The following is a 50893-nucleotide window of genomic DNA, read 5'->3' on the forward strand; positions in this document are numbered from 1 at the left end:
CCCCCCCCTAAACCCTAAACCCCTAAACCACCTATAACCCTAAACCCTAAACCCTAAACCCTAAACCCTAAACCCTAAACCCTAAACCCTAACCCTAAACCCTAAACCCTAAACCCTAAACCCTAAACCCTAAACCCTAAACCCTAACCCTAAACCCTAAACCCTAAACCCTAAACCCTAAACCCTAAACCCTAAACCCTAAACCCTAAACCCTAAACCCTAAACCCTAAACCCTAAACCCTAAACCCTAAACCCTAAACCCTAAACCCTAAACCCTAAACCCTAAACCCTAAACCCTAAACCCTAAACCCTAAACCCTAAACCCTAAACCCTAAACCCTAAACCCTAAACCCTAAACCCTAAACCCTAAACCCTAAACCCTAAACCCTAAACCCTAAACCCTAAACCCTAAACCCTAAACCCTAAACCCTAAACCCTAAACCCTAAACCCTAAACCCTAAACCCTAAACCCTAAACCCTAAACCCTAAACCCTAAACCCTAAACCCTAAACCCTAAACCCTAAACCCTAAACCCTAAACCCTAAACCCTAAACCCTAAACCCTAAACCCTAAACCCTAAACCCTAAACCCTAAACCCTAAACCCTAAACCCTAAACCCTAAACCCTAAACCCTAAACCCTAAACCCTAAACCCTAAACCCTAAACCCTAAACCCTAAACCCTAAACCCTAAACCCTAAACCCTAAACCCTAAACCCTAAACCCTAAACCCTAAACCCTAAACCCTAAACCCTAAACCCTAAACCCTAAACCCTAAACCCTAAACCCTAAACCCTAAACCCTAAACCCTAAACCCTAAACCCTAAACCCTAAACCCTAAACCCTAAACCCTAAACCCTAAACCCTAAACCCTAAACCCTAAACCCTAAACCCTAAACCCTAAACCCTAAACCCTAAACCCTAAACCCTAAACCCTAAACCCTAAACCCTAAACCCTAAACCCTAAACCCTAAACCCTAAACCCTAAACCCTAAACCCTAAACCCTAAACCCTAAACCCTAAACCCTAAACCCTAAACCCTAAACCCTAAACCCTAAACCCTAAACCCTAAACCCTAAACCCTAAACCCTAAACCCTAAACCCTAAACCCTAAACCCTAAACCCTAAACCCTAAACCCTAAACCCTAAACCCTAAACCCTAAACCCTAAACCCTAAACCCTAAACCCTAAACCCTAAACCCTAAACCCTAAACCCTAAACCCTAAACCCTAAACCCTAAACCCTAAACCCTAAACCCTAAACCCTAAACCCTAAACCCTAAACCCTAAACCCTAAACCCTAAACCCTAAACCCTAAACCCTAAACCCTAAACCCTAAACCCTAAACCCTAAACCCTAAACCCTAAACCCTAAACCCTAAACCCTAAACCCTAAACCCTAAACCCTAAACCCTAAACCCTAAACCCTAAACCCTAAACCCTAAACCCTAAACCCTAAACCCTAAACCCTAAACCCTAAACCCTAAACCCTAAACCCTAAACCCTAAACCCTAAACCCTAAACCCTAAACCCTAAACCCTAAACCCTAAACCCTAAACCCTAAACCCTAAACCCTAAACCCTAAACCCTAAACCCTAAACCCTAAACCCTAAACCCTAAACCCTAAACCCTAAACCCTAAACCCTAAACCCTAAACCCTAAACCCTAAACCCTAAACCCTAAACCCTAAACCCTAAACCCTAAACCCTAAACCCTAAACCCTAAACCCTAAACCCTAAACCCCTAAACCCTAAACCCTCAACCCTAAACCCTAAACCCTCAACCCTAAACCCTAAACCCTAAACCCTCAACCCTAAACCCTAAACCCTCAACCCTAAACCCTAAACCCTAAACCCTCAACCCTAAACCCTCAACCCTAAACCCTAAACCCTCAACCCTAAACCCTAAACCCTAAACCCTCAACCCTAAACCCTAAACCCTCAACCCTCAACCCTAAACCCTCAACCCTAAACCCTAAACCCTAAACCCTAAACCCTCAACCCTAAACCCTCAACCCTAAACCCTAAACCCTAAACCCTAAACCCTAAACCCTAAACCCTAAACCCTAAACCCTCAACCCTAAACCCTCAACCCTCAACCCTAAACCCTCAACCCTAAACCCTCAACCCTAAACCCTAAACCCTAATCCCTAAACCCTAAACCCTAATCCCTAATCCCTCAACCCTCAACCCTAAACCCTCAACCCTAATCCCTCAACCCTCAACCCTCAACCCTCAACCCTCAACCCTCAACCCTCAACCCTCAACCCTAAACCCTAAACCCTAAACCCTAAACCCTAAACCCTAAACCCTAAACCCTAAAACCCTAAACCCTAAACCCTAAACCCCAAACCCTAAACCCTAGTCATCCAAAAGGGAAGAGCTCCGATAACTTGTTTGACATCTCATTCAAGAGAGAGTGAGTCATCGATCCAATTCCTATGTTCACATTAGGGCCCAAAAAACAGAGTGAATGAAAATGATGCACTACACGGACACCATTTGGACCCTATGAAAGCAAACCACGAGCTGGACCGTACCAACCAAGAAGATTGGCTTCATTTGCCATGTTGAAGACTCAGAAAATGCTCATGTTGGAAAGCAAACATGTGCAAGAACCAATCAGGATACAAATCTTGGGTCTTCCTGGATGGATTGACCTACGACTGATTTACTCAGGCCATTTCCCATTGACTTCTTCCTTCATTCGGAGAAGTCATCAAAAATGGAACCAGTGGAAAGTTGTATGCAGAAGAGAAGTGCAAAATGGGCAAAAACAAAGACTTTGGAAGCGAAAGACACACCAATTGAAGCTCTAGCCCAACTGTTGTTTATTGAGCTCAAAGTGGATGAGAGAGAGTCTTTTCTATGCTATGGTCTCCTCAATTGCCTAGTCTCGGTTTAAAGACAGTGGAATGTCCATCCATCAGCCTTTCTATCTCCACAGCACTGACCTGCACTTTCCTACCTAGTTCACCGACCTCACAAATCTGATTTGGTTCTCTATTATCCACCAAGGAAACTCCAAACAATTCTACTGCAACTGAGCGATCTCATCGATCTGACCTTCCTACTTGGTATGGAAAGGACTCTTGACTGACTCTGAGACTAAGTCTTCTGACTTGGATTGGCATACTGGGATCAATTCCATCATATCCTCTTGGAGCACCTTGCTTCCTTACTCTTTAAAGTAAGCAACTAAACTACCCTTACGTATAGCTAAGGTTTTTATTCCTAACTCATCAAATCAAGTAGACAGACTTCTAGGTGACGTGGCTCTTTCCTAACATCATCACACCCCGAATCCACTTAAAAAACAAAAAGAAAATAGAAGCTGCCTTACTCTCATCTTTTTGTCGAAATCTTTATGAGCTGAATGATGTCACAACACTCTCAAAGGCTTTTTCAAGACCATCCAAGGCTTTCCATTTTGCAAGGTAGTTTACTTGCTCGACCATAGGGAGAGGTAGTTTGCTTACTTAGTGTGAAACGGTAGGGAATAATTAGCGCTTCAAAGAGGTAGGACTCTCCTTCCTCAATGGGGTGGTGAACTAGGGGGAAGGAACATTCCATGCATGGATTGATAGAACAGAACGGCTGACAGCTACTTGGGTTAGGCTGCTCCATGAGATAGGGAAGGGCAAACGAAGTGGTAGTTAACTTCTATATGCTTAGAGAGGGCATGGAACATAGGATTGGCCACCGAGTGTGTAACGCTAACTTTATCACAGTGCAGGAGAAATTTATAGCGAAATGGCACCGCTAGATCGCGTAGCAAGTAAAAAAGCCACAACAGTTTAGAGGTAGTAAGGGCAAGTGCCTTGTACTCTGCTTCAGCACTGGACCTGGAAAGAGTCGATTGCTTTTTGGAAACCCAAGTTAGTAGGTTTTTTCGAGGCAGCCAGCCCAGTCGACATCGGAGAATGTAAATAAGGTGGTTAACGGTCCCGGAGTGATGGCTACACCAAGGCCAAAAGAACCCTTCTGATACCGTAAGATGCGTTTTACAGCCTAAGGATGAACAGTGGTGAAAACGTGCATAAACTAACAAACTTGATTGACGGCATAGCAAATGTTAGGTATGGTGAGAGTGAGGTACTGAAGGGCAAAAATATACAATATTTTGTTGTATCATAAAGAGGAGCACCGTCGTATGTAGAGAGCTTTGAGCTAAACGTAAGGGGTGTGGGACACAGCTTAGAGTCTTGTAGTGCAAGTAAGCGGATACAAGGTGTATTTAGTCTGAGTCAAGACTAGAACAGTCGATGTACATTTGGCTTCAATTCCCAAGAAGAAATGAAGATCACCAAAATCTTTCATGGCGAAGCGCGCACCCAGTCGCTGAATGAAAGAAAGGAGACAAAATGAGACTGAGGCAGGACAGTAGTCCTGAGAAAGATCCTTCTGTGAACTGCTCTATGGCTGGACAGGAGAGAGGTCAACATCGACAAGGATAGGAGACTGGCCCATATACGTGCGAGGTTTGGAACCTAACAAGCGAGAAACTTGACTTAGTTTAAGAACTCGTCCATCCACAGGGCACCTTTCATAGTGAGGGAACTCCTCTATTTTTAGCTTGATGAGTGACTTACTTTAGTTTTCGAAAAACGTATAAACCCCGGGATTTTCGTAAAAAAAAGAACGTGAGTGACTCGCCCTAATCAAAAAGCAGGAGAGGGGCAAAGAAATCGATTGGCTACAAGAGACAAGCAAAGGCCAAGGACGCACTCAACGAGCAGACGAGGGACGAGTGGTAAGAGACGACAAATAGTAGTGTCGATTCAGTCAAGTCAAGTCTTTACATCTATAGAGGCCCCCCAACGATCCCGAACCTTCAAAAAGTGAGGGGTATGTGTTGTTTCTTGGCACTCTCTTTCTTTGTTATGCCAACCTAAAAAGAGATAGAGATACGGGGCTTGACTTGAAAACAAACAACCGGCGCTGTCCCTCGCGGATAAAGCACTTTTTGCCCTTAAGTCCAGTATGCAAAAAATTCCGCCAGAACGATTAAGAGTGGATTTCTGGTTCGATAGTGTCAAGAAGGTGGAGGGCCACCAATGACCGTGCTTTTGTAAAAGCACCATTGGGTGGTGGTTCCTCTGTTTTCTCTTAAACCCTAAACAAAAAAAAGATCTCGCCATCAGCTCGACTAAGAGTTCTGAATCTGAAAGGCTTAAGACGAAGGAACTGAGCGCCAAAAAAAAAAAAAAAACCAATTTCTTAAGGCTTCAAACTACTAGTCATTAAGACTACTATGAAAGAAAAGCAAGGAAGTCCCTTTCTTGACTTGGCATGCGTGCATTATACCTACACCATTTTAAAAGAACTTTATTTCAATTTCAACAAAGCAAAGAACCGAAAGCATAACTCTTTGCTTGTTGTCCTCTTACTCTTTTAACCTGCCTTGTGAGGGTCCCCCGGGTGTCTACTGCATATCTGATCGGTTTCGTGATGAAGAGAAATCTTTTCCGATCTTCCACTAAGAAATAAGAAAGGTATCGTCACGACAACTAAATTTGCTCGGTAAACTACTCCGAGGCTCCTTGTGGTTTAGTAAAAAGGAGGGGAGATTTTATTTAAGTCATTTCATTCATTATGAACTTAAAAGTGTAAGGCCGATTAGTGAGGTCTTAAAAACTTCATACAATGAATTATCGGCAATTCTATTTGTGCTTTCAGCAAGTAGGCGATGCGAATCTATGGTTTTTATCAATCGGATACCATACCAATTGTTTGGATGCGTTTGAAAGCCTCGAGGTTCGAAGACCAATCCCTATGAATGTCAGGAATGACAATGAAGACGCGATCGGTCAAATGCGCTCTCACAACTCTGACGAAGCTAGTAGGATTAAAGATGGCAGATGAGGTAGCAAGTATCATGAGAATGTGAGGGCCATTTATGTCACCCTCACAATTCCCTACAGCTGGAGTCTGTAACGGTCGTAGTCCTTGTCTTTGTTAGGCAGATTATTAATCCAGGTCTGATTCCAACGTCTGGCATGACAACTCTAATAAAAGTATCTCAGACTTGCATAAATACTTTTTAAAAGATACAAAGCCCTGAACTCAGGAAAACCCAACCCGGCTTCATAAATCCTATTCAAACGCTCGAAAGCATACATGACCCTATAGTCGATAGGGGTAAGATTGATTGGGACAAGGTGATAATGGGCCAATACCTCTTTGATGAAGCCAGACTTGGGGAATTGAAGACCCAGACTTAAATACCACGAGCCGGGTCACCTTCTTGCCTTCGGGCGCGTCAGTGAACACGTTCACCCTATGGGCCTCCAATCTTAGACGACAACCCCCCAACACATCACGGTGCAACTCTACAAACACCTCAAGATCACCCTCGTTTTTATGGACGAGGGCATACGACAGTTGCACAATGACTTGTTGGAGATAGGTTCATCAGATCTGAGACCTCCCTTGATAAGCATCAAGGACCTAAAGTCTACAGTGTCCATGGCATAATGAATAAATGATAAATAACAAGGGAAGAGATTTGAGAGGAATAAAAGAAAAAGGAAAGGATGCAAGGAAAATAAGGATAATGAAATAAGGGTTTTCATCTCTTAAAAGTAAAGTCTTAAATCTATAAGGAGATGGAAAGAAAAAGAAAACGGATGAATCAAGGGGTATAAATACCCCGAGACGTAGGCTATTCAAAAAGACATGCAGCCTCAGGCGAAAAGTCGTTTCTCGATACGTGGCAGTTCGAAAAGGCGACGGACAATTGTTGAGAACCCATGTGATCTTCACATCTCGCCATCCACATGCGACGACATATCAATGATGGCCATCAGGCAATGAGGTGTCGCTCGACATCTCTCACACGCCAAAACTGTCAAAAAGAAAACCTTGAGCGTCGTGCACAGAAAGGCATGACCCTTTGCATTAATTGTTAAGATCACGCATTTTCCTCTCTCTTCAACTATCACTTCGCCAGTTACTCGTGGAGAAAGGCAACATGAACAACAAAAGGCCAGGGGTAACGCGAAGAACTTACTCCAAGAAAACATCCAAACGTCGTTCGCACCGCTCCAAAGATGAACAAGCACACACCCTTAGCTCGAGGCAACGCCTTGGCGGAGAGCTTCACAAGAAGGTTTGAATATCAAATATTACTCCAGAAACAAGTACCTCGAATGGATGTAACTATACCTCCAATAGACTTGGGAAATATAGTTAAGGGCAATTGTAAGACCCCAAATTATCACCTTTCCAGAGTGGACATAACATAAGCTCTCACCGTCGGGTGCGACCTAAACCCTAAACCCTAAACCCTAAACCCTAAAACCCTAAAACCCTAAAACCCTAAACCCTAACCCCTAACCCCTAAACCCTAAACCCATAATAATTAATAAACTAACTAGCAAGGGACGACTCATCCCTAGAGTGCGCATAGCTACACGTAAGAAATTGAATGGGGGATGGGCTACCATGGTAGGACCAACTTCTGCAGATTTTGTAGATGAGACTCTGTTTTGCAATTTGAACAGCTAAAATTCCATTTTAATTGTAGAATTTCTACCAAAAGATAAATAAAAATGAGATGATCAAGAAAGACAAAGCATTTGGGTAAGGAAGTGAGGTTGTGAATGGTAATTTAAAGGCTCTTTCTCTGACTTTTGAGTTCTTCCTAATTCGGGTAGTGGAGAGGGTGGGGGAAGGAAAGGCATACAAATAATTAATATATTTTTAAAGTTCTTGTGTGCCCAAAACTACAATGTTAATGTTAAGAAGCAAGGACTACAAGTGTCAAGTGAGTCGTTAGGACTCACTTTTGAGCGAGTCGATCTCCTTAACATTCTTTTTCAGAAGTTTTTTTGTTTTAACTCTAAATTCTATTATGCTTGAACTCACACATTTGTGGTGATGAATACCATAAGATTATGGCAAGAAATGAGACCAAATACGAAATAAGTTCAAATGTCCATGTAGGATTACACTTAATCCAACAAGGGTACTTCACACTTGAAAAAATCAAAGCGCAAAGCTCCAAGACTCACAAACTTCCGCCCTTTCACCCAACAATTCCTGGCTTCGCCACTGGTGCCAGGGTAGGGGATTATAGGGTATAGTTTTAACCCCACAAGTCAACCATGGTTTGCCGTACGAACCATAGGTGATGTTGGTGGGGCATTTATCGGGGGTAGGGTTTAGTTTTAATCTCATAGGTCGGCCATTATTACCCGCACGAAGCATTGGTGCCTTGGGTAGGCATATATAGGCTGCTGTCAATAAGGGGTAAGGTTTAATTTTAATCTCAATGGTCAACCTTGGTTGGCCGGACGAAGCTTTGTTGCAAGAGGTGGACATTTACAAGCCGCTATCAACCATGATAAAATTCACACTAAAGTCGTTATTTTTAACATAGTAACTCATTCTTAGAAACAATTTTCTCTACCGCGCCTTTCCTTGGCATGATGTGCCTTTGACTTATGTTACCTCAATCACTTCGTGGAAAACAACACTTTCAACAATCATTAATTATGTCACTTAGCACTACAGTGTACTGGTATTTCCCTTCACTCGTAAGTGAGAAATTTTAGAATCAATTCTTGCCAAAGACGCCACATTATTGCTAGCCCATTATGAGACTAAAAAAAAAACCATTAATTATCAGAAATTGTTTTGAACTTTTAAGAAAATGTATCAGGAAAGAAAATGAAGACTTGTCTTAGTTTCTCCATATGACTGAGTAAACATCTACAAGCTTTCCAAGTTCCACATCATCAAGGGCCATCCTTAAGAGTGAATTACATTTGTAAAAGTTGGGACATGACCATCATTAAAATGGTAATATTCATTAGCGGGCACAATAGAATACAGTTAGTTGAGACGAGCCTCAATGTCTATGTAATGTAACTCTCAGAGAGACCTAAACGGCATGCAAGTCTTCCCTTCGAAACTGAAAATTAAAAAAGAACAATGAGAAAAAGGCAAAGTAATAGCACCTTCAGGAATCACCCATAGAATGACTCTTAAAACCATGTTGCATATAAAGGTATTTAGAAATTTATCATAGAATGACTCTCTTAAAACCATGTTGCATATAAAGGTATTTAGAAATTTATAAAGGATAAACTTTTACACATGAACAAGAAATTGCGGAAATATTGTACCAGCATATTGCATACAAAAGTCTAAGATCATCACAGCAGCAATTCACGAATGCGAACTGGCCTTTTAACTGCGTTTGTAAAGCCCTGCATACAGGAAAGGAAAAATTGCATTGTCAATATGTTCTATATTTCTCACACAAATTTAAAGTCACTGGTAGAGTAAATGGGGTTGTGAATTCCCCCTGCGTATACATTTTCTACGCTGTGGCAAATAATATTCGACTACTTTAGCACCCAGCGAATTAAGGATGATACCGTCGTGTAGAAAAAATGGTAAACCAGTTATATATCTTTTATTAAATCTGGGAAATAAGACTGGAAGTACATTCAGACTTAGTTTAATGATTGATTAGGTGGGGTAGGACATGCATATATAACTGTGCCAATACTGCAGGTAATAAGGGTATAAATGAAGGTATCAGCTAGATCAGTTGGTAAACTCCATTCATATCGTACAAAAGACTGGAGACAGGAGGGATGACCATAACATACATGCGATTGCATGTGGTACCTACACCCCCAGTTGGGATTTTCAGAGTCAGTTTAATGCATCACACATGTGAAAGACATCAACCACTCAATATGTAGATGTAAGAACTAAGAACTGAATAACATGTAATTTTTGCATCCAAAAAATGAAGAAAAAGAAACGACGGATGATTTCGCACCTCGTTATATTTAAAAACTAGTGGCCGTGAATCTCTCTCTGCCGTTGCTTCCTTCTGAACAGCATCATCAGTCTTCTGAGTACCCTTGTTCAGCTTTCTAAATCTGATTTTTAATTGTAAAAGAGAGATCAGAACAAAAAAGGGTCACTGACAGCATACATGACAACCATGCATTATAGCATTCTTAGAGACCATGATCCCTTTTCACCACTGAAGACCAAAATAAAATTTGTTCCATAAACAAGCCCTTGGTTCTGAATCTGTGTTGTGACATTTATCACGCAATTTATCACAACTGTGATAGGTAGTCGATTTGTGGAGAGCAAATTTGGGGACTCGATTTGGGGGCATAAAACCACCGTATCAATCAGATCTCACTCAATACCTAACTTTAGTGATTACTAAAGATAAGTGAGAGACAAAGTCAAGTGCAGAATGAAAAAATAGTTATTACCTGTCAAAAAAACCAGAGGAACCATTAGAAGACCTCATACTTCCAGGAGAATTTAATTTTTCCCTGGCTGTGGTAATTTTAGAGCTCAAGTTCAATGAAACACTTGAAGTACAGGGATTTGGCTGCCTTCCATTTGATATGTTTTCTGAGTTTCCAGCATTTACAGCACATTCACCTTCACAATAAGCTCTAGCAAATTGTAATCTACTAGTTTCTGCAACGAAAAGACCACAGTTTTCCTTGTTGCATCCAACTGTTGAATGCACAGATCTTCCAGCGCTTGCTTGCAAGATCCTTTGCTTTTCAACCTGACACAAATTGATTATATGTTAAAAGAAGGGGTTGGCCCAGGGGGTTGATTGTCTGCAATGAGTGTAGTAACTTTCAAGAAAAAAAATTTGCACACAAAAGTACTTTTCTTTTAGACTTAACAATGCATTTTATGACGACAGATTCCCTTAAATTGTCTGCTTAGGTAATAGGAAAATATGAGATGCATAATCATAAACCTTAGAAGTGTTTATCTAGTACAAGAATCCTAATAACAAAAGGAAACTAATAAAACAAATAACTTAATATAGGAAACTAGATCACGCCCCTATAATACTTAAGACCAATATTCTAAATGTTCTAGAATCTCAATACCATACATTTTTGTCCTTCAACATATAAATACGAGTAGTTTGTGAAAAAAGGAAGTGCATATTTTCTTCAGTGGCTTACTGGTTTGGAATATAAAGATTCTAAACTACGTCATGCACTGAAGGCACACCTTTAGATGACACTCACTATACTTAGGCATGGTTTGGTACTGAGGTGATTCTGAAAAAAGCTGGTATCAAAAAAAGCTGGGAGCTATTTTTGTGTTTGGTAAACATTCAGCTTCAGCTTTTTTTCACAGTTTTGGGTGAAAAAAAGCCAAAAACAAGAAGCTGCAAAACCCAGCTTTTTTTCACATCTGTTTTACATAAAAGTTAACCAAACACTATAATACTGCTTTTTTTTTTTTTTCAAAAGCACTTTTACAAAAAAGTTTACCAAACACTCTGCTGCTTTATTTCACAGCTGCTTATTCTCACAGCACAGTAGAAACAGTTTTTTTTTCAAAGCACATCAATACCAAACTAGCCCTTGCATCCTTAAAAGATGAATTCCATTTAGATTCAATAATCCATTAGCTCTAGTTGAACAGAGTTTCTAAGAGAAGTCTGAGAGAGAGAGAGAGAGAGAGAGAGAGAGAGAGAGAGAGAGGTTTTGGAAAAATATGCTAAGGTTTTATAGAACACCCCCTTCACCTAAACAATGAATTCACATGATAAGAGACACTAGTTGACTTAGTTCACCCTTTTCTGGCGATTAAGGATTTATAGTTTTACATATAGTCTAATGAGCAGGAAAAACTAATACAAATTGCATCACTCACCTCGTGCGTCAACACCTGCTTCATGGTTGAGGCGAGTAGATAATGACCAGATCTATAGCCCTGCTTGATCACAAGAAACAGAAATACAAGAAGAATCATAATATGAAGCAAACTGCATAAAACAACCAAAACCAACAACTCAAACCTTGAAGTTAATGAAGTCGTTAATGGGGGGATCGAAAGAGAGTGATGAGGCATCAGCTGCTTCAAGTCTGGGATTGCTAGGCAGAAGATCGGCCTTCATGCTTCTATGTGCTATAGAATAGGAGACCATCGTGCTAACTAACTGAGCCAAATCATACTTCTCATTTTCTGATAGCAAGTGCAATGCCACCTGAGGAACATATCATACTATTTCATAAACAATCAAATGACTATAGCCACAGCTTGGTAAGCGCATGCAAAGAGAGAGCAAAAGATAGCAACAAATAGATCTATGACAAAAGAATAATGGGTAGCCTTCTCGTAAGAGATATGTGTGTTGTTTCTCACAGCTGTGATTTTCGAGAAGGAACAATTACACTTTAAGACAAATACAACTAAATTAGCATTTCATAGAGAGAGAGAGAGAGAGAGAGAGAGAGAGAGAGAGAGAGATTAAAAAAACGTAGTCTATGTGAGTTCACATAAATTTCCTTTCACAGTTCTTTTGCAGCGCAGATTAGCTTAACCCATAAAGGATGTATTCAATGTAGTCTGTGAGTTCATATAAATTTCCTTTCACAGATCTTTTGGAGCGCAGATTAATTTAACCCATAAAGGATGTAGACAGAATATCTGTCTGAAAGTAAGCAAAAATATACAAGAAACAAAACGAAATGGACCAAGTTGAGAAAAATGTAAACAGCAGTGTTTTATCAGCTCCAGAAACAATCCCTTAAGAGCTAGAAAGGTTATCCAGAGGATTACACGTTATTGGTTAAAAATTCAGGAGAGGATATGACTAATAGATCAGGACAAAAACTGTGTAATTTTATAGTGCCAAGTTCACCAAACTAAGTAAAGCCTTTTTTTAGTCCGGTAAACTATTTTATTTAGGTTCAAAAATCAAACTATTACCTGTAGCTTTATTTTTCCATTACAAGGACTAAGAGTCTATGATATGTGATCGACATTTGCATTGAAATCTTGTAAAGACATGGTATTGGACCCATGCACATTAAATTTGATCGCATATCTTAATCATAAATTTAACATAAGAAAACAAATCAAAAACTTAAGTACATTCTATTGGAATAAAATGATATCACACATTCTTTTCTTATAAAATAAATGACTAACACAACCAAAATATCTCAAAAGCATTGGCTGTCTGATAATCACTTGAACTAGTAGCATATGTAACGTCTCTCACATATGAAACTGAAAATAAAGATCAACACACAAACACAACAAATGGAATATGGAACTGCCACCAATAACCTCAAAGAAACAAGATAAGACGTGGCTAAGATGAACATTATTACCGGCCGTAGAGTTGGGGGTGACAGGATGTGTAACAGTAATGAAATTGAGTCTTCTACTAAGGACTTAATTGACAAATGTCTTGAAATAGATGGTGGAATTGTGTTGTACCAAGACCTCAAAGTTTCCACCTTTTCCATCAACACTGTGCGGTATCTGAATATGTATGGGATTCAAATCAGTAAAAAAAATTGAAAAATAACTTTCACGACTTACTTCAAGATCTAACAGGTTTGCAGGATACCTATGATATGATTTTGGCCACTCAATGTTTGGTCTCTGCACTTGGGCTACCAAACGATGTATAGTGATTGCAATAGCAGGCAGATAAACTCCATAATAGAAAAAAGAGGAAAGAGTCAAAGAAGAATGTAATTGAAACAAGTCGCAGCAAGTAGATATTCAAATATCCTTACCGTAAAGAGGCATGTGTTGTGTACGCATAATATATTTATGCATAAGGTCGGAGGCACCAAGACTGTTTAAGCATTTGACCTTCAGATAAGAGAAAATTGTACAACATCAACTGTCTTGTTTTAGCACATCACAGGTAATCAATATAGTCAAACCAGGCGGCTTACAGTCTTTTGTATCACTGGATCATGATAAGGAAGATGCAAAAAGTTTTCATGAAGACCATCCGCAATCAAATCATAGTCACCGCTGCAAATTTATTGAGTAGGTGAGGTAGACATTAGATATTTTAAACACTTGAACATATAATGTTTGCTGGAATTTACTACCTACCAGTTAGAAACGAGAGAATGCAAAAAGTCAAAATCATTTGACATAACTCCACAGCTACCATTGGTTGTTCTTTCCCTCTTCTTTCTTTTCTTTTGGAAGATCTAAAGAGAGTCGCATCTTCAAATATAAGGTTGTGAAAACTATGGATAAAGAATAAGACACACATCATCTAACTTACTGTTACACCTTACCTCTTTCCAGACATCAATCACACTTCTTGACATATCCTTTTGACCAACCACTTGAGAACCAATCTCCCACTGGAAAAGTATGCGTACAACGTAATATTAACCACTCGCTTTTAAAGAAAATAATGCTCAGTTCTTCAAACAGAAACCAAACTGAGAACTCCACCATAAATAACTATCACCATTCACCAGAACATAGGTAGTGGGAGGATGAGAAGAACCCCTAAAATATGGTGAGATGGTAGTTGGAAGCTCAAAGTAATCATAGGAGACATCCATGATTATTACAAACTTGTTTCATGAAGAGATCCATGTTTTTTACTCCATTTCTCCGAAAAGTTGTTAATGTGCTCAAACCTTAATAAATATTTTTAACTGGTCAATATCGGAAACTTCAAACGGAACTGTTTTACTTGTCTAAACAAAACCATCCCAGACAAAGCTAATCTGATATTGTGAAGGCTTTCTTAATTAAGGAATAGTCTGCAAAAGAGAGATAATTAGCCTTGCAGATTTCAGAGGAGCCTCCTGGATGTTCGCATTCAATTATTATGATGACTGAATGGGTCACTCACGGTACTATCTGATTGTCGTGTAGTTCCTCTGGGTTTTTGCTTCTTATATAACAAGAAAAAAAGGGGGAAAACTCTGCAAAAGAAGGATCATATCAAACTCTTACCGCATTGAGTGTTTCCTTCTTCTTGTTCAGAAACTGAAGAGTGTTCAAGCATGAACGTATATCACATTCTGTAACATAAAGGTTGAAGTGAATGGAAAAGATCAAAGATTGAATAAATGAAGGGAAGTTTGAAATTAGTACGAACTGGTATAAACCAAATTTCAGTCATAACATTAAGGAATGACAAAATTCCATTTTAAACTTAAAAACACAATCGAACTTGTACACAACACATCTAGACTTTCTGTTAAAGAATGGTTTGTACATTATGAATAACCAGATGAATTCAAATAAGGTAATTCTCAATAAAAGGGATGTATGACTCACCTGTATGCTCTGCAAGTGCAGTAAGTGCAATGGAACTTGTTTTCATTCCCTCCTTATTACATATATATTTAAGCCTGTAATGCAACAACAAAATTTGAGGACCGATCTAACATAGGAAAGTAGCCACATATAAAAGGCATTTATTTTGAATGAGACAATGTACTGCAAGTAACAAATAATTTACCAATCCCAAATATGGGTATGAACATATGTGATGTGATATCTATGTATAGTATGTTAAATTGCTAATAAGTAATTTCTAATTTCTATTTAGGTTGCACAGTTCCAACAATTAGATCCCCTAGTTATTTCATTTAAAGAACTTAATTTTCCCTGAACAAATAAAGAATACCGAGAAGTGAGAACAAGATTCATTTCCACATAAAGTGATATGTCCCAAAGTAACAAAATATACCAGTATTGGAATTAACTCAAGCAGCACAAGTTACTCATTAATTCAGTGGGCTTATAAATCGCAATTTGCACGAAGTCGTTCACGCACCATGTTCACATTCTGACTTTTGATAGTTTACTATGCTGTCATTACATAAATGCATATGCTTCCCACATGATCCGTACATATAGATGTTCAAAAAGTGATTTATTCACATTCTACGGATTTGAAGAACTTCCCCTTTCCAACAAATTTGATTGGCAGTTAAAATTTCGGTTGTTATAAATTTGGTACCCCGCTAAAGGATAAACTCTATCCTCAATATACACAACTTTGGTTGGCTGGGGGATTCAAACAAACATTGGCATTTGCGTGATATGGCAATAGTGGTTCTTCTCCCTGAACTATTATCGTAGAAGTTTCAACTATAAAAGAAATGATGTATAACCTTATGCAAAAAACATGAGCATATTCAGATTCCAAAACACATCAAATTATGTTAAACCTTATAGAACAATTGATCCAGCAAACAATCTTTCAACAATTGATCCAGCAAACAATCTTTAGACATCAATTTATATTTTTTAAATGTTACCTGCTCACCACTCGACTCACTGTTGGTTGTACAAAAACATGAACCCTGTAAAAGAATAAGTAGTGTTATCAAGCAAATAGTTCTCCAACAACTCCACATAAATGTTTTCTTTTTATAAAATGTTATGGTATGAACTTATGGGGCATTATTTAAAACTCTATTTGTTACAATTATCAATTTCTGATAAGCAACAAACTTTCATTGAAGAAAAGAAAAAGAAAATTTGTTCACATTATCATTGAAATGGATAGAAATAAAATGATATAAATTGATAAGAGACACGCTGCTTCATTTTGTGTACTAACCAATGCAAAACTAGGTTTAAAAGAATTCCCAAGATTACTACATTTGCAACTATCAGCTATGTACACTGCGCTCTTTAGGTCCAGTTAACTTTTTAAAAATTTATATATAGAACCTTTTTTAGGTCCTATTACTTGATTAGGACTATATATTCTTCCTTATTCTAGGTGTAATCCCTTGGGGAGAAAATATCTGACTTCCAGATCTGAGAGAATGATGGAAAATGATACACCCGTTTAGCTTCCACCTTCAATTATTCGTTCTTGATTGAACCACGCGAACCCTTCCAGTTTCTTGCAACCCAACTACCTCTACTATCTATATAACCTTGGAAAAGCATTTGCCAACTTCTCAAAGGATGTCACCCCACTCCCAACTACAAACTTCAAGCAGTTCTGAAAAGCTTCATATACTTGAGCCCTTCCAAGGGTTGACAGCTCCCCTTAGTAACTATATTAGCATCCCAACCGTTTTATGCTAGCCCATCGGCTCTTAGCAGTTGCCAGCAGAAGTTTGCATAAAGCAACATGCAGGATAGCTGACATGCACATGAACCTAAGCACGTCTTATGAAAGGAACCATATTTATGGTTAAGGTGTATATATGGTAGAGGTGGCTGGTTTGATAGTGAAGGTTTAGAGTTTAGGGTTTAGGGCTCCGTCATTTGCCAAAGAATGAAAGGAACCACATTTAGGGTTAAGGTGTATAGAAGCTAGAGGTGGCTGGTTTGATAGTGAAGGTTTAGAGTTTAGGGTTTAAGGCCACGTCATTTGCCAAAGCATGCATCACAGGCATGCTTGAGAAACCTCCGGACATGCCATCTCATGTAGAGTTCGCTTGGAATTTCTTAACACTAGAATGGCTCATCGAGCATAGGTGATATTTCCTCCATCGAAAGCCAAAAGACTCATAATGCTCACTAGGGAATGGGCATATGGAACATTGAGTGAGTTTCATGTGGCTAACCTTGGAGCCTAGACGACGAGCATAGATTACAAGACGGTAGTCAAATGTCTCTACAAGACAACTCGTGGACTAGCAGGCAAAATTAGTGTTGCACACTGTTAACTGCGGACATGTTTAACCGCTACGCAACGTTTGAATACTCAATATGAGGAACATACCTAGACCTCCATGGCTTTGTGACGCACGTAACACCAAAAGGTTCACAACACGAGCATTGGCTTGGTTTCGGCCATGACATAAGGGTGCCTAAATAAAAGGCATGCTTGCTTAAGCATAGAGGTGTACATATATTTTATCTCATCGAGGGCTCTGCACTCTACCCTATCATGTGTTCTGACTCGGTTGTCGAATGCATTTGATTCTTCCCATGATCTTAACATTTTATTTCAAGTCACAAGATAATTGATCTAAGTCACAAATATCAACAAAAATCAAATCTTAGAGGACTCAAATGACATCAGTATGCTCATAGATATTGTTAGCTTCATCAAAGTTGGAAGGAAAAGAATTATGCTTTAATTATAGATGTATAGACAAATGTTGAATTGGGTTTATATGATTTGTAACCAATATTAAGAAAGACTTACTTTGCAACTTGACGCAATGGTCTCAAGGCAGGTGCATATAGGTCATTACATATGCAAATAACCTACAGAAGAAGAATCAATTAATTATAATATCCACGAGGCAAAAAACCAAAAATTCTTAGTTCATTAAATATCAGTAAAACTCACAGGCCTCGACAACGATGCAGTTTTTCTCCCTCCTTTTGAAGAAACCCTTCCTGATTTTTGTTCATTGTTGATATTCTCCTTCTCCATATAAGATTTCCTATCAGCACATACCTGCATGAACATATAAAAATAAATAAAAATTCAGCTATACAAAACAAACTAGTGAGCTGAAATTGGCTCTTTACATAACAGTTTTAGTTCAACTAGTTCTTTATTATTTGAACCCCTTTATTTACTTAAGCTAACCACATAACTTTTTCTAGTTAAGAAAAATACGTTTTTATATAAAATACAAAACAAAACAGCCCTTATGGTTAAAAAATTTCAAATCCCCCCCCCCCCCCCCCGAGGTTTGGTCTCACTACAAGACCCCACAAAAATCATTAGTTGACTGTTTATTGGCGAAATGTCAATTTACCCCCTCCTTTCCTTAAAAATGTTAGACCCTATATCGAAATAATATATTAAATCCTAAATCATGTTACAGTTAATAAGAAACACTAAAACTTTTTGTAGACAAACATTTGAAAATCAAAATTGATAAAAAAAATGAGTAATAAAGAAAAGTGAAAATCAAAAGCAAAATACAACCTAAAAATGGACAACTCAAACCATCCCCTCCCTTAGCTGCCACAAACAACCACCGGACCAGCAACACAACTACTGCATCACCCCAAACGACAAAGTCTCCACCAACTGTTTAGTTCTCTCTCCCCTCCCTGACCCTAAACCCAACCCCATCTCCCCTTCAGCACCCACACCCAACTTCGTCCATCCCAAACCCAATCACACCCACCCACAAAGATACTCAATTCCGATCCCATCCATCTCTAACCAATGTCGAACAACACCCACCATCGCCCCTTAGATCTCATCCCTCCCACCAACTTGACGATCTACTCTCACCACCCACCGACCCTAGCCACAACCAGCCCAACCAACCAACCCCATACAACACCTACCATCCCTAAGGCGGCAAATTCATAATGCATAAAACTAAAAGGATTTCACTTTTTTATTTTCAGATGTGAAGGTTCCATAACATGTTCTTTTCATGTTTTTATTTCGTAATGATCAATAAGTCATTGATATTTACTTCTTTAATTTCGCAGCTGTCAAGATGATAAAAATAGAAGCAGCATTCAATAAAGGTGCCCATTAAGCCACCAAAACAGGTCAATGAAATCCACATGTATATCTCATATAACACAGAATTTAAAAATTCAAAACCTTATCATTTACCATTTTTAGAATAACTTCCACGACACCTTTCCCATCTCCAAGAGCCCCATCTATTTCGTCAATCACCTAGAGGAAATGCAATTGGATTTTGTCATGAGCACACACAATAAAAAGATTAAGCTTGAAAATTAGAACCAACCAAACACTTTGGCGTCGAGTCCATTCTGAGGAACTTCTTCTCAATAACTTCGACGGACTCCGTCTGAACAACATCAAGAATTTTAGCTGCAACAGTTGACGATGATCGGTCATCACTAGCATTAACCTACAAAACATGTAATAAATCCACCATTCCATTATACACAAACCTAAAATTATTTTTCTTTCTAAACAAGTGACAGATGACAAATTAAACCGGGAAGAGCTCCCATAAAAAGTGAAAAGCAATGTTCCTCTATACATTTTTGGTGCTCAAATATAAAGCTCTAATATGCTTAGTGATGTAATATCCAAAATATAGATCAACTTATGAAATTTGTAAAATGCTAAACATGGTCCCTGAAATTCAACCCAAAATTAACTGTACTTTAATTGTTCCCCGTTTGTCATAATCAGGGCTGTCAGATAAGCTGCTAATTTGACAGTAATGTTATAAGTCACCAAACGTAATCTTGCATCCAAATTCCAAAGAATCCAATTAGGTTATTTAGCTCAGAGATGCAACTGATTTTGAAGGTCTATTATCTTAAGTTAGAATAAATTAACTGAACAAGTGTCAGTTAAATTAAATATACATGTAGACTGTAGGTAACACGAACGTCATACTACATCTGCTATGAAACCGATTTCAACATCCCTGTAAATAGAAAATAACAAATTGTAAAATCAACTTGTGATACCCAAAATTGTGAATATGGCAGATTGAAGTACTGCAGTGGTCTTATTGAGAAAATAAAGGGACTTATTCGAACATTTGATATGGAAGCTAGGGTTCTCCTCATGCAAGTGATTCAAGTACATCAGATGACTGCTATTTCTAATCCATGATTGATTGATATTGGGGTATTAGAGGATCTACATAATGATAGAACAGCCTGTGAAAGATTGTTCCATAATGCTCAAACAACATTAGTGAGAAGGAAAAAGTGGGAGGTGCTCCTCTCTTGACATGTGGGACGATCAAGCAACCTCACTAATCAAGGCCTAAATCCTACGTATCTTCCGCAGCCACCATTAGTTATAATTACTTTGCCATTGGGGACTGGTCAACTGCCTGACCACCTCCTTAGCTCATCTCTTCCCCAAATCACATTGTGCAAGTTAATTTGGAAATTCCAATCCAAACTGAAATTTCTGATTCCGAAAATTTTTGACAGACTTGGATGGCAACTGGAATATATCTAAGGAAAACTAATGAAAAGGGCTTGAAAACTTTGAGTTTTAACGAAAAGGACAAAATAAAGGGTAAAGTGAATAGTGCCAGGATTGACTTTTTAGTGTAAAAAATGTGGTTTTTCGTTAAAATGAACAGTACCGGGAGCTTTTCGTTAAAGTTCCCATATATCTATCTGATCCGAAATTTCTCAAATTTAGTACTATGAAAAAAGGGTAGTGCTATCTATGAGAATGTGAAGGTAAAAGAGTCCCACATTGGTACTTCTCACACACCCTCTTACTTTTCGGTTGTTGGAATCGAATGAATTGAAGAAGATCAATGGCCAAACAGTAATATGGGTGTGTGGGAAATAAAAATGAGTGTGAATAGCACTATCCTAAAAAAAACCATGCATATGCTTATTTTATCACGTTCATTGTTATATCTAAATATGCTTTATTTCATATTTGTATATTTAATCATACTATTATATATCAAAAATAAAGAGTATAATCATACTTACTATTTTATCTTGCCTAATATGATTTTATGTCATACATACCAAAACGGCTACAAATATCGCAAAATTTCACAATAAATATTGAATGGTGGATACACAAAAGTTTGAAAACTTTCATTTCAGTCTTGCAAAATGTAGGAGATCCGAAATATGTTCCAAAAATTCCGAGATAAAACCAATTCTGAAAATTTCAATAATCCAAAAATCCAAAATTGGAGCTAATATTTGATTCCGAAATTTTTTTGGATTGGGAATGGAATTCTTCTTTCCGATCCAGCTGACCGAAAAATGGGGAAAACTTTAAGGACCAAAATGATATCCTGACAAGTAACTCCAGCTAACACAGCAAATGATACTGAATGATTCATGCAGAGACAAAATTTCTTAAAAGAATTCTTTTTGTTAATCACGATTATGTGTGCGCAGATATGAAGTGAACAACATACCTCCACCACTCGGTACCCACAATGCTTTGCAGCTATATGTGCAAGTGTAGTCTTCCCAAGCCCTGGAGGGCCACAAAGTAAAAGGATCTGCAGTGACCATCAAATATGCAGGTCAGCCAATGCAAGGTAGTTCTATGTTACGAGGCACATAATTAAAAAACAGTAAGAATAAAAGCAAAATGCAGAAAGAGTTCATATTCTACCCTTTGTTCTGGGGGACTGGTAGACCTTGACTTATTCCACAACTCTGGAATGCTTTTTGAATTAGCACTTTCATCATTCATATCCTTAAAATGCATATTTTTTTCATTATTCCATCCTCTGTTATTCCTTGAAACCTTTGAATCAGAAAGTTTGTGGTGTTGAGTGATAGAAGAATGTCGTCTCAACGCAGACAAAACCTCATCGGATGTGCTCCTAATTTCAGATCCAAAAACACAAGGATCCCATTGTTTTAACCATAGGAGGACCTGCAATGCAAATAAAAAAAGAACAGACAGTTGACAGAAGACCTTGTAGGGAAGAAAAACTAGAGAAACATGTGCGCCTTTTGGAGCATTAACTCCCCTAAAAAGTTATGAAAAAACATGAAAACAAACATAGTTACCTCACGATTTGTTTGTTCGTCACTCAGAAGCTCAATAAATGAATTTGGAGCATATTTATCCACCCAAAGTTGTTCATGCAATAGTGGTGTTTCACTCTGAACTTCAAAGCGAGCTCGCAAGGTCTTCAAACAACTCTAATTATATTTAGCATATCAATACAGATTTCACTGATCAGGTAAAACATTTATGATTCGCCAAATATTTCAAGAGAGTATCTAGTGTCTCACTGTTAGGTTTTGGCTCGTCAATTAGTGTTCTTTTCTGTTTAGGATTGTTTTAGGGAAAAAAAAGGATGCACCGATTCTTCTCCTAAAAGGGTTAGGAAAGAATCTTAGTTTCCTTATTCAATTTAGATTAGAAATCCTAGAAGTCCATTTGGAATTGGAAGGGAAGTCTAATTTCCTATTCCACTTAGAATAGGAATTATAATCTGTAAAGGACATGTAAACTGCACCCTATGCCTATAAATAGGGTGCGGCAAGGCTTAAATTCAAGTGAGAAAAACTGTGATAGCCAAGACAAGAGAGAAAGATTAGTTCTAGGGTTTGCAAAAGTTCTGTAATCTCTATTATTAATCAAAGGAGCGGTGATTTCTCTAGTAGAGAAATCACAACTGGACATAAGCAAAAGTTCTACCGAACCAGTATAATTCTTGTGTGTTTCTAAGTTTTTCTATATTTGCTAGTTTAGTCTATTGTCGTTGGTTACATTAAAGAACAAGGTCTAGTGGGCGTTTTTCAACACTCATGGCATTACACAGAAAAGTTAAAGAATCCTCACTTAGAAAGTTTTCAAACAATGACACAAATAAGTCCCTAAATTCATTAAAAATTGCTAATTTCATCCCTACTATTATCTTCAAAGGTATTTTATCCAATTTTTTGTCAACTTAAGTCACTTGACACACTTTAGAGTGTAATACTATTCTTTTCTCGCCTATAAACCCTTAACATTTCATGTAGGTTGCGAATCTAACGTCTAATTTCCCCCCCCCTAAAGTTAACTCCATACACTATTTCTTTATGTAAAATTACCAATCTACCCTCCAATGTGTATCACATGCAAGTAACGTGACTTCAATTGACGGAAAATTGAATATTGTAGCTTCGAATATAATATTAAGGATATAATTGGCAGATTTTTATAATTCAATGAATGATTTTTCTGAAATAAAATAGTTTAGGGACCTAATACTCAGGTGATAATTCAGGGACTAAATTGGCAGTTCACCCTATATGATAATAAATGATAGGATTTATGTACTGTTTACGACATTGAAGCTAACTTAACATGGATTTCTTATAAAATGATGTGGATTAAAGTTGGATGACTCCAATGACTCTTATGGGCCCATTTGATAACCATTTTGTTAAAGATAATAGGGAAATGCATAGGAGAAATGAGAGATAGGGCGAAGGAAGGATATTGAGAAGAATGCAGAAGAAATGGGTATACGGAGTGATACACAAAATGAAAACTAAAAACCTAAACTGAAGACAATTATAAGTTGTTTGCACTTTTAAGTTTCCATTTCAGACGTTCTCCCTCCTCACCTCTATCTCTAGCACTAAAATTGAAAACTATAAAACAAAATGGTTATCAAACGGTCCTAAGTTCACAATGAACTAATTCATCTTCATAATGCATATCATACCTTCCTAAATGCCTCTTTCTCCACTCTTTGCAATAGATCATTAATAGGTTCTGATATAAGACCTGCAAAAATTATACTTCCCAGTCAAGCTAATGTGTATAGAAAGCAATGTATGTGAACTGCAACTTATATACACCATTAACTGCTATGCGACAGAACGATTCTCTACTTTTCCAAGGTTTTCTCAGAAACCAAACATGCAGCTAGAGAAAAAAGCATCCAAGTATTGAAGAAAATAATCATGTTTGGAGAAAAAAGCATCCAAGTATTCAAGAAAATAATTTGGTTCTACCTCCCGATGTTCCTTTTACATGCAATTTCTTGGGACGCTCCTTCTCCACCAAGCATATCTTCGCGTAAACTCTATCCCCGGCACTCGGCGCCGTCACCGGAATGAAACTACCATCTATCTCCGACGCATACCTTGACACAACTTTCTCCTCCACAACATCAGTAACTCGTTGATCGACCACGGGATCTATCTCGTGTGGCGGCGAGTAAAGCCAGTCCTCATCATTCTCGGACCGGTCCACATCATCGACCCTGCTCCGTTTCTCATCCGACAATCTGCAGTTTTCCGCAATTGACTCATCAGGACCGTCCGATGATCGCAAACGCTTATGGGCATTGTTTCGGACTTCGTATGATGGCGGGTGGTCTGTGGAGGGCGGCGATTTAGAACGGGTAGGTTGTTCTTTGCCGTATTCTTCTGGGTAAGGTTCCGCCGGTTCAAAGTCTAGGCAGTCATCGTGAAGGTGATAGTTAGCTTCAAGCAATTCAAGCTCTTCAGGAAACGGGATTTCCATGTCCATGCCCGACAACGACAGACGCTTGTGGCCGTTGATCTGCGTTCCGGAAGATAACGGGTGGTCTGTGGACGGTGGCGATCTAGAATGGATAGTCTGTTCTTTGTCGAATACTTCTGCTCATGGTTCTGGATCTTGGCAGTCTTCGGGGAAGCGACAGTTTGCTTCAAGCAATTCGAGACCCTGCGTATGGTTTCATGGCCATGGTTGGTCACCGCGCGTTTGGATGAGAAGTTTCACAAGTACATCCGTCCGGTATTGTTTTACAAACAAAAAATTTGACGAAAAACTTCGCAAATGTGTAGTATCAATAGCTAAAATGTCAAAAAACAATAATAAATTTGTGTGTGATAAGTAATATTTTTTGTAGCATAATTATGATGGTGGTGGTAGTTGTAGTTGTAGAAATGGTAATTGCAACGGGAGTGGTGTTGTAGCAACGATAAATGGTGGTTGGGATGGAACTAGGATTTTCTCCTTTCTTCTTTTTACCCCCTTCTATTCATTTCTCTCATAATTTCTATTTTGTGTTTCTTATTCTATAAAAAATTAATACAAGAGGTTGACATGGCTTAACCGTGATCATTCAAATAAGAGGGGAAGGAAGGGGAGGAAAAAAAAGAGAGGAGAGAGTCCTTCTCCTTGGGATGGTGGTATTAGACTAGTAGTGGTGTTAATAGTGGTGAAGTGATCTGATAGGACGTAGGTGGAAAATATAGATGTCTAGGGGGCAATGGTGATGGCAGTGTGGTGGTGGCGGCAGCAGCGACAACGGTGATGGTGGCAAATTTTGGTTGTGTTTAAAATGATTGTGAGGGATGGTTGAGAAGTGGCAAGAATGATGGTGATGGTGATGGTGATGATGATGGTGATGGCAAATGTGATGATGGTAGTGATGGCCATGGAAAATGTGGTGTTGGTGGACGTGATGGTGAGACAATGAGATAGTGGAGGTGGTGGTGTCACTAGTGTGGTGGCCTTGGTGGCAAGAGTGATAATGGGTGATAATGTTGTGCTAGTGGCGGACGTGCAAATGGTGGTGTTTTTGGTGAGGCAATGGCAACGACGGCAACAATGGTGTAGTGGTGACTAGGCTGATGGCGGTCGAGGTTAGCATGGTGGCAGCAATGGTGGTGGGACGTGGTGGTTTCAAAGATGGTGGTGACAATGGTGAGACGATCGAGGTGGTAGCGGTCATATTAGCGTGGATGATGACGGTGGAATGTTGAGGTGGCAAAAGTGGTGGCGCACATAATTTTATTTTTCTTAAAATTCTAGCTTTGATTTACAATATATATTTATTTTCTATTATTTTAAAAACTATTTTTAAAAAACAAAAGAAACATCGATTTATAAGGAGTGTAAAAATATTTGTCGCTCCATAACAACCCTTAAATACATTTTTATTTATTTAAAATTAGTTAATGGATACTTCAACATTTTGAAGCTTAAAATAATTATTTAGAACAAAGATATTTTAGTAATCACTTCAATTAATTTAGTAAAAAACTTGTATGATACAATCAATAGAATACATACTCTGATTCAAGAAAGTTTTAATAAACAACTTCAATAAAAATCCCCATTCCAGCTTATCAAGACTTCGTTTTTTCTGATCAGTTCGATCATACAGTTTTGAGATAGAAAAAGTGAGTAGAGAGGGCAGGCGAGTGCGACAATACATTTTGGGGGAAATGACAGTATAGATTGGTGCTCCAAGCCATGCAAAGCGAAGATCAGTTTTTCGATAATCAAACTGGATGAAACCAACTAATCCAAGCGAAGATCATTTTAGAGTGTACAGCTAACCCAAGCTGCTGTCGACCAGGGAAAAACAATTATACATACAGCTAACCCAATCTCTTAAATATCCAAGCCGCAACTTTAACCCAAAATCTGAAAAGAGATGTCCTACATGTCATAATCATCAATCTGTGAGCCATACAACACGCTATGAGGCATTCGGCTTAACGCATGATCACCTTATTTTCTTACAAAGCTCGTACCCACGAGCTGCTCCTGAATCGAGTAACCTTCCCTGCAAAAAATTTGGCATACACATCCTGACTCGCATTCTTCCTGTCAAAATTGGGCAAGAGACTATACAGAAAATTAGATTGAAGAATATGTGTATTGGGAACATAGCTCAAATAACAGGCCCATATTTGGCAAGCCTGGACAAAAGCAAAAAAAAAAACAAAAACAGCAATCGCTTTACAACTGCAAAATGAGGTACCAACTCCGATTCACAAGGCCCCAATAGCTCTTAAAGCCGCCAGCTAAATCAGATGCAAATGGCAAAAGTAAAATTCGGCAGTAATCAAGTCAAATTTGGAACATTGCGGTGGCTATCAGCAAACTCACGAACTAAACGCTTTAGAACCCTCCCCCCTTTTCCTTGCATGTGACCGTAACTATTGTGTCCTCCATCACAGCTCCTGCTCTCTATATAATCTGAAGCTGCACCAGCAAGGGCCTTAGACCAAACTGGCACTAAGGTTTCAACTTCCCCTTGCTTTAGGTAATCAGCAGGAAGAGCCTGCACCTGCTGTAACTGAAATATTTAAACAGCGGAATCTGAAGAAATATGCAAGCTCTAACATCTGGTGCCCTATGTTTCTCATTGGTAAAGATACATTCACAAGTTGATATAGAAAGATACAGAAACATTTGACAGACACATAACATAATTTTGAGCGTATTCAACAGTGTAGAGCATAGTGTGATTTAGAGCTTAGATTTTAGGTTTTATTATGGGGTTGGTTAATCACTTAGATTTTAAATCTAAGCTATCAAGGGAGATCCATATCCAAAATAATCAATTCTATAAAAAAAATATTGGGATCCAAGATGAATAAAATTGAGCATAGTGTGATTTTCTCATGTGTCCGTCCTTTGAGAGAAATGACATCCTACAGAGACAATCTATGGTATGTACACACATATGGTCAGCTTTAAGGAACACTAGCCTTTAGAGTAGTTCTATACCGTTCATTTAGCTCTTGGATCTAGTTGCATCCAAACTAACATACACATACACACCTGTGTGTGTGTTTGAGAGAGAGAGAGAGAGAGAGAGAGAGAGAGAGAGAGAGACCGCTGTGTGTAACCATCCACGTAAAGATTCCCAACAAAGAATAGCCTTCAAGGTTGTTCTCTCGCTTAAACTGCATATTGCTGCCAACTGTTGCAAGATTGTTGCACATTTGTGAACCTGTGAGGAACCAGTAGCAAATAATTCCTTAGCTGCAAAGCTAGTCAACATGTTTTAGGACAAAGTGCAGCTCATCCTAGGTGGTTTCTCAGTCAGTTTTACTGTTTGAACAGAGTAAAGATCATATAAATAATATATGCCTCCACTTTATTTTTATTTACATGTGTCTTTTACTTGCAAAGGGAAAACCTGAAATATGAGGATATTGTAAATTTACCCGTGACATTGCAGAAACACCAAGTAAAGCATAAATTAGGTTTGATACAAGTCCCTCGCCACTATGGGATATGACTTGAATGGCCATTGCACTGAATGATCCTTCAGAGATACAAGTCATAGAAGAATCTAACAAAGAGGCCAGGCCCACCTCCAAGAAACCTAGCAGGTCCATACAAGATAGATAATAAGCCTCAATCAGGTAGCACTTATACACAGGATAAATCCAGCTCAAGGAATAAAAGATCAAGCAACAGCACTTCCTGTGAAGGACCATAAAGAGAAACGACTTCAGTGAGAATACTGTCAGTTACCCACAACTATTGTTCTTGTTGTAGAGAGGAAGGTTCGTTTGGCTTATAATACGTGGAAATGGAACTGACTTCAATGATATGAGAAATAAAAACTTACTTCAGATGTAACCAAAAACACAACGATGCTGGAGTAAAGTGACAAAAGAGTAAGCATTGGAAACATATAAAATTAAAAGAAGATGCTGGAGTAAAGTGACAAAAGAGTAAGCATTGGAAACATATAAAATTAAAAGAAAATTATATAAAAATTTATTGAAAAATAAAAACAAAAAGAGCTTCGACAGTAAGCATGTAGAAGGCTAAGGTTTCCAATGCTAATAATGAAGTTGCCCTAGCAGTATGAATGTAGTAGAAAGACAAATGAAGCAACAACTCATAAATTTTTCTTGTTGGCCTTGGCTCTGCTGTTAATGGAGTTAGAGTTGGTATGCGTCGTACTCATAGTAGCATGAGACTCAACACCATATTAGGTAGAGGAGAAAAACTAAAAGAGGAAAAAACAACTGGTCGGAGTGTTGAAAGATGAAAAATGAAGAGACCACCTCTAGGGCCCTCAGAAACCCAATCCCCCAAATTGGAGAGGTTGGCAGATGGAATCTTATGTCATTCATTTAAGGGTATGGTAAGAACATGATTTAATGCTCTCCTTCATCTTCGCAATCAATAAATGAGAAATCTCTCCATCCCTGCCCTTATCCTCCCTACTTCTACAAGGCCTCTTCTACCTTCCTTGTTTCTTTCATAGTTCTTACCAAGCATAGTGATAAGAAAGACTGGGTTAGCTTAGTACAAAACCAAAAATGAGAAAAAGGTCATATATAACCAGTTTTTCACAAAATATGAACCTATTAGTGATTATTACTTGCAAATAAAACTTCTGTATCAACCTTAACCGCATATTGGTCCTAATAAAAAATCAATAGAAAAAACTACAGCAAAATCAAGAAATTATCTCTCTTTCTGGTAAGTAGAAAGAAAAGGCAATATCAGCTTACAAGATAAGTATGACATGGACGCAAGTGCTGCACCACGATGCATGGCTGTGCAGCATATAGCTGCCTTTTGAAAGGAAATTTCAAGAAGGGTACCAGATGCAGCCACTACTTCCTGAGATGTCACCAAACTAGAATCATCATTTAAGTTTATAAGATAATTAAGCCCTGATTTAATCATTTCAATTATAAAAACGGTGGAAGAAATTCTATAGTGATAAGTGTACAAAACCTTACGAGTTCCGCGCACATATGTGGATGCAAAATTTGTGTACGCCTCCACTAGATCAGGCTCTTGGTCACATATGTATGAAGAATTAAGAGCCATTACCGATGCTGCGTATGTAAATCTCTCCAAAGTGGTGACAAACAAGGGCCCATACTCCTCTTTATGGCCAAATTCTTCAATGACAACAGATGCTGAAATGGTATTGTTCCAATATGAAGAAAGAGGAAATAAGTAACTACAAGAAACCCAATAGAACATACTGAAAAAGTTAAAATAAATCCTAAAAGTTGAACCTCCTGTTCCCACTAACTCCCAACCATAGATAACACAATAAAAATCCTAAAAGTTGGAACTATGTGGGCCTTTTACTGTCTTGATGAAACCAAAGTAAGGCTAGGACAAACAAAATAATGTCTGAAAGGTAAAAGCCTTAACCAAAGTTTGTACCCCCTATGTTGTAAAATGGTTCCTTAAATAGTAATTATATTCACTTTCCTAGTGTTGTATAATGAAAATGTGATCCGCCACATGTTGTTAACCTTTGGGAGTTAGCTGTAACATCTTAGAACTTTCAAGCAAGTAAATGGGATATTTAAGCCAGCATCATACATAAAAGTTTACAAAATAATTGCAGTAGATCGTCTCGCTATCATATTCTAGTAGAAAAATCATTTAATCATCCTGTCTCACTCCCTCCTCAATCACTATCTCAAAAATGTAAGCCACCTCACGTTAAATCGCCCTATGATCTGATTCTTGCAGAAAATGGTTCATCTAAAAACTAAGTAGGATAACAGTGAAACACAAGAAGTTTCCCACATAATGATATCAAGGATCCTACCAGTTCTTATGTAGCATTCATGACTTTGGAATGTGACATAATTTGTTGATAAGCAATCTAGTACTTTGGGCAGTAATCTTAAGAAATGTTGACCTGCGCAATAAAAAATTCAGTTAGTGTCCACAAACAAATATATACACTTGCACAGATGTTCCAATGTGAGATATACCTGATGACTGAATTGCTTGTGTAAGAGCACGGCAAGCTGCTGCTGATAAATTACCATTCTCCATGTGCTCAGACCTGAAAAGTTTTTCAAGAATAGGCCAAAAAACTTGCAACAGTGCCAGCATACAATCATCTGCAGAATGCCCACTCTGGACAGATGTTGCTAGATGACTGAATACAGTTCCAACCCTGAAATTAAAATTAGTTTCAAAAATTTATGTATAACAGCATAATACATAGTTCTGGGAAAATACAGATTCCTAGAGCACCATAAAATCCAAGAAGCGAAAAACCTCCAGCTTTTGACATGAAACCTATAAAATCTATTCTTATTCCACAACTTTATGATTGTGGAAATGACTAATGAGCTCAAGCACACACCAATTAAATTCAATGACCTTGACTAGGTACAGTTGCCAAACAGAGATCACACAGAGCTAGAAGTGAAAATAATGTGTTACATAGATTTGGAAAAGATGTCCATGTAACCTCTAAAGAAAAATATATCAAGCAACCAGCATGAAAAAAAATGACCAAGAGCATTTGGCCAATATTAGCACCAAAATTGAACAAAACATTCTCCAACCAAAGGGCATTTCGCAAATGGGCGTAGTCTGGGGGCTCAAATCAGCCCCCATAAGGGCTAAAAAGTGCCAGCCCGGGAACATAGGCATTTCTTTCTCGGGGAGCTCACCACTTGATGGCATGGTAAAGAGGTACTTGGGCATACTAAAAAGTAACCAAAATATAGAGGGTCTAATCTTTAGCCCCTTCTTGGTTGGAAATGGGAAAAATTAGCCCGCTACTACTCCTTGAAAAATTACATTTTTGAGGGCTAAAATTGTGCCTAGGGCTTTCATTACTCCTTCATGTTTGGAGATGGCTTAAGGTGATTTTCAAAATGGGTCTTGAGGTTCTACTTTTCTCACATTCCACCGTTAAGTTTTGAACTTGTATAAATTTACACCTTCTGTTTCTTTAAACATCTAATCCTCCATTAAATTGATGAGTTTTTTTTTTTTTTTTTTTTTTTTTTGTCAATGTGGTTCAAACGTTACTTACATGTATGTTAGCCCATACAAGGTCTCAAGCTCACCATGTCATCAATTTAATGGACCAAACAGTCGATCCAACCAAAGACATAAATTAATACAATTTATGGTGCCAAATGGGAAAATTGAAACTTCACGGCCCATTTTGAAAATCACCCCAAACATAAAGAGTGTGAGTAAGCCCCGCCAAAAAAAAACATAAATAAAAAAGAATCAATCGCCAATACCTATCAAGCATATGCAAAACATTTGCCAAATTTCAAGTATCATGTGAATTCTACAATTCTACAAGCCCGTGACCCAAAATCTATTTAAATTTTTAATGACTACGAATAACCACAATATTCCCTTCATAACAGAAGCAACATTTCACAGGCTCTAAACAAGTAATCTTCGAGCAAACCTGTAAAGCCCTCTCGCACCAGAGTTCAAAATTTGTGTATACGTAGCAGGATTCAGTCTAAGACGGTGGCTATTATCTGCATCTACCTAAAAGAGCATTGAGACACTATTGCATGTCAGAATCCACAGATGTTTATTGATCAGTAGTAGTACCAAAAACATCCTGCAATGAACCATGGTACAAGGCCTCTGGCAACCATATGATTTCAATGTAACAAATTAACATAAGAAACAAAAGACAAACTTACAAGTTTCCCAATGGCTTCAAAGCTAGATGAAAGCAATCTAGCCAACAAGCTGCTCTTTAATTCTTTATTAGTAATAGAACCAAGGATCAGACTAACAGCACTGATAACTTCTTCCTCATCTTCCAAAGGTAAATATCTCTTCTCCAAACCCTACAAAGACAAGAACACCATTTATAAGGCAAAGACTGTAAGAGAATGCATGTAAATAATAAAAAAAACTATACATTAGTTAGCAAAATTTGCAAGAATAAGGGCTAAATTTTTATTTTAAAAATAAGAAACAAGAAAGTCTCAGCGGTATCATTGGGTGAAAGAATCCTTCATTAGATATGCTCTCAACAGTAACAGAGATTGACATGCTAAAATGCATAAGCCACGAATTCACGTTAATCAAGAAGCAAGCACACAGATCAAATGTCAAGCACACATCTATGTTAGAATGGATTATAGTCAGATAATACTTCACCTCTCCTATCCACATCAGAATCTCCAAATTCAAAGGTTCATACATCACTGCAGAAGCATCTTCACAAACTTTGCGCAAAGCAGAAGCACATGAACTCGAGGACAGGGGTTCTGATATTCCAGCTGCTAGGAATAATCTATAGTACCAATCAGCAGAGAAAAGAAAATTGTGAGTGCTAATATATTTTAACAAATTAGGCACATGTTATATTCTTTTACACAATGGTTTACCAAAAGACAGTAAAGAAGATGAAAAGCACTGACTGTAAGCGCATCCATTGGAAGAAGAAAGTGCTTACAGTAAGGGTCTAGCATTTGTTTGAAAAGCAGATATCCACTTGGAATAGGAACCAACAACATCTGCAAGAGATCTATACACCTAAATAAAGAAAAAAATCCATCGGGTATACAAATCAATATACGCTAGCAATCTTCCGTGAACTAAACTGCTGAAACCAAATTTTCCCTGCAAATGAGGGGAAGGGGGAATCTTTGACATACAATGCACATGATGCCCTTCAGCTCATCTAAAGGCCTAGTGGCCAACATTGTGACCAACTGCATGATGACCGAAAAATCAAAGTTTTGGACCTCCTGTAGGACTACCTCGGCAACCTGGAATATGGAACCTTGATATTTAAAAATACATTTACAAAGCAGAATAACCTCAAATACAATAACTTTCTGAATGGCTGTTGAAAGTCCTAAGAGCAGTTCGGAAAGAGCACAATCAGGAGAACCAATTATATACAAGCACACACAAGATCTTTCTTTTAAATATATGCCTGCAATTTTAACAACTTGTGGACTCCTTTCTTTCAGTTACAACAGAGTGAATCCTTAGCCCCATATCACACCAAAATAAATTCGAGTTAGACAAAAATGACAAAATCAACAAACAACAGCCAAGGATTAATGGGATTCAGCCTAAACTGGGTTAAATCCACGTGTGATGACAACAATCATCTGTCAAAAGAAGCAGAGAATTACAAAAGAGGAGCCTCTTGAAATTATTCTTTGTACTCTCCCAGACTCTCAATCATATCGAAGGGTTCTCAATAGAGAATCCTCAATACATCCAAATCTCACAATCTCATTGGGCTTCCTCCAACCCGTAGCATCTTTTTTGCACATTAGTGTCAGATGCGTAAGTAATATTCTGAGTGCGTGGATCGCTAAAAATGTACATTGTCCATTAGCATTGACTCTGTGGTTAAGGTTACTTAGGGGAGGCTAAATTGAGCTGGGTGATTTTAGCTACATATGTATCACCAAAAATTTATATTGTCCATTAGCATTGACTCTGTGGTTAAGGTTACTTAGGGGAGGCTAATTTGAGCTGGGTGATTCTAGCTACATATGTAGCACTACTCTGCGCAAAGAAACTATTTTGGAGGAAGGAATAATAGACATGGCTACAATTAAGGTTGCTTGGATAGATAATAATAGACAGATATTTAAAGATATGAGGAGTGATGAAGTGATGAAGTGAATTGTTTGTGGAAAGGGATTCATTTTTCAGCATCAGTGTCTCCAGAATTTTGGAAGACCTCATTTTCTGTTTTCTTTCACATTGGAATGCTGTTGTTGCTTCATACCTATTTTCATTGTCTTGCATCTCGTTTTCTTTAAATAACTATTCAAAGTTCCTCTCAGTCAATCTAACAATTCAAAAACAAGCATCATCCTCTTTTGAGCAAAAATCATCTTCCTCAGCTACTGACTCCAAATACCCACAGCTTTCCACCTCTTTCCATGGAGCATCTCCACTCTATCCACCATCCTTGGGTGAACAAGAGTAACAGAATTGGGAAACAGAGCTTCAAATTCATTAACCTTCTCCTCAAATTGATCAGTCATCCAAAAGAGAGGAGCTCCGACAACCTGTTTGACATCTCATTCAAGAGAGAGTGAGTCATCCATCCAGGTCCTATGGATAGGGATACAGGGCTTGACTTGAAAACAAACAACTGGTGCCGACCCATCAATTTCAGAGAGTGCTATCTCTTCTTCAATTTAGTCTCTCGGATTGGCTCAACTCCATTTTCTTTTTTGTCTGAGTCTAATTCTTCCTCTTCTACGTCAGTCACAACTCAAAACACCTCCCAGATCCAAATCTCAACAGAAGCTCTTGAAACCAGCTCCCCCATAATCCTTTTTGCTTTCTTGGACCATGTAAAGTGAATAGAAATCTTTCCAATCTTCGCTTAATGACACTCTCCCTCATATTGAACCATGCAAATTCTGCATTGTGGAGGTCTCGATAATGTATTTCCTCAATTTTCAACCTCTCCAACCACCAAACTCCCAGCACCAGCAGTTCATGTTCATCACTACTATTAACTCTGAAAGCTATCCTCCCCAATCCGCTCACTTACACGTGTCTCTTCACTCCTCTCATCCTCTTCAGCTAGCTACCTCTCCTGACTCATCGCTGCCTACTTTCCGACCTCCCCCCTGCAACTTCTGGTCTCAATCCTTAAAACTTGTAAGGGGGGATATACAATTTGGGGTTCTTAAGTGTTTTTAGTATTTCCAATTCCCAATTCAACTAATCCAGTAGCTGGGAAAGGAGGTCCCAAAGTTCTAAAACTTGTGAGTTCTTGTTGAAGTGAAAGATTCTGCACGTGCAGACGCACATATATATATACATAACAGAAGAAAATTAACACAGTCCTCCTCTTAGATATTCAAAAACATTAAAGGCAACAACATAAGGTAATTAAATAACAAATAATTGAGTGTAGGAGCATATGTTGTACTTGCCACATTAAGAGCAAATAACTTGGTTTCCACTTCCTTCCAGGGTATTGGTGTATTTGCAGATGCCCAACCACCAAAGAAAAGCTACAATGGGATAAATAAAATAAAAAATGAGAAATACTAACTCAACAGTAAAGAACTATCCAAATCAATGAAGAAAAAACATGCAAATATTTCTTATGAGATTGAACATGCTGGCAAGCTCTAGCAACATGTTGAACACGTAATCATACCGCAGACAATACCAACAATTAACTAGAATAAAGGTAGCATCTAACACCTATCGGAATAAACATTGACTGGTGAAACAGTGCTCTGAAATATTATTTTCAACCCAATGTGCAAGTTACTGAAGAACTATTACATGCAATGATTTACGCAGCAACACAAGTCAAGTCCATAATAAAACAAGCTTATTCAAAATACAAATCAATCACCTTCTGAATAAATGTAGCAGATCTTAAAAGATGACATATATCCACTAAAAGCTCAACAAGGTTCATCCTAAAGTGGAGAAGACCATCAGGCAGCTCAGGTGTTCCTTGTTCATCATCAAACATAGAACCATCTACCTGTCAAGTCAACGACAAAGATTCACTTTTTATATATATATCGTTATAAAAGTATTCTAATTACCAGAAACAATGAAAATGAAAGTATAGACCAGAGAGATCAAAATACAGAGTAGCCAACTCCTATTTCATCATGTCATCAATAACAGCATCTGCAGCATATAAATATATCATATGTACATATGTGTGAGCAATGAAGATCATTGTCTAGTTTGTATAATCTCTTTCTTCATGGTAACCTTACTAGCTCTGTTCCAACTAGGCTTTAACAGTTAAAACCTAAAAAGCATACACCTTCCCTCTAGGCTCTAACTAATACCTCACTAAATTTAAAATAACTAAATCTACCTTTAGGGGTTTAGACATGATAATAGCCAATGAGAAGTAGCAAGCCCATAACAACCTATCCCCTACTTATTACGTCTGATAATGGTCATTCTAAAACTCTTAATCATCTTTAGGGACGACCAGTTAGTAACTGCAAGCACAGTATAGAAGATCAATAGCCTCCATCAGCTTGGAATGACCAATAAAACATAAGCGCCAAATGTTGGCATTGCCTATTCCCTCCTCTCGAACAAAACATGGACATGCTTGATGTGGATTTGAACAAAAGGCTTTAGCATCAGTAGTGTGTTCTTAAGTACTTGAAGCTAGTACTGGATCAGACAGGGTGGTAATATTGTGCAGTCTAAAAATTTAACCTTCACACAACATCCTGATAAAAAGCAACATGATTTACTCAGCTTAGAAAGGCATCATGCCACAATCCGTATATAAAAAGGCAGACAAGCAAAATAGAGACCTGAGCACGCAACAACAGCGCATCAAGTAATGCTGAAAATACAGGGAAAAACATTTCTTCCACTTGCTTCCTCTGTTTTGCACCATCCTCATCAAGGCCAAGAATATAGCTTGCAAAACCAGACCTAAGAATATGAAAATCTCGCAATGATTATCATTGAAATTTAATAGAGAATGCCAAAAGCCTGAAAATCAGCAGATGCTAACATTTCTCACCATAACAGGAAGATCATAGCAAGTAAAATTTAGCAACTCATTTTCCACTGTCCGTGCATTATACCACCTAGTCTAGTCTCACAAGTTAAAAACGATCTATCTCTTATCTCTAATAAAAGATAAACATTAACGTTTTTTGTTGGTGGATACAACACTTACCTAGAACAGGTTGTGAATGGAGTCTAACCTAAATAAGGAGAAATTCATAGAATCACAAAGGACCAGTAAACATGGTCCTCCAGAATTCTTCAATCATCTTTAGGTTTTCTTTGATCCCAGAATTGGAAACAGATCGTTCATAATTGCAACCATTCCTTCAGACTAAGTTAAATACAGACAAACAACAATTCACCTTCAAATTGATAAATAAATTTAAGTACCAAAATTGCAAGGTTGAGTCTGCTATCTCCCAGTCTTCACTTGGAAACGTCACGCAGCTGCCAGCATTTTTAAAGGGTAAGATACAAAATTTGACACATGAAAAAGAATCAGACACCAGGCAATATCAAAGAAGACTTACGGGCAACCGAACTGTAATGAATTTTCTTTAGCATGCATGAGATAATTCCCCATATCTATGGTGATCATTTGAATCAAAAATAAGAATTTGGCCTTTCCTGGCCTGATCCTAACGCGCTGCTATTCAGTGTTGACTCATTAACAAAAGATGGTATTCAATTTTAGCGCGGAAGGTGTCATGTTTGAACAATTAACCACTCTAAGTTTCTACTAACTTAGTTACTAACAACCAATAATACCCGGGCTCAATCACATTGTTGCAAGCACGTCTGGACCTTTTTATCATCCTTAGCGCTATAAAAGATGGGTGACCTTACAACAAGAAAGAAAATAGAACAAAAACAATATCTTTTCAACTAATTCTTGTGTCTTTACTGATATATTGCCTTGCCTAATGAAACATAAAAAAAAGTTAATTAAGTAAATAACCTCAAAAGTGCATCAGCCAGTGCAACTGCCTCAGCACTTGCTTCCACAATAAGAGATGGTGCCTGGAATACAAAACAAATTTAAAAGTTAATGAGAAAGATAACTTGGAGTATGATTTTCTTATTTTTGAAAAGAAACAATTTTATTGAGAACAGAACAGAGAGTGAACAGGATGTCCACCCACAGCAGTTACAGGAGGGAAATTAACAAAGAGCTATATCAATACTTACAGCCTGGCCAATCTCTGACAATAAGCAAGCAAGACCACCTACTACTTTCTCATCACCATTACTAAGAGCTGGCAGAAGTAATACTTCTTTAAGAAAATGCACCCTGCATAACAAAACATGGGGCAGCCCCTACAGAAGAAAGAATCTGTTAATAGGATTATTTATTCAACAGCTTGCAGTATAAATGCAGAGAGTGCAAGTTGTTGGGTTTTGCGCTCAAAATTAGGATGATGCAGAAATTAGGTTTGTGTTACCTATTTTGTTTGGTGTTCTATTTGGGTTTGGATTTGACTTCTTGGTTGGATTCCTTGATTGGTGGAGAGATTTTGCTAATTACCTATTTGATTAGGATTTTTATTTGTATTTACTTCCAATTAGGATTAAGATTCTCATTGTAACCTAAGTCCTATGCACTATAAATAGGACCTTAGGGTTAGTTTATTTGTGTGCCTCACCATTAGAGTAGAGAGTTTTCTCTAATTAGGTTTTGGGTGGAGGTCACCGTTTGGAGACATGAGCGTGTGGCAAATTCATGAGTCATTCGTTTGGAAATTTGGTCAGAGTCAATTTGTGAGAGAACAATTTGAGAGGGACTACTCTGTTTGTTATGGGTTCTCCACTCGTCTGGTTTAGGGTTTGTTATTTGTGGGATCTAGGTTGTGAGAGTTTAAATACTCTTTTTTAATCTCCGTTTGTTTAGTGAAATCCATCGCCATGCTTCGCAGTGGACGTAGGCTTTACGCTGAACCACGTTCAATCTCTTGTGTACTTATTTTGAGATTGTTTTCTTTTCGCTTTCACCTACGCCGTTGATATTTGGTACTCTATTAGAATTCGCTTCCGTTTGCGCATAAAAGTACAACACAGGGCATATGAACAGAAACACATGCAAATAGGATCAAACAATTGATGGCATCACATCGTCCAGATATTAAGCAAACATAATATATGCAAGAATGATTAATTAAAGTAATAGCATACCTCATGTCGACTCACGAGCTCAACAAGAACTTCAATTGCCAAATCAAATGAAGATGACATCTATGCCAACAATGCAGAAAAAAGATCAATTATGCAACTTAAACATATTTTAAATATTAAATTTGGGTAAATAAAGTTATACAAATTACCTGCAAAGAATTAAAAACAAAGTTGAGAAGCGGATGCGCTGGTAGTAACCCATGGGGAATCTCCGAAAAACATCCAGCTCGAACCTGAACATAATAACAATTCTACTGTAAAAAGAAAACCAGAAATACCTACCTTTTAATAAATAAAAGTGCAAACTTCTGCAAAGAAATTTACGTCACGGTATAAGGTGAGAGTACCACAACTGTACTCAGAGCTTGAACCAGAAACACAATTTGGACATCAACATTTGGTTATTTGATGGCAGCAAAACATGCATATACTTTTTTATTGCATTGGACATTAGAACAATTGAATGATTATCATACCCAACTTAATAAGCAACGCAGAATCTTTCTGTTCCGTTCATGTAGTTGTACACCACTATCAAACCCTTTCTCAGATTGCTGCAGTAGGAACTCAAGAACCATAGGTGTATGCGAAAGAAGCTGCATGGGAGAGAAGTGATACAACAGAAAGATAAATACGAAGAGAGCGAATAAAAGAGGAGAAGATGCGTGTGAATGGAGAAATATAGGAGCATTGAAATGGAAAGAAATTTCATAAACCTCTTGGCCATACTGGCTTCTGTCAGCTGAACTTATGTTAGAGTCAGCATTTTGGTTGTCTAAAACTTCCTCTGGTAAAACAGTAAGCATCTCCAGAACAGCAACATTTCCATCAACCTGAGTCTGTAGATTCTGAAGACTATAAAATAGTTGCTCAACAGGTTTTCCATGCTCAACAGCTCGCAGTATAAGTGCAGACAGTGCAAGGCAAATTTGTGTCAAAAGCTGATACAAACAAACAAGGACCTTCATTAAATGTAGTAATAAGATAAAGGGACAATATAAGATAATATCTTTTGTTCCCGCCATGAAAAACATAGCCTGCCCAAGCAACAATTTAAGGTGATAAAGCAGTAAAAGACATAACTTTATCAAAATGGTCAAACGTTATAGCCTTCATATAGCAACCAACTAAAAATTCAGAAGGTTTTCTAGATATGGGTGGTAAAAGAACCTGATGAGGGCCAGAACTAAATCTTTTAGCAGCAACAAGAAGGGCATTTAGCAAAGCATCTTTGGCTCTAGATTGCAGGTAACAGCCCTCGTTTTGGATCTGGAATGTAAAATGGCAATAAGCAATATATTATATCTTTAGAAAACTAGGCATGCAAGAAACCAAACAAATATATGATTTACACACAAATATCTAGGTTTCACGCAGCTATCAAAAGCCCTGGTAAAGAAAGAGTGGCTTCAGCGGGTAGACAGAGCCTACACATACTGACATCTAACTAGCAAACAGTGTTCTTCTCATAGAAACTTCACTAGGAACACTTTGTATAGCCATACAATACAACTGATATGCCAACGTTAGCAAGCAGTACAATGTTACATTCTAATTGATCATCATTGAAACGATTTTCCAAGTAAGGAGGCAGTCATCATTTTCCATTACAAGTTGCACACTTTGTGCCTCAGATCACATAACAATGTATTTCCATTAATTCCAGAAATATGCTATTTCCTGATTGCCTCTACAGAAAAATATACAAGATGAAAATAAACAAATTTAACGTTTAACAGTTGGTTTGACCATGAACTAAACACACAAAAAGTTGATTAGTCGGTCCAGTATTTACAACAGCCCAATGCACCAATCACCAGTCAATCAGTAAGCAAATGAAATGATAAACTGTTGTCAAGCAAAGCAAGTAAATAAGAATCATGATTGTATTTGTATGATAGCTACCTTCCGTTTGAGAATCTGGGCAGCGAAGAACTCGACCTCGTAATCGGAGACGACGGAGTGGTGAAAATCGGTGGTGAGGATTGAGGTGGCGACCTCCCAAGCGGCGTCGGTCTGCTGAAATTGAACCAGCCATTGATTTGCCGCCACGCGGTTGCACGACTCTCTATCGTGATTTAGTACGTGAACCGCCTGCGCCACCTTCATTTGCAATTCCATTTTCCCTCCTCTTTTAATCCTAACCTAATTACTCACTAATCCTCCAATAATAATAATAATAACAACTCTAAGATACGAACGTATGGCACTGAATCATCGAAATCGCATCACCAGCGAACGACGCCTGTAACTCATTCGGTCATTTACCCCGCTTCAGATTTCTTCCAACCATTCCGCTTCCATCTGACGGCTGCTAACAACCCATTTGCCCTCGCTTTGCGCTGTGGCTTCTCTCCTACCGTGACAGGCAACAGAATTGGGCCCCGGCCCCGGCCCATACACCAAATCCAAAATACCAAATCAGCTTTTTCTTTTCTTTTTTTCGGGGCAATAAATACCAAATCAGTGTACTCAACCGTCCACGAATGAGTATGATATGATATATATATATATATATATATAATTCAAAATTTAGTAGAGTGATATAGAGTGAAAGGGGTGAGTTAAATTATAATAATATTATGAGTAATTCTTTACTTTGCTATCCACAAATATCGTGATTTTCAAATTTTCATAAATCAATTTTTTTCCGTCTCAGTTTCATACATAAATTTCAATTTTTGTGACACTTTCGTTAACATTTCCATCAAATACATTGTTGATTAATGACCTAGCATACATTTGGCCCACTAAATTTGCCACATGACCAAATTGGGTTGGATTCTCCAATAACAAATCAACACGTGGTACTTAATAGAATTCTTTGTTGACTACGTATTTAACCGAAATAAAATGATTTAATGCCCCCACTCCACACCCCCCCCCCCACCCCCCCCCTTTTGCGACAAACTCCACCCTCTCTTCTCCCCCTTTTCTCTTCCCTCGGGCCTTCTTCATCTCGACAAAAGCATCGTTCATGGAAAGTGACCCATTCGGGAATGAAATATAAGTTCTCTCAGCAGTTTGACCTTTGGATGTTAGGAGTTTAAACAAATAGACCATCTAGGTAAAGCTAATGAAACAAACAATGTGAGGAGAGATTCTCTCATGCAATGGTATCACCGTCAAATAAATTCTTGCAACACATTTGAAAAGTGCAGTATGCATCTAACAGACGATTAAGATATAGTAAATTAATGGTATGCGAAAATCTCTTATAAGGTGAGTAATGATTTTTCTTTGTTTTTGTCCACTTGGGCATTATTTAGAATTCACGCTAAAAATTATACTAAACTTTACACACAATAGAATCCGAATTTGCTCACCACCTTAACTAGGTGGTGACTGTTGCCACCATCTTAGAAAATTGCCATGCGTCACATGTGTAATCAATTATTCAAATAGTTCCTGTCAGTCATTGCCATTCAATATAACATTCTCCATCCAGCGGCACCTTTATCCCTCCTTTCCTCCATATACTGTCATATGTATCTGGGACAAAAGATGAAAGCTCAAAACCAAACCGAATAGGTTACAAAATAGATCCATAATGAGTTCAGTTGTGTAAGTAGTTGCGGTGAATCTGAATCATTTGGATAAAAAGGAAGCAAAATGACACATGCAACAAAAGTCTTGAAGTATTTTAAGGTTTAATCTTGTGCAATTGATAACTTTTGGGAAATGCAGCGGCCAATAATATAACCTCCGCACTTGCTAGACATCTGCGAGAGCAATTAGTTGATCGACCACATTTGGTTCCGCAAGGGTGCTGGTGTCTCCAAGCTCATCTAACTGTCTCGAAGCAATCTTCCTCAGAATCCTCCTCATGATCTTCCCACTCCTTGTTTTTGGAAGGCCAGGGGCCCAGTGGATTTTGTCCGGTGCTGCAAATGGTCCTATCTGAAAAATGTTTACATTCCAAATTTAATAATTGTAACCGGAAACCATCAGATCTGAAATATGACTCCTGGATTGTGAACAGCACAGGACTAGAGTGCCATTGCACTTGCACTGCAATTACAAGATGCAATAGAAAAACAAAGCATATATACCTGAACAGAACAGGACTAGATATATACCTGCTTTCTCACAGCCAGTATAAGGCTTTTCCGGAGTTCCTCACTGTAAGGTACACCTTCCACAAGAGTAACAAAGGCGTATATACCTTGTCCTTTAACCTATAGAAAGAAAGTAATTTTGTTCAGACATACTAGCCAGAAGCATCTGCCCCTCCCTCCCGCTCTCCCACTCTCTCTTAAATATGTCATGCACAATTGATAAAACAATGCAAAAGTACATGGAGACAAATTATCAGATTTTCAATGCAGATTATAGAAAGACAGGAGTTTATTCTTCTCTAACGGGCTAAGTTTATTCTTCTCAAATGGGATATGATATTTTATTGGCTTATTTTTTGTTATACCCCATGGAACTCAAACTCAATCTCCCTTCCCCCAACAAAAAATATCTCCACTTGTCACCTTGAAACTCGACCTTTTTTTGCTCCACTTTAGCAGTATTCAGTCTATTCTGTCAAATAGGTGTTAACTTTGTTGATGTGGCATGGTGGGACCCAATAAATTGCTTATGTGGCAGCCACATCAAGGTGTAAAGTCCCGCCCTGCAACGCACTTGAGAAACCTTAGCAGCGAAGGAATCTGTCATAGAGGAAGAGAAAATAAACGGAGGGGAGAGAGAAGAGGAGGAGGGAGGGCCATAGCAGTAAAGATACTCGCTGATCTCCAAGCTCAGGGCAGCTGCAAATTACCCAAGCCTTTAACCATTCCAAATCCTCGTTTAATTTCTAATTATTTAATTAATTTCCTCATTTATCGTAGCTCAAATCCAAAGGAATCATGATAAATTCAATCAATTCAATTGTGCAGTTCAACTCCTAATTGATTGTGTTGTATTTGTATGGGATTGAAGCCCAACCCAATTTGAGTTCAATAACATAATGTTCTGGTTGTGCCATTCTTCATCATACGTTGCTGCTCTCCTTCAGTCATGATTTTATGGAAAATTTTCTTGCTAATCTTGTACAACCACTCTCCTACCCAACCTCCAGACAACCCAACCCAATTCCCAGCTGGAATTTCATTGCCAAACTATAAAACGGTGACTTAAAGTGGGAGAACCGGCAAGAGGGAAGGATCAGTCGAGGTGAGAGACGGTGGTGATAAGGACGTGGAAAATGAAACTACATGGTAACTTTTAATCAGCTGTTTTGACAGCTTTGTGGTCCAACAGTGCCAACTAGGACAAAATTACTGTATTGCCCTTACACGTCAGCAAACTTTAACACTTATTTGACAGAATAGATGGAATACCACCAAAGTAGAGCAAAAGTCGAGTTTCAGGGTGTATAGTGGCAATACTAATCTATAAACTCAGTAAATGCGTGTCACATTCACATACCTCATGCTCAATGCCAACCACAGCAGCTTCAGCACACTGGGGATGTGAGACCAGAGCAGATTCCACTTCTGCTGTACCAATACGATGTCCACTGCACATATTATGATTTTATCATTGAACAAAGGGACTAAACAACAATCACAGAGTTGTCCACATTACATCCTAAGAAATCCACACGTTAATTATCCTATCACTACATTTAGCTTACTCATACAAAAATTAAGATTGAAAAATTATATGCACATAGTTTATGGAATCCCAAAATACCTAACGTTGATAACATCATCAACTCTTCCTGTAAGCCAGTGATATCCATCCTTGTCCCTGAGACATTGATGTGTAACGCTTAGTTTTATAATACATTAGAATAAGTGCTAATGAATAAATTATAAACTCTAAACTAAAAAAAGGAATCAAATCTTGTCCTGGAAGCAAAAACCTCCGTGCATAACACTTGTTAGCATTCACGCTGATGTAACTGCAATTTGATGTTATTATTTACCTGCTGCATCCATCACCACTAAAATAATACCCAGGGAAAGGTTTAAAGTACGTGGTTTCGTATCTTTCATGATCACCGTACAGAGTTCGGAAGGCTCCAGGCCATGAGCTTTTTACACACAGATAACCACTGCATTCCCCTTCAATCTCAACACCCTTTTCATCAACTATGACAGCCTGCAGTTACAAGCAAAATAATTACCAAGATATAGATCTTACAGATTCAAAAGTGCAAAAAGAGGACACTTAATGAGATCCATAAACTAGATTAGAATAAAATACCTGAACCCCAAAGAAAGGGAAAGTAGCAGAACCAGGCTTCTGTGGCCAGGCACCCGGTAATGGAGTTATCTGTCAGGTAAAGAAGGTCAGGCATTTCAAGTTAAAACATCTCACTGATGGAAAGGTGAATGCACATGCATATTGGCACATAAGTGTGGTGAGGGGACTGTTTAACGAAAGTAAAATCTTGAGGAATTTTCCTGTGCCAATAACATTTCTGCTTAACACCAGTCAATGGCGCACGGGTTAAAAACTATATAAGAACAGTACTACAATACCATGAAGCCACCAGTTTCAGTTTGCCACCAAGTGTCAGAAATAGGACATTTTGAATCTCCAACCACATTGAAAAACCACCTGTACCAAACAGCATTGGGTTAATAACTCTTTTTGGGTGTGAAGTGAAGCTTTTGAATCAGACAACAAAAGAGATGACAACCTCCATGCACTTGGATTAATAGGCTCGCCTACACTTCCAAGGACCCGTAAGGATTTTCGCGAGTATCGTGTAACATACTGCATAATACATAAATAAATAAAATTCAATGAACACACACATCCATAAATATTTAAGGCATTATGTAAGGGGTACTTGAATCTTAGCCTCATCCAGACAACAATACCACCATGGATGCAGAAACAGAACACTATGTAGAATGGAAAGTCTTGCAATGCAGATAGTAAATGATGGAGATTATAAAGAGGACTGATTTCTTGATCAGTAACTTAATAAGATACATCAAAAGGCGGGACACCCATGAAAACCAGATACGTGTAACAGGGGAGCATCTTTGACAGAACAAAAGAACAAAATTTAAACAGGGACAAATGACAAGAGGATGAGGAAAAAAGAAAATAGAGAAATGAATTTTTTTGGACTACAAACATAGCTGGGAACAGCCATCACCAACTTATAAAATCATAATCATCCGGATCAATAACAAATACATTAAAATAATCACATCCATATATGATGAACGAATGGCTAAAATATCTTACCTCATCACTATCACGCATGAGGGACCGCACCAATGTGGGGGCAGTATAAAATATGGTCACTTTGTATTTATCAACAACATCCCAACAGCGTCCAGGGTCAGGATAATTTGGAGCCTGCAACATATATGTATTGTAACTGCTATACGAAATGTCAACATAGGACATCCAATTAGCAAAAATTAGAGCAAGCATATGCACCAAAAATTACACCATAATCAATCTAACTGCAGCGCTCTTTACACATGAGATCGTCTGGCATTATGCACATATTCAGATACAGCTAGTCATTGTCCTAAATGCAATTATGTATTTAGCACTAGAAGAGTTCGTTTCATTTATAGTATAATGTACAAAAAAATTAAAATTTTATATAGATCATAGACAGTGATACGTAATTCTTCTCACCAGAAGTAAACATGTACAAATTTTAATTAAATGTCATATTCATAACTAGTCAACTAATGTCAGTTATTTTGCTTTCTTGAGAAAATAAAGACACCTTTTATTAAGTTATTCTCAGTCCAATGGTTAGTCTATAGCCGAGGGCTTACCCTTGTTACCATAAGAACCTATCCACCCTTTAAACAATACCATATGTCCAACTAGAGACCTTCCGCTTAAGGGGATAGTACTACACTGACCAAAAAAAAAAAAAAAAAAAAGTTAAAAGAAAAAAATAATCTTTAGACTAGCGGTCCAGCTTCTTCTTGGTATACTCTTTTTCTTCTTTCCCAAAAACTTCCAAGTGCCAAAGTAGGGATGTCGGCTGATCCATACGTACGCAGATGAATGTTTTTTTCTTTGGACATACATACTAGGTTCCTCTCATACATGTAAACGATAATATGTATGCATAATCTATGTATTAGTTACCCCTTCATATAAAACAGCAGTCGCTCCATTTAGCAGGGGTCCATAAGTGACATAGCTGTGCCCAGTGATCCAACCACAGTCAGCTGTACACCTAAATAAAGATACAGCCATGTTCAGTCACGAAAAAACATCAGAACAAAGCAAGCTTCTTTCACATAAAAAAATCAAAATAACATTAATGATAAGCTTAGGGTTTTGAAGGATACCAGTAGATGTCAGATGACTTGTAATCAAATGCATATTTAAAAGTTGTTGCAGTGTACACCATATATCCTCCAGTTGTGTGGAGAACTCCCTATAAGAGCTTATTATTAGAAGAATCCAACAGGAAAAGAAGAAAACAATTAATTGAAGCACGGAACATAAATTACCTTCGGCTTACCAGTGCTCCCACTGGTATAGAGCAGAAAAAGTGGATCTTCTGCATCAACCCACTCCACTGCACAAGTAGTTGGATATTTAGGTATGACAACCTGGAGAAATCATGAGTCATCAGTCACAACCGTCCGTAAGACAAACATTCAGGCCAATTATAAGCATATGATGAAACAATAACATAGGAAGAGCATACTGCATGTTACAAATGAAAGAATCCTCTATGCATTTTACAAATAAAAGAATCCTTTCTTTCATGGAAGTCTATATAAAGAGGTGCTAGTACAAGTGCTAACCTGCCAGCATACATCCCTTCCTTCCAGCCATTTAGTACTTTCCCTCTTCAAAGCCGATTGATTTTCGTAAGTTAAGCATACATCTGGTCAAACAGGGCATCAGATGTCATGATACAAAGAACTTTTACATAAAAAGTGTGCATTGCCTCACCACGCCCACACACACATATAGGTTACTAAAAAGAAGCAGTTTATATAAATCACATATCAATTTGCTAATTTCCATACCTACAGAAATCCCACTTTCGGATGATTTTATAAGGGCAGCATCAACTATATCTTTGAGGTGGATAACCTTAGAACCTCTTTTAACAGCATTGCAAGTGATTATGACTTTCGGTTTGCAATCTACAATCCTTTGAGCAAGAGATTCTGCAGAAAATCCGGCAAAGACAACCTGAAAGAGTGGAAAAGTCAATTAATTATGAAAAAAGAAAGCATTGGCATGCTGGAAAGCAAAGAGAAAGATGGTGCAACACCGAGTGAACGGCACCAATTCGAGCACAGGCAAGCATTGTGATTGGAAGTTCCATTAACATGGGCAGGTAAACCACAACAGCATCACCCTTTTTAACTCCAACATCTTTCAAATAGTTTGCAAGCTGCGAATGAATGGTACAGGTAAGAAAAGGTGAAATATTTATTGATTAGTTTTATGAAGCAACTCGGAGTCCCAGGCAGATTGATAGACGGACCGACCTGGCAAACGTTGTGGAGAAGCTGGGTGTAAGTTAAAGTGGCATCAACACCAAGATCATTGCCTTCCCAGTAGAAGGCAATTTTGTCGCCAAGTCCAGCTTCAACATTTGTGTCAAGGCAGTTGTAGCAGATGTTGGTGAGACCGCCCTTGAACCACTGCTCGGCCCAAATTAGAATTTTCTGAACTCAAAAAAATGCAAGGCAAGCAAATAAAATCAAAGAATCAAAAGAAAGACCTCAATTCGGATATCGCCTTTCCTGATATCGAGATTCTCCGAGTAGACTGGTTTGCCCCATTTCTGTTTCCAAAAGAAGGTGGAAGCGATGTCGGACCAAAATCCCGCGGGGTCCTCGATGGACCGTTTATACATCTCCAGATACTGAGGGGGAGGAGGGTAACAAGAAATTAGAGTATGTTGTTGGAACTTGGAAGCGGAAGTGCAAAGCGCAGAGAACTGAGAGAAGAAACTACCGTACCTGTTGGGGAGAGGAGACGTGAGCCTGACAGGAGAAGTGGTCGCTGGGAAAGACAAGATCGTTCTCTTCAGAGGCGAGTGATTCTCCGAGAATGATAGCGTTCAGGTGGGAAATGTTTCCGGCGCCGGAAGGCATTGTAGCCATCGACTCCACATGCCGCAGGTGATCGCTTGTTGTAATCAAATTTGGATTATGACGAGGCTTCTTGTTGTTATTAGCAGCATGATCAGGCGATGATGATTCCATGTCCCAACCGCAGGATTTAAATTTGGGCGACGCCCACAAACAGCACCTCCTTGTTCTTCCTCTTGGTATAAGAAGGCGACACAACGAATTGGAATTGGAATCTGGAATTGACTTTCTTCTTTCGTGGAGAGCGGAAACGGAATGTTTGGCTAACGGAGGGGTGTGATGAAGAATCTGATGATATGCAAAACCCTGACCCGGAGAAAGGATAACACTATGAAGATTGCTATAACCCAATCCAAATCCTACTCCTCCTCTTCCTCCTCCCCAGCTACAGGTAGTCACAGTGCTATTAATATTAATATTATTATTGTAATATAACTGATGATGCTGTAGGGGGACCATCCTGTCTTTCTACTAATAATCTAGCCTAGACCTAGTTTCCTTCCTCTCTTGGTCTTGCCCCTGGATTCATTCGTTTACTAGGTATGAATCCATTGAATTCTGACTTTTCTCTCTTTATATAAATAATTAAAATAATATTAATTCATGGATCATAAACAAACGTGTCAAAGCTGGCAGGCATGGAATTGGCATTGGAATTACCAACTGCCAAATGGAATTGGAATTGGCATTGGAGTTGGAACTGGACCTGGAATTGGCATTGGGCGGCGGGCGCAGTGATGCAGAGAACAGAATACCCTTTTCTCTCTCCACTCTCCGCTTAGTATTTTGTCAGGATTGTCTGCCTTCCCCATCCATACCCTTCCTATCCCTTCTTAATTCTATGATTACGGTTAAACCACATCAATAATTCATATTTTCATTGTTTTTTATTTTATTATTTCTATAAAAAAAAATTAATATAAAATATTAACATCGTTAACGTCGCTTAACTTTGATCTCAAAATATAAAAAGAGATGGAAAAAATATAGAATGGGAAGAGCAAACAATTCAGGTCCCTTTGCAAGAGCTTTTCCGTTCCATTGTCAATCACTACGTGCGCAAGTTTTCACACATGAGTTGTTTTAGTGGATTATGACTCTATCTTGATTATCTATACTTAATTAGTACATTTGTTTTTAAAAAACGCTATACATGTAACATCTAAGTAATATTTTGATATTAAATTATAATTATATTTTTGTATATTTAGCGAAGTTCTTCTTTTTACATATCAATGTACAAAGAGTTATGGGTTAGAGAATTTTAGGGCTTCACTTTGAAGGTTCGTCTAGGGTCCTCAAATTCTCAAAGCCGGCCATATCGTCGAACATGTTTCATATAAGTTGCTCGCATCCTTACATCACCAACTCAGTAGAAGAATAAGATTTTCTTTAACAGTTACAAGAGTCTGAACTGTTAAGAATGAATCTCATATTAGTGGAAAGGAAGACCTTGAATGGGCTTATAAGTACGTTAGGCATTTTCCATATTGCCAATTGGTTTTACGGTAGAATTTCAACTTTCTT

At 38.2% G+C, this 50893-nt stretch overlaps 3 protein-coding genes across 16 annotated transcripts; all 3 read right to left on the minus strand.

Annotated features, from left to right (window-relative positions):
• Positions 1–8620: 8620 nt before the first annotated feature.
• On the minus strand, positions 8621–25343 carry CTF18 (P-loop containing nucleoside triphosphate hydrolases superfamily protein). Of its 4 annotated transcripts, XM_068478434.2 has the most exons (24): positions 24146–25343; positions 23854–23915; positions 22199–22333; positions 21795–22061; positions 21592–21678; positions 19450–19575; positions 19311–19376; positions 18069–18179; positions 17922–17983; positions 16066–16110; positions 15077–15150; positions 14750–14817; positions 14074–14142; positions 13883–13983; positions 13717–13798; positions 13552–13630; positions 13380–13467; positions 13138–13291; positions 11817–12005; positions 11672–11731; positions 10249–10556; positions 9795–9897; positions 9127–9210; positions 8621–8912 (listed from the first exon to the last, which is right to left on the minus strand). In XM_068478434.2, the coding sequence occupies exons 1-23, from the start codon at positions 24663–24665 to the stop codon at positions 9157–9159; spliced, it is 2910 nt and encodes a 969-aa protein (XP_068334535.2). In that variant the 5' UTR covers positions 24666–25343; the 3' UTR covers positions 8621–8912; positions 9127–9156. The 4 variants fall into 4 exon arrangements, with proteins under 4 accessions (XP_068334535.2, XP_088556270.1, XP_088556268.1 ...); XM_088700144.1 differs by lacking the exon at positions 22199–22333 and having other exon boundaries at positions 24146–24952; XM_088700142.1 differs by lacking the exons at positions 8621–8912; positions 9127–9210 and adding an exon at positions 9398–9637.
• Positions 25344–26747: 1404 nt separating this feature from the next.
• LOC137739358 (ARM repeat superfamily protein) lies at positions 26748–41687 on the minus strand. 9 transcript variants are annotated; one of them, XR_011069090.2, is made up of 24 exons: positions 41220–41646; positions 40485–40583; positions 40031–40255; positions 39791–39910; positions 39464–39547; positions 39315–39374; positions 38334–38462; positions 38104–38165; positions 37536–37592; positions 36941–37064; positions 36001–36135; positions 35567–35647; positions 33302–33415; positions 33100–33179; positions 32802–32937; positions 32336–32485; positions 32089–32174; positions 30635–30822; positions 30466–30558; positions 29633–29815; positions 29399–29510; positions 28091–28251; positions 27757–27873; positions 26748–27204 (listed from the first exon to the last, which is right to left on the minus strand). XR_011069090.2 is itself a non-coding variant. In XM_068478919.2 (24 exons), the coding sequence occupies exons 1-24, from the start codon at positions 41433–41435 to the stop codon at positions 26980–26982; spliced, it is 3045 nt and encodes a 1014-aa protein (XP_068335020.2). In that variant the 5' UTR covers positions 41436–41687; the 3' UTR covers positions 26748–26979. The 9 variants fall into 9 exon arrangements, 4 of the variants coding, with proteins under 4 accessions (XP_068335020.2, XP_068335021.2, XP_088555842.1 ...); XR_015966375.1 differs by having other exon boundaries at positions 26748–27207; XR_015966374.1 differs by having other exon boundaries at positions 28091–28352; positions 29628–29815.
• A 1020-nt stretch (positions 41688–42707) lies between these two features.
• Positions 42708–50206, minus strand: LOC137739062 (acetyl-coenzyme A synthetase, chloroplastic/glyoxysomal). 3 transcript variants are annotated; one of them, XR_015966691.1, is made up of 19 exons: positions 49235–50202; positions 48994–49137; positions 48758–48913; positions 48538–48660; positions 48287–48455; positions 48059–48141; positions 47759–47860; positions 47594–47682; positions 47388–47478; positions 46515–46628; positions 45955–46031; positions 45794–45872; positions 45516–45584; positions 45235–45410; positions 45000–45056; positions 44733–44823; positions 43796–43972; positions 43394–43492; positions 42708–43214 (listed from the first exon to the last, which is right to left on the minus strand). XR_015966691.1 is itself a non-coding variant. In XM_068478542.2 (19 exons), the coding sequence occupies exons 1-18, from the start codon at positions 49823–49825 to the stop codon at positions 43029–43031; spliced, it is 2496 nt and encodes an 831-aa protein (XP_068334643.2). In that variant the 5' UTR covers positions 49826–50202; the 3' UTR covers positions 42708–42806; positions 43018–43028. The 3 variants fall into 3 exon arrangements, 2 of the variants coding, with proteins under 2 accessions (XP_068334643.2, XP_068334642.2); XM_068478542.2 differs by lacking the exon at positions 43796–43972 and having other exon boundaries at positions 42708–42806; positions 43018–43214; XM_068478541.2 differs by lacking the exon at positions 43796–43972 and having other exon boundaries at positions 49235–50206.
• Positions 50207–50893: the final 687 nt, after the last annotated feature.

This window comes from Pyrus communis, chromosome 9 (genome assembly GCF_041283825.1).
Source record: "Pyrus communis isolate YQ-2024b chromosome 9, ASM4128382v1, whole genome shotgun sequence".
Taxonomy (NCBI): domain Eukaryota; kingdom Viridiplantae; phylum Streptophyta; class Magnoliopsida; order Rosales; family Rosaceae; genus Pyrus; species Pyrus communis.

Coding starts and splice junctions, on each gene's coding strand:
- CTF18 (XM_088700142.1), bottom strand. CDS start 24,665: ATGGACATGGAAATCCCGTTTCCTGAAGAGCTTGAATTGCTTGAAGCT. Junction 18,180..19,310: donor TGGAAGTTATTCTAAAAATG/GTAAATGATAAG, acceptor ATGTTCATGCAG/GTATGTGCTGATAGGAAATC. Junction 16,111..17,921: donor CCATTGCGTCAAGTTGCAAA/GTAAGTCTTTCT, acceptor ATTCTTTTACAG/GGTTCATGTTTTTGTACAAC.
- LOC137739358 (XM_068478919.2), bottom strand. CDS start 41,435: ATGGAATTGCAAATGAAGGTGGCGCAGGCGGTTCACGTACTAAATCAC. Junction 39,911..40,030: donor GAAGCCAGTATGGCCAAGAG/GTTTATGAAATT, acceptor TCTCCCATGCAG/CTTCTTTCGCATACACCTAT. Junction 39,548..39,790: donor TGCGTTGCTTATTAAGTTGG/GTATGATAATCA, acceptor TATTATGTTCAG/GTTCGAGCTGGATGTTTTTC.
- LOC137739062 (XM_068478541.2), bottom strand. CDS start 49,825: ATGGTCCCCCTACAGCATCATCAGTTATATTACAATAATAATATTAAT. Junction 47,683..47,758: donor GGAGCACTGGTAAGCCGAAG/GTAATTTATGTT, acceptor AAGCTCTTATAG/GGAGTTCTCCACACAACTGG. Junction 43,215..43,393: donor TACTGGCTGTGAGAAAGCAG/GTATATATCTAG, acceptor AACATTTTTCAG/ATAGGACCATTTGCAGCACC.